We start from the raw sequence: 72,089 nt of genomic DNA on the forward strand, positions 1-72,089 counted from the left end.
CAAAAGGGTGTTCAGAGTCTTTTTTAAAAAAAAAATTATTGAAATGATATATACATAAGCATATAGAAAATAGTATAATAATGCTCCCTGTACCTATTACCTAGCTTTTACAAGGATCAACATATTGCCCTGCCTTCTTTTTAATTCTGTTCAATTTCTTAACTGGTAGGAAATGTGATGATCCCTATGCTTGGTATTTTTTAAATATTCTGAGAGCTGATGCTACCGTTTTGGGGAAGGGAAAAAAAGTACACTAGAAAAACCCAGGGTAAGTCGCCACCCTGATGACAGGCAAATGACGGTGACTCTCCTCACATAACATGTTGACCTTACAGACTTCATCGTTGTTGCTCTGGACCCAAGGCCCTCAAGGTACATCCACACACAAGCCCAGTGCCTGACCCACCGTCAGTACTGCTAGTGGCATTGTAGAGTTAACTCCTGCTAAGACAGATATTTCCAAAAAGTGCAGAGGGACTGGGTCTGAGCACAGAAAGAGGGTGACAACTGGGAACACCATAAAGTAGATTCATGTCCACCTCCAGCCAGACTGCATGTTTTGTGCAGAAAGCTGTGTGTCAGAGCAGCTCCTCCCCAGGATGAAGAAAGCGCTGATGAGGCTGAAATCCTGGGCCTGGTGCACTGGGTGAAAGGTCTGTTCTTTGAGAGTACAAAGGACATTCATGACTTCTTGCTTCCTGTGGACAGACCTGTGGATGTTAGCACGTTAGTACAAGGTGACCTCTGGTCCTTTTCATTAGCATCTAAGACTCATCTAAGAGTCATTGGTCTGAAGTACTAATACTCCCAGTGAAAACTCATAGCTCCTAATGTTTATTATTCATAAGTTAACCACCGAATGGAAAGCAGATCAGCCTATTAACGAATGACTCTACCCCGCACAAAATATAAATAGGGAGGAAAAACACCAGCATAGTTTAGGACTCAGCTCTGCTGACTGTTCAGAGTAGACATCGTCAGAATTCAGCATCATCTAGCTCTTATTTTATGAAGCCAGGGCAGAAGATGGCTCCTGGGGGCTCAGGCTGCCATAATGACCTGGCTCTTAGGTGCCCACTGAGGTTGCAAAGTTTGGAGCCCAGGAAGAGAGAGCACAGGGCCTCAAAGTAATGGCCGTGGTGTTTGGTTTTCTTGTTTTGTTGTTGCCTGCTCACCTCAGGAATTCACCAGGAAACCTCTGAGGAAATTTCCCACATGCAGTCAGACACCTGGTCCTCAGAAAGTTGCTAAGCATCCAATCCCACCTCTGATGACACACATCTATCTCCCTGACCTTGTGGAAGGGAGGGCTTTGCCACAGTGGAAGCAGGGCGTACTGTGAACTTAGCCCAGAATGCTGCCTGTCACACACTTGCATCCCTACTGGGTCCCTCGCCTGCCTGGCCCTGGAGGTTGATAATCCTGAAACAATGCACTGTGACTTAAAAAGTGAGGAGACTTATCTCCCACAGCCGGACCTGGAACTCTGACTTGTTACTTTTCAGTCACACTAGGTGTGTGACACACTGGGAACACCTCAGAGGAGAGGTCAAAAAGGTATCACTTTTTACTTAAAGGACTACATAAAACCTGTTAATCACGGTTAAGAGCAGGGAGGAAGAAAAGGGGGAGGAAAGGAAGGAGAGGATGAGTGAAGGCAAGAAGGGTGGGCACTTGGCCACTAGTCACAAATTAGGGAGAGGTCCAGCTCCCAATTGATACAGTTAAAACCGAAAACATTTCCTCTTTGGCTAGGACAGTTTACTTTTCTTGGGGTAAGATTTTCATTCAGTCTGAGGTGAGGAGGAACAACACGTTGGCTAAGAAAGAGTTTTCTTTTAAACTGTGGAAAAGTCTTGGGGAGAGAATCCCTTAGAAATGCCACATCTTGCCCTGGCAATCTTCATGTGTTAACGACACACTGAGTCAGTTCACCTTTGCATCTTTATGTTACTAAAAGGACAACAGGGCTTTCTCTCATGCCTTTCATTTAAAAGTTACTGTATTCGTTATAAATCATCTCATCACAATATCTATTATTTCCTCAAGTGAAGAAAAACACTGGACAAAATGTGGGGGGGACAGAAATGTGATCATTAACTTCCACCCCTCCCCCAACCCTGTCAGCAGCCCCAGGACCAAACACAGTTGCCTTTTCCACACCCTACTCAGCACAACGGACATCATCACCGCATCAAAGAGTTTGCTGGGGGTAATTCAGGTAATAGCAGCTTCCACCTGAAGTATCTGGCCTAGTGCCCACAGCTGCTGCTGCCCATGGCTTCTCAGAAAATAAATACCTCCCAGGGGTCACTTTTTGTTCTCGTCTGTGTAAAGGAAACTCATCAGGCCTGGAAACTGTCTGCCCACCTTGGGTAGGTCATTCCTCTTTTGAAGGATCTGAATAAGAAGTCGAGTGAAAAGGGCTCCTTCTCTCCCAAAGCCTGCCCAAGTGTCTCTTTCCAGGGCCACCTGGCTCCCTTTGGACGGCTCCCTCTTACCTTTGTACGGCTGCGTGTTGACTTCAGGTAATTACAGGCAGATCTCTTGAAAGGCAGGCAGCAAGTTCATTGGGCGGAGGCAAGTTGCAAAGCTCACTCCTTTACTCATCCTTCTTCGGTCTGAGTGGCCTTTCCAAACTGACTGCTGGGTAATTGGGTGATTCACACTCATTCCTAGGTGACAGGCAAATAACATCATCCCTGCTTTGTCAATGAAGAAATGGGCACAAAGTGGAAGCTGGCAGTCCAGAGCCACACAGCAAGTATGTCAGCCACAGACAGGGCCAAGCAGTATTTGTGTGGTGAGACTCATGTTCCGCTGGTCTCACCCTGGGCAGCTCCAGTTCCTCTGTACTATTGGGGTATCTCAAAACTGGGCAAAGGGAGAAAACATTAAACAATACACTTTTTAAACTGCAAGATTAATTGAGTGCTCACACTTTAGCTTTCCAAAGCCTGTAGCTTTGGCCAGCCTTTTGGCGCAATATATAAATGGAAACTTCACGAGGACAGGGAGAGTTGATATCCTCTTGGTTGTTGTATCCCCAGTGCCTAGCTCTGTGCCTGGCTCATCGTAGAGGCTCAATAAATTCCAGATGACTGGTGAGTAAACCTACGTGCGTTCTGTTAGCTTTTGGTGCTAACACCTGCGCCTTGCCTGGCTGGTGTCTGTCAGCCCTGCACTCCTTACCCAACTCAGTGATAAAGGCCATTTAAATAGGCTTTTCGTTGAGTTTTTCTGAAGAAATCCCAGAAGATCACATCTAGAATGACCTCTATGCTACAGATGAGGAAACACAAATATTTAGAGGTAAAATGATTTGTTCAAGCTCCCTCAGCTGGGACAAAAAACTTCAATTATCCTGATGTAATGTCTGCTATAGACTGAATTGTGCCCCTCTGCCCCCACTGGTGTTTAAGCCCAGTGTGACGTTATTTGGAGTGGGGCCTTTGGGTGGGTCCCTCGTGTTCTCTCTTTCTCTCTCTGACATAATGAGAAGATGGCCATCTGTAAACTAAGAAGAGGGTCTTCACCAGAGTCTGTCCATGCTGATACACTGACCTTGGATTTCCACCCTTCAGAACAGTGAAAAAACAAATTTCTGTTGTTTAAGCTACCCAGTCTATGGCATTTTGTCATGACAGCCCACGCTGACTAAGACAGTACCCTGTACTGGCTTTTCTAATACAACTCTGTCTCAGGGTTAGGTGACAGCCACGCTGGTCACCCTGTCCACAGAAAACTTACGTAGAAGATACGGAAACGACAGAGAAAGCTATATTCTCACTACTGTGCCCTCAGCTCTGGAAAACTGAGTTGATACATAGGTTCTTGTTAGGTATTTATTTGCAGGGCACACTTTGTTAGGATTTTAAGCCAGGCTTGGCAAAATGAGCCATCCTAAGGAGCAGCTGTCTTAATTAAAGGGCATTTTGTTTCAGAAACAATCTCAGTGGATCACATGAATGGGAATTATAACATCATTCCTCATTCACGTGCCAGGAAGTATGTGTTTCTCTATACCTTTTCCCCCTAGGCAACTTAAGTTAGTTGGAAAATTCTTATTTCCTGGACAAAAAAAAAATCTAAGGCAGGCAGATGGATGTTTCATAACCTATAAGGAAAAATATATACTGGAGAATCTTAAATGGGACAGAATTCTACCATTTACCTCTTTTCAAAATCTTATACATTTTTTAAACACAAATATGTAGTTTCATTTGTTTTTTGAGAGTTTGTCGACGAAGGGTCTGGGAAACATATGCTATGAAAAGGAGGAGCGCCTTGAGCCCTTCCGGTCAATTTCGGTCCTTATGTCTTAGAAACCATGTGATTCAAACAAACTTTTGAATGCTCCAGTCACCCACAATTCAGCACTGACTTTCTTCCAAGCTGTGGCGAAGGGTATCTGCTCAAATGTCCCAGTCTAAGGGGTCAGGGCTTTGCACAGCCCTGAGGGCAAGAGTCCTTTTGCCAAGTGTTGGTATTTGGAAGTTTCCACGTGTACAGCCTGGGCCTGAGAAGAAACCACTTGGCAAACACAGAAAAATCCTCCTGCACGCGGTGCCACGGGTTCCGTCTTACAGAGGACAACCCAGTGCTGCCATATTCTCCCACAGTTAGGTCCCTGTGCTTGCTGAGATCAGAGCAGGGAACTCTATGAAAGGCAACCAAGAATGACTTTCGGGATGTGGTATGTCCGACAGGGAAGAAATAGAGAGCTGACAGGCTGCCGGCTATGGCGGCTTTCTTCGGTGTCTTCAGATCTAGAAGACCAGGCCCAGGGCTGACCGGAACATTGCTCTAGCAGGGGCACTCGGGAAGAACCATCCCCCTGGATGTGGAGGCTCGCTAAAAGACTTGTCTTTGAAGTTGCACTTTTTTAGCACGTTAAGCTTAAGAAAACATGCATTGTCCATTTAAAGAACTGGGGAAGGTGACTAATGGGGATGAAAGGGGTCTCACTCCCACAAGCCACCCCCTTGGCGTGGCACTGATGCATGAAATATTACAGGCACTTTATATGTGAGAAACTGAGCAGCAGACTTCTCTAAGAATTCCGAGAAATGCACATTCTTACACACAAACCTACATCATGTATTTAAGTAATCAAGACTGAGAAATATTTTCCAATGGGAAAATACACATGGTGTCCCCTATATCTTCCAGAATATATAATGTCTGACATTTTCATGTCTTCCTGGTGCCAAGCCAGGGAATGGGCGGCAAGAAATGTTTATACCAACAGTCATTACTAAAGTTTCCCACAAGGCTGAATCTAATTAATTAGGCCTAGCCAAACTTGCCAGCCACACCCGGACTCAGCCGAATAACCCTTAGAGAATTTAGAAACACCCATTCTACAAACACTCATTTATTACTACCTGTATTCCCTGAATACCCTCTACAGCAGAAACAGCCTGACAGAACTTCCTCAAAACAGTACTTTATAAACTAAAATTCAAGGATGTCTGCTTTATTTTTCATTAAAGAATATTTCTCGATTCTCTTAATAACCATAGCAATGGCACTCGACACTATTCAAACTACTTTACAAATGTAAATTTCTATTCCACTTTGACGCATAGTTTGCCCAGAATCAAGGATAATGCAATTTATTTTTCTTTAGGCTTCAAATCAAAGCACTGGATAGTTTCTGCCAGCCCCATTTGTTTTCCTTGAAGTTGGTGTGACCCTTATTTTCTCTTAAAGCCTGTAAAATATTTCCAGAATGGGTTAGAAACTCCTCTGAGCCACTCCCCCCACCCCACTTTTCTTGGAGGGCTCTGGAAAATTATTCCAGAGCAAACTCATTCCTATGGGGACCAAGAGTACCTTTAGACCCAGAGTTTCATTCAACACACATGTACTGTGTGCTGATTCCATGCCAGCTACGGGGTGAACAACATAGGTTGTCATGCTTCCTGTTTGCCCAAGGCTTACCTTCTAGTGGGGGTGGCAGGATAGGGGGGACAATAAACAAAGAAGCAAAGTCATGTCTAATAGCGACAAGTGCTATAGTAAGACAACACAAAGGATATGGGTTAGAAAGTGACTGGGGAGGTGTGTGCTGTGTGGTCCGAAAAACTGTGTTGAGGGAATGACATTTGAGTTGAGACCTGAAGGATAATATTATGCTAGTTGTGTCATGTTCTGTTAGATATACTTCTCTATTTTTACAGCAATTCCACAAAGGCAGAAACTCAAATAGAGCAACGAGATTGATGAGGAGAACATTGTCTTCTCATACCTTTTTTTTTTTTTTGAGTGGGGGGAGGTATGCGAAGAATGCGGGTAAATTGGTTCAGTCTCTAAGGAGGTCAACATTGCAATATCTATCAAAATTAAAAATGCACTATCCTTAGACCCAACAACCTCACTTCTAGGAATTTATAGAAATAATGGCACATATGCATGAATGTATAAGGATGTTTGTCACAGCATAGCTTGTAATAGCAAAAGACTGCAAACACAAACGTCCATCACTAGAGGATTGGCTAAGTTAATTACGGAATATCCATACAAGAGAACACTTTGTAGTCATTAAAAAGAATGAGGCTGAGCTCCAAGATAAATTAAGTAGGGAAAAGTAAGGTGCAAGGACTATGTGTTCAAAATTATATCATTTTTGAAAAAAATATAGAGACATATTATATTTGGAAGGTTATATAAGAAACTGATAACAGTTTGGGCCTCAGTAAGGGTTGGGGGGAGAATTACAGAAACCATGCTCATAAATTCTTTTGTAACGTTTTCATTTTTTAGCTTATGCATCTCTTAGCTATTTAATAAATGTTTGGAAAAATAAAGCATTGCAGTATAAATAATTATATATAAAATTTTCATACAAAGTTCTTTGCATGTGTACTTATATATCACAGTTCCAGCTGGAATGAATTTTAAATGTTAGAAGTGGAAAAGCTCCTAAAATCAGTTGTGTGGTCACCTTCTTAGCTGGCTTAATATATGGGCATTTCTCAGCCAGGGCTTGGGTTTGGTCTGTGTAAGGTGAGTTTAGGAAACGTTTCATAAAAGGTATTTTTCTCTCAGGATGACATCCTTTTTGGAAGACAATATACAAATTTAACTTATTGAAAGATCTGAACAACTAACCTGACCAATGTTCAGATAGATAATTGAAAAAATGTGACTTTTCTTGAAAAATACTTTCCAGTGCATATATGCTGTTATGATTTTCCTCCTTCTAAGTTAGAACAAGCCTTGGTCTCTAAGAATAAACTTGTTCCAGCAAGAGTGTTTTTCTAAGTTCTCACAACTATTTCATGTTCTGGTCCATTTATGACTATGGACTGATAAGAGTCTTCAGCTACCAGTAAAACTTTAAGAAATACAATGGAAATCAAATGTCTGTATCCCAAGCCCAATCTCTGTGGTTTCCTACAATTCTGTGCCAGGGAAGGACAGCAAATAATACTTACAACCCCTACTCCTCCCGGGAATAAAATCTATCCAATGTTAAATAAATCATTTATGCATATAAAAGTTTTATTTAAAAGAAAATTTGCTATCGATCATCTGAAATAGCCATGGAAATGACATTCAGTATCTATTTTTAAAATGCATTAAATATGTATCTAGTAGAATCGCAAGGAATTAATTTGCTTGTAGGCAAAACTTCCATCAGCTGCAAGGTGGATGTGAGAACTCACGCAGGGGCTGAGCCTGGGGAAGTGGCCTGCGGTTTGAGTGCCAGTGGGGCTGCAGGGAAGAGAAATGGTTCATTAGAAAAATCCTTGGTAACACCCCAGAGAACAGCGGCATGTGAAGCTGAGTCAGAGAGCCCAACCTGACTAAGAAGGAGCAAAGCGGGCACAAACCGCTTACCATCAACCCGGCGATAGACGCTTTGAACGCTCCATTCAAGAAATGAATGTCATCAATTCTTGGCAGGGTCTACCCCCTCTGTGAAGCTGGGTACAGATGAAAGGTGTTTCCGAACACTCGTTAGCACACTGTGGGGCTTGCACTGCAGCACAAGCCCCAGGGGAGAAAGCCAGAGTCAATATTGCAGGAGCCTTTCCAGGAGGCAGGCCTGTTATCTGTGCCGACAGAACCTGATCGCAGGGGAGGAAGTTATTAAAAAGTGGGTCACTGGAGAGGGCTGAGCAAACTCCTGACCAGGGTCCCTGTCCTTGTGATCAGGTTTCAGGGAAGGCTTTTGTGGCCCTTGAAGACATTCTCTGGTATTCTCGGAGAAGGGAGGAAAAGGGTGGTGGTGTGGGCACTGGTTGGTGAAGGTAGAGAGAGAAATCCGAGAGAGAGAGAGAGAGAGAGAGAGAGAGAGAGAGAGAGAGAGAGAGAGAGAGAGAGAGAGAGAGAGAGAGAGAGAATAATTGAGACAGAACTCTAGAAATCGTGACTGGAAGTGTCTGTGTCCCAGGGAGGGGCTGCTCTAGGACAGGCAGAAAATATGTCTGGGAGTCCTGTGGAGATCAGTGTGACAACTGTGAATAATCTTGGATTTTCCACTTTCTGTTTTTGAGATCCCTCTTTGGAGTCACTCAGCGTAGAATCAGATGACTTTCTTTATAAAGCATATTTTATCTCTAAGGTCAAGGTTTTTAGTATTAATGATTCAAGCTGTAGATTTATTTCTTAATGTATCTTAGAATCATCAAGTTGGCAGGGGCAGTAGAGATCCGACTCATTCATTTTACAGATGAGGAAACTGAGGCCTAGAAGGGGTAAGTAACTTGGATTAAACTATCAGAAAAGCTGGAACTAGAATTTAAGGTTTTTTATTCTCTCTAAGCAGAATCCTTTGCTACTTGAAAAGTAACATTAATTTTCTACTTTTGCATTCTACTCACACCTCTATTTATTCACTCTGTTTCAAACTGTGTGGTCCATTTCCCTGTCCCATAGAGAAGTGAATATGTTGATTCAGCAGGAATTTTCAGAGAGCTGAGCTCAGAGAGGGAGAAGGAGAAGGAGGGGGAGGGAGGGGATGTAAGGGGAGGGGGAAAGTGCCAGAGCAAGAACGCAAACCTATATGTAAGGGCCTACGAAGCTTAACGTGACCGAAGGAATCTTAACTGACAAGTAATATCCAGATTTAAAAACACTTAAGACATTATAAACTGACACCAGTTCAAACGTGAAATACAGAAAATAGGATTAACCTTTGTCTTCTGGGGAAGCCATGCCTGCTTAAGGACAATCTATCGTCAGCTGGCTAATGTCTTGACATGGTCTGGGATTCTGCACTTAATCATTGCAGATAATATTCATGTGGTGCCAAGTGAAAAGAATTTGGCATTTTCCAGTTCAATAAGTCTAAACAAACCACATAATTTGGCATGAAGTACCATGTTTCTCCGAAAATAAAACCTAGCCAGGCCATCAGCTCTAATGCGTCTTTTGGAGCAAAAATTAATGTAAGACCTGGTCTTATTTTACTATAACATAAGACTGGTTCTAATATAATATAATATAATATAATATAATATAATATAATATAATATAATATAATATAATTAATATAATATAATATAATATAAGACTGAGTCTTATATTAATTTTTGCTCCAAAAGACGCATTAGAGCTGATGGTCCAACTAGGTCTTATTTTCGGGGAAACAGGGTAGATTATGTTTTACCAGAATTTTCCAGTCCTGCAGTCTCGATTGACCAAATCAACTAAATGATTATCACTCTGGCTTTCTGTGAAAAAACAAAATGAAGAAACCTGGTGCCTTCCCTTACCTCTCCTCACGTAACACATCTCCTGATGATGGTGAAATACCCCATTCTCCTGAGGCACAGTAATGCCCTCCCTCCCTCACTGGGGGTGGGTCTGTGATGCACAGTGACACTCTGGGGACATACGCTGCTTTATATTTTTATGTGTCTGTCTTATCTTAGCTAATCTTAAATTAACCTATTCCTTAAGAATGGGTCCCATATCTTGTCTCTTATTCTGCAACTCGGCATTCAGTCACACAACAAACATGTACTGAGTGTTCACGACACCTGGTTTCTTAAAAAGTTACCAAAGATACCCTCAAGGAGCTCACAATCTAGTGGTGGAGATAACCTTTAAATAAGTCATAGCAATGTAGTGTGGCAAGACAGATTTAGTCCGGATGGTAATTAGAAAATCTGCCCAAGAGCCAGAAGCCCTGTTCTGTTTCTTCTTCCATTAGTTTATCTCCTTGACCTTCATCCTTGGAGGCAGCCATCCCTACTTTCAGACACCCCCATCTGAAAGTTGGCTAGTGCTAGAGACGGTAAAGGTCCCACACCCCCTCTCCTTCGCTTCACCTACCATTTTTATACCAATCACTCCTTTCGCAGGTAGAGTTGCAGTAGCTTTAAGTCAATAAAGGGGTACGGAAAATGAAGTGGGGTGTAAGCAATAGTCAATTGAGCTGAAGGACAAAAATGTTGGAATATCATATACATTAATTTTTTTATCTAAACATTTTTAAGAAAAATCTTAACTTTCCCCAACTTTGAACTTTTATGCCACTGGCACCCTCATTAGTCCTGTCTGTTGGATGGGCATACACTATACAGTAGGCATGGCACCCTCAGGAAAAAGAGAGAGGTTCCTAGAGCAGAGGGAGGCGTCTGCACTCTTTTCCCTTTCAGGATATCGGAACATATTGCAGGTGATCTGTACTTGGTTGAGTGGATTTAAGAATTATATCATCCTAAATCTAGGGTCAGCAAATGGTGACCATGAGCAATTCCAGCCTGATGCCTATTTTTGTAAATAAAGTTTTATTTACACAGACTTGCTCATTGGTTTAGTATTGTCTGTGGATGCTTTCAGACAGCAATGGCAGAGGTAAGCAGTGAGGGACTCCCTGAGATGTGCTGCCTTGGCACGCAGATTATTTCCAGCTGAGAACAATTACAACCCAACCCACTCAGGAGCTTTGTTATTTTGTTTTACCTCCCTGCAAAATTCAGAGAGAAGAACCTGCTTCAGGAAGGGAACCTCAGCATAATCACCTTAGCACATATAAAATTAAGTGTGGCGGGATCCAACCAAAAATTCTGTTTGCTAGTGTCTCCTTAGTGTCTCGCTGTTTCTGGGTGGCCCTGAAAGAATTTGTTTACCAAACACTTGCTCTTTCTCATCTACCTGTGAATTGCCTACTTCCCCGGCTCCTTAGTCCAAATGACTTGCATACCTCATTTTTCCTCACTGTCTTTGGAATTTTCATGCTTATGTGAATTCCCCTTATTAAAATTTGATATTCTTCTGTTAGTCTGCTGTATGTCATTTGAATTACTCGACCAGACAGAAAAACTAAAGGGGTAAGGGGAAAAGTTTCCCCAGTCCCTACAGTCGTTGCAACAGAGACCATATGGTCTGAAAACTCTAAAATATTGACTATCAAGCCTTTCATAGAAAATATCTGCCTAACCCCACCATCAAAAGCTCAATTTTTGTAAAATTTTATAAGCGGGGAAGAGAGGATAGTAACCGTGAAAGTCTTTATGTCACACCTACATTCACAGGTTATCTCTTAAAACAAAGATTCATTTTGCATTTTTATTTTATGAAAACACTAATGTTTCAAAGTTGCTGACCTTTTTTTCTGATGACAAGCAGCTCACTCTAGTGACCTAGAAAATATTTTTGAAAAAAACACAAAACAAAAAATTCCCCGCACACTGAAATTGTCGTTTTAAGTGAAACTGTCTTTTCACTTTTGAACAATGTATGAGAAATGCTTATGTATTTCACAAGAAACTTGATATACAGAGAGAATTTTGAAAAAAAAAATATTTTGACGTGTTTCCACTTTATGTGATTCTGTTTCTAAAGAAAAATAAGTGTTTATCATATAAAAATATTCACATGTGTATTCTTAGAAACACTTGGAAGCAGGATTTTTCTGTTTAAAAGCCATCAAAATGAAGAGTTTTGATGGAATTTGAAGGTGTATACTATATATATATAGCACTTTTCTACTAGTTTGCAAGAATGATTCACGTCTGGAAATATGAATATTTACTAGCTGATCAACAGAAATTTTTGTCAAAGGAGGTTAAGAATGAAAAAATGAGCATCATGATTTAGTAAGCTCGTTCAATGATGGATTTTTTCCATTTGAATATAAGTGTCTTTGTGATATAATTTTTCCAGCTACTACAACTATTATTATTATTTTTTAGTGAGAATAAAAAATTTGTGTACATTTAATAAATATAAAAACACTACAATTCTTGTTTTTAAAATATTTTTTTATCTATACTTTATATTATTTGTTTCATCTTTTCCTTGTTCCATTTCTATTTTTATGTCTATTTTATTATATATATATAATTTACTAGTAAAGATATATATAATTCATGAATAAATATACATACATTGGGGTGTATACCCCAAAGTTTTTAATAATAGAAATGTATAATCACAATGTTTGAAGACCACTTATTTTGAGTGTGACTTTGAAAATTAGCAGACAATTTTAAATAGGGCTCTGCCACTCACTGGCTATATTCTCTTGATCAGAATAATTTATTATAGGCTTTACTTTCTCAACTGTAAAATTGAGATAAGGCCCGTAAGGCACTTAATATGGAGCCTAGCACATAATAAATGTTCAATAAATATTATACCTAAATATCTCCACATTGTCCAGCCCTCTAGGGTCACCCTTTTGTTCACTATCTGAATAAAATAATGCAATTCCTTTCCTCTTATCTCACTTATTGATGAGAAGGCCAGTTTATGCCCCTAAATTTCTGTAGAGGGTACTTAAGTTCTGCTGGTAGTAAACATTTTCCTGGTGGTTGCTTGATCTCTCCTGCTCAGTTGTCTGTTACCTGCAGGCTTCTGTCCTATTCCTTTTCTACATGACCCCAAGAGCGGACATAACCTCCTTACCAGCATTCCTTAAGACTTAGCTGTTACAAGACTTTACTTAAAACTTGTGGATAACACAGGGTAAATACTCATACAGTTCAGAACAGTAAAGGACTTAAATTTTAGGTGTCACACCACGCTCTTCCTGAGTTCATGGACTGCGGCCCACGGGGGGGAATGTCTTGATTCTGTAAAGTCTTGGGCCCAGCTTGTCTTCCTTTCAAAGAACTTTCTGCCTTCTTATTTCCTCCTTGAATTCAGGGTCCAGCCCCAGTTTATCAGACTGCTACAGGCTACTCTGTCATGCCAAGGCCTTAAGCATAACTGCAGTCTAGGCATTAAATTCTCCCAGGGGTGCCACAAGTGAATAACGCTCCCTGGCGTTGTACAATAAGGCAATCCTGACCCAGTCAATCAACAATAGAGATAGATGGGGTGGCCGGTTAGCTCAGTTGGTTAGAGCATGATGCTAATAAGACCAAGGCTGCCGGTTCGATCCCCACATGGGGCACTGTGAGCTGCACCCTCCTTAAAAAAAAAAAAAATAGAGATAGATTAAAAAAAACTTCACTTTCAAAATCAAGAAGCTATTGACATAGCTTCATAAAAAAGGAGAAACATTCACCATAGATCTCTATTTCTTGCTAAATAATCAATACCGTGTTTCCCCGAAAATAAGACCTAGCCGGACAATCAGCTCTAATGCATCTTTTGGAGAAAAAATTAATATAATATTGGGTCTTATTTTAGTATAATATAAGGCCGGGTCTATATAATACAATACAATACAATACAATATAATATAATATAATATAATATAATATAATATAATATAATATAATACGATGCAATATAATACCAGGTCTTATATTAATTTTGCTCCAAAAGACACATTAGAGCTGATTGTCCGGCTGGGTCTTACTTTCAGGGAAACACAGTAGACAGTGACTCCCAGAGCCCACAAAGTTTCAACGAAGAGGAAGCAGAGGTGACCTCAGGGTTCCAAGACCTTTTGGGAGAATGTGGGAGCCCTGGAAAAGGCACATTCATGAATCCAAAAAGGTACAATCCAAATTGTCAAAAACGCGAGTAAGGTCTAGGGAGGGTTATATAAGACCCGGTCTTACATTATAGTAAAATAACACTGGGTCTTATATTAATTTTTACTCCAAAAGATGCATTAGAGCTGATTGTCTGGCTAGGTCTTATTTTCGAGGAAACACAGTAGAATCTTTTGAATTTACTGCTTTTCTTTCCTGACTCTAAAGTTATCAGATTGAATTCTGAGGTAGGGCTTAAGGTCATAAATTTTGTACTTCCCTTCTCCTATAAGTGGAGCCGAGCAATACAAAATTTGTTTCCCCTCCTTTTTTCTAGACCTTTCTTTTCCTTTCCCTATAATGAAGTCCTAGGGGTCCTGATTTCTCCCCACCCATGGCCACCACTACAAATAGCAACGACACCCACCCCCGTGACCACCGTGACCATGTCCATCACTATCCCCTCTACCACCCTCACCACCAGAAGCATATCATCTTCTCCATTATCACTACCTCACCACTGCTACCATCACCAACGTCTGAGTCGCCACTGTCATGAGGGACCACCGTTATCACCCCAATGATCGTGATGGCCACCACCATAGCCATAACTACCCCGCTGTTGGCTTTTCTGAGGCCCCATGGCAATTCAGTGAAAAGCTGCCAAAGCTCTCTAGAGTTTTTCATTTTGGGAAGTCTATAGGCATGTCTGCCAGCTGTGTGCTTCCAACGTTTTTTGCTCCTCAGATACTCTTTCCTTCCATTTCTGGAGAGAGAGAGAGGATAAAACCCATGTCACAGCCCTGATCTCTTGCTTCTATACAGCCCAACTGCAGGCTCTACCATTGTCCTCTTCAGATTTGTGTCTGATACGGAGCCTTGTCAAATATGGTCATGGCTCTGTAATGTTATTTCTACCCTTTCCATTCCGTTGTCTCCTTTTGTCTCCAGAGAAAGCTCCTTCTCTGTTTTCTGGCCTTGGAGAGCCCTACCAGCATTCAGACAACACTAACTCTTGCAAAAGGTAGATGGGAATTATGACGCGACCCCTTGTGGGGCTTTCTTAGGCCCTCGGCTGTCCTATGACAGAAAATCCCAAAGGCACCCTAGGAAGAAACTGATCATCTGCCACTATTGGAGCCAGTTGGTTTCTCATCTATTTTGCCCTCTGATATGAGGTTTCTGTTGAACCAAAACATCAAGGATGAAGTGGCCTTTCTATTGGTGGGTGTATCTGAGCAATGGTAGAAGAAAGCTTCTCGTAGTGGCCTCATGATGCCATCTGCCCCCAGGGTGGAGAATATGAGCATTTAGCATGCCTTCGCAAATAACATCAGCCAGAAAGCATAGCCTTCCCATAGGCTTCCCATTTTCTTTTTGAATCGGATATGGTCTATTAGAGGACAGGGAGGGAAAGGAAATTAGATTTTAAAAAGTAATAATAATGCTTTCCCTGTAATTAGAAGCACAGCTACAGTAAGAACAAGAAGCAAAAATTTGATTTAGTACCTGGACATCTCAAGTAACAAATCAAATAAATGAACTTTGGTTCAATTATTTAGATTTAATAAAAGTGGTGTATAGCATAGGTGGCAGCAGGCTAGGAGTAAGGTTTTATTGGAACATGGCCAGGCTCATTCACTTACACGCTGTTTTTGGTGCTTTTGGGCTACAATGGCAGAGTTGAGTAGCTGTGAGATTCTGGATGACCTACCAAGTCTAAAATATTTACTATCGGGCTCTTTATAGAAAAAGTTTGTTAACCCTGGCTTTAAATAACAAATACTTTTCTTCCTGGAGTTGGCAGGAAAGCGAATTGGACTGGTCTTTCTTTGTATCATAGAAGTACAGGCTGATATTCCAGGTAAGGCATTAGAAAGGAAGGGGGTGAAGCCGGGCTCCTACAGAACCTGCTGAATCTGAGGGTATTTGGTCCTAACCGATAATAGACAAAGCAGTCTCCCAACCTTCAGTTCAGTTTACTGCATTAGAGATTGGAGTTAAGACCCCAACTAATAATGGTCTCTTTGCTTTGCTTTCTTTGGGCAAATACCTCCTCAGAGATCTAATGGGGATGTGAAGTGACTGATCCAAGGCAGAATTGGGCATACCCAGAGCTGGGTGCTCCTGGGTTTCTCAATCAGAATACTGCCTGGTAACACCTTAATTCCATCGGATGTTGGTTTGCATTAACGGAGAAAGCTAGCTGAGTTTGCTTGCTGGTAATGACATAATTTAACATTATCATCTCCAAGGCCTGCCACAAGCTCAAGGCCTGTGGTGTCCCAGCAGATTCTGATGGACAAGCATCCATTTCTGATGCTGCCCATTGCCAATCCCTCTCCTCTTCCAGATTCTGAGAGAGAACTAGCTTTTGGTTGCAGTTCCATAAAGCTGGGAGGTTGGCTTTAATACCAACGGATGGGGTAGGCAGAGTTAACTTTTAGTTTTCATTAAATTCTGCTTAGCTGTATTTTATCATCTTTGTAGTTTATATATTTTTAAAATTAGGAGATTTTGAGTCCAAAACTAAGGAAACTAGATAATTTAACTCTGCAGGGATTTATCCCTACTCTCAAATATCGATCTATTAGGCTGGTGCAAAAGTAATTGCGGTTTAAAAGGTTAAAAATAATTGCAAAAACCACAATTACTTTTGCTCCAACCTAATACAATTTGGCCTCAGTTGAGTCCTTGGACTCAAGGAATAAGTGAGCATTATCATTGTGCTAAATGAATTCTCCTTTAATCCTTACACAGCCCCTGAGGTTATTTATTATAAGGAAACTGAGTCTTAGAGATGCCATCCTGCTCCAGCTACCCCACATGGAGACAATGATGCTAAATTTCCAACATAATCTAACCGGAATGTTTGTTCCTGCCCCCTCCGGCTGCAAAGGCTTCTTAATGTCAGTCCACAGGAAGACCAACATTTCACATTAAAAAAATAGCTGCACTTAGAATTTGGAAGTCTCATAGACCACACAGTTGTAAATCCAGTTTTAAGTCAGTTTATAGGCCTTCTGAAACATTACTTTTGCTTCCATAACCCTTTGGTCTTTAAGTAAATGGTTACCGAGGGGGCTTTGTGAAAATAGATCGGAAAACTTTCCCAAGGAGTTGCCCTTTAAGGCAATCTCTTGATTTAACCTTGAGAAACAATATTTGTAACAAGTAATTGTTGTTTTTTTCTCCCCAACAGCCACTTTCCTTTTTCCTGACAAAACCCCAATCTTGTTCAGGTGACTGAACTACTGAACTGGGTGACTGCTTGCTTAATGGATCACTCTCCTGCCCTGGACAGTGAATGCTGGTTAGGCCAAACCATCCATCGGGCTTCTGTTCCCCTTGCCAGGGATTGGTTTGGCATGGGCACATAATGCAGCCAGGACAATAAGACAAAAATGGCAGTCCACTGGGGTGATTTTGTGAAGTTTTTTCTAACTCGTGAAAGGTAAAAAAAAAAAAAAAAAAAAAAAAGGCACTAGATTAAGATCATTCCTTCCTCCTTTTGGCTGCTCCAGATGAGATGTAATATTTGGGGTCAGAGGAGTCGCTTGTAATCATGAGGGGAGAACCAAGAGAATCATACAGAATCTTTGGAAATTTCGCACCTTTGAATTAATCAGTGTTGGAATAAATTTCTGTTATGAGAGACATTTAAGTATTTTTACCCAAACAATTTGATTACTGTGACCCTCTCCACAAGACTCTTTGGAAGAAGAAGGTACAATAGAGAAAAGCAAAGCTAAGTGGATGTTCCTTTCCTTCAACGGAAAGCACCAAATGAAGTCTTCTGCTAAGAAGTTCCTAATTACAGAAAGATAAGGTTAGGAGTAGGGTTATTCTTTTTTTTTTTTTTTTTAAACTTGTATTTATTTTAAGTGTGGTTGTCCAGGACCCAGCGGCTCCAAGTCAAGTAGTTGTTTCAATCTAGACGTGGAAGGCACAGCTCATGTTGGTCCATGCGGGGATCGAACCGGCAACCCTGTTGTTAAGAGCACCACTGCTCTAACCAGCTGACCTAACTGGCTATCCCAGGAATGTGGTTATTCTTAACAGGGTTTGAGACTTTAACAAGGTCTCTACAGAAAACAGGGGTTTCTAATATTCCTTAACAACAGGGCTGAGGGAAACCCTAGACCTTGCTAAGTTAAAGGAAGCTACTTGACATCCTGGAGCCCAGTGTCCTTTCAAAGAGGAATTCCCCGGGGTTCTAGGAGATCGTCAACAAATGGTTTTTAAATAGTTGTGTACTCTTTCTTAGGTAAGATCACCCAAAGGAGTGATTGATTACTTTGATTATGCAAAGTAAACCCACAAATAATCCCCAATGTTAAATTTTCCATCCCTACATCTTTTTCACCAACCAGTTTTCTAAAGCAATTTGATTTCTCCCAGTCTTTCATGAGGACTGGGCTATCTAAGTATAGTACTTGTCTTTTATTATTATTTAAATGCCTCTTGGAAGAAGGCTTATTTTAAATGAGGTTTGTCTTTCGCATGTATACCTCTCTTGGAAAGCCACTGGTATTCTACTATCTTGGAATTTCATACAATCTTTTAACATTTCCAACAAGCATTTGAATTTTTAGTATTTGTAGTACTCTTTTTAATTATTAATTTATATTAGAAAAGCTTCCTGATAATTCAATATAATTTCTATTATATTTACTACTTGTATGAGCTTCCTACTGCTGCTGTTACAAATTACCACAAATTTAGTGGCTTAAAACAAATTTATTATCTTACAGTTCTGGAGGTCAAAAATCAAGGTGTCAGCAGGGCTTTGTTCCTTCTGGAAGCTCTAGGGGAGAAATGTTTCCTTACCTTGTCTAGCTTCTAGAGGCCACCTGCATTCCTTGGCTCATAGCCTCATTCTCCATCTTCAAAGTAAGTCGGCAGCACAGCATCTTCCAATCTCTCTGAACTTCTGCCTCCTCCTTATAAAGGTCTTTGTGATGACACTGGGATAATCTCCCTACCTCAAGACCCGTAATTTAATCACATCTGCAAAGCCTCTTCTGCCATATAAGGTAACACATTCACTGGTTCCTGGGATGAGGACTTGGATATTTTCGGGGCCTACCAAATCTTTATTTGGATGGGATGTCTTTATTCAGCTCCCCACAGTATTACTTCTATTACTACCAGCAGAAACTTGATTGTATATCATGAGGCAGGCATTGTGTTGCTTTACATTCTTCATCTCAATCAGTCCACAAGCCACATACTAAGATTGTGGAACTTTCTCAGACAGGCTTATGACTAAGCCATGGCTTTCTGATGACAGTAATTCATCACAAAAATCCAGTAACGATACAAAATCTGCATTTCCACTCCTATCTAGCACTGACCTGTATATGCCTACAAGTTAATTATAAAACTGCAAACTTGTATTTTTAGAAAAACGTAGTCATAGGGGTAGAAATTTGTATTTAGAAGAAATTCAGCTACATTTGAGTGAAACTAAAGCTTGTCGTTACTGTGTTCAGTTAGCTTAGATCATGGAGACCAGTGATACATTTATGATTGCTGCTCCTAAGTGCACAGTTCATTACACTCAGGTAAAGAAATTATGACTTAAACCCTTAACTGTGATACTATGAAATGCAAACCTTTAAGTAGGACCCTGTCAGAAAAGTGTGGGTTAGTGCCCCAAATCCATCACTGCTGCTCAAAACCCAATTTATATAAACTGATGGTTGCACAGGAATTTCATGTTAGCATTGAAGAGTCTTGCATTATCATGTTGAGTAGCATCTGTTCAGTGTACTTTGGCCACTCAAATCTATTGGATGCCGTCCTTAACATACTGTGAAACTCTTTTAAGTGCGGCTGATGTATCTAAACATAAGGCCCATCAAACGACAATTGGCACCTGGGACTTACTAAGTGTGAGGAGGGTCAGAGGCTCTTGAACACTGGGTTGAGCCTCTTAGCTGCCTGATTTTTTATTAAGGCTATTTTAAGACTGGATATAATTAAGGAGATACATAGTTATAAAAACCTGAATATGTAGTCTCGCCCAGTGTGGGGACAGAGCCAGGAGAGCAGTTTCCAGGCTCTCGGCCTCACGTGGAAAGGTGCTGGCTCAGGTAGTAAATGGCCATCACCTGTGATTGGATGGCCATCAGCTGTGGCTAGTTGGCCGTCAGCTGTAACCAGTGAGCCATTGGCCACTAGTATAACTGCTGTGGCTACGCTAGCAGAAAAATGGGGGCTAGCAAGAAGATGGTGGCTGGCAAGCGCGTAGTGTGGCAGAGGGTGGATTGCGGATCGTGTGGCTCCTGCCTCCTGTGTCTCCAACCCAGCCGCCAACGAGACTATAGTGGTATGACTCCCCTACCTATGGCTCTGAGGGTGTTCCTTTTTGGTCTCACTATGTCCTGCGTTCTTATTTGGGGAGCGGGACTTGAGACTCCAGAAGAGACCCCGCCTGTCACCCGGCACCACACATGGCGCAGCGAGCATGGTGCTGGCCAAAGCTCCCCGAAAGGCGGTGAAGCAGTTTGTGCTTATGAACACTCAGTCTCACGAAGACCAAGAGGAGCAGCTGCTGGAGGGCTGGAACCCCATGGAGGGGTGGAAAGACGTGGACGGTTCCCCAACCAAGCGAAGGTCGTTGCGGCCCTGTGAGCTGGCAAATGCTTGCAGAGGCAGCCCTGATGCAGGACTTGTAGTCCCAAGAGGAAATGCTTGCTGAGCCCTCCGTGGGAGCTGAGGGTGAGGTCAAGGTCGCCCCTCACCCCCAGGACAGCCCTGGTGAATGACTATGGACTCTGGGGAATGGGCTCCATCCCTAATTTAGTGGACCGCTTGACTGTTTGCTTGGGAACGTACCACCATGTAGTGGAACTGGCGAATGTTTGCTCTTGTGTCTCAACCAGCTGCAATCGAGAATATGTGAGAACCCTGGCTGTGCCCAGAAAGTCTGGCTGTGCCTAGAAAGACTGGTGGTACCCTGAGAAACCCTGGCTGAGTCCAGGAAGTCTGGCTGTGCCCAGAGAGAGTGGCAGTGCCCTGAGCGCCCTGGCTGAGTCCAGGAAGTCTGGCTGTGCCCAGAGAGAGTGGCAGTGCCCTGAGCGCCCTGGCTGAGTCCAGGAAGTCTGGCTGTGCCCAGAGAGAGTGGCAGTGCCCAGAGAAACCCTGGCTGTGCCTGGGGAGACTAGTGGTACCCTAAGCCCAGGAAGTCTGGCTGTTCCCAGAAGGACTGGTGGTGCCCTGAGAAACCCTGGCTGTGCCCAGAGAGGCTGGTTGTGTCCAGGATATTGCATTCACCATCAGGCTCCTCACAGAGCGCCCCTCACGGAAGATGCTTAACGAGTAGATTGTGAGGCGAGACCCTGTAGGGGTGGAGTGTGGGGACAGAGCCAGGAGTGCAGTTTCTAGGTTCTCGGCCTCACGTGGAAAGGTGCTGGCTCAGGTAGTAAATGGCCATCACCTGTGATTGGGTGGCCATCAGCTGTGGCTAGTTGGCCGTCAGCTATAACCAGTGAGCCATTGGCCATTAATATAACTGCTGTGGCTATGCTAGCAGCAGATGGGGGCTACCAAGAAGATGGTGGCTGGCAAGCGTGTAGTGTGGCAGAGGGTGGACTGCGGATCGTGTGGCTCCTGCCTCCTGTGTCTCCAACCCAGCCACCAGCGAGACTAGAGTGGTATGACTCCCCTACCTATGGCTCCGTAGGTGTTCCTTTTTGGCCACCATGTCCTGCGTTCTTATATGGGGAGCGGGACTAGAGACCCCAGAAGAGACCGCGCCTGTCACCCCGCACGACACCCAGTGATTTCCAGCCTATTGGCTATAAACTTGAGCTATATATGGGAGTTATTGTAAGGAGCCCATTAATCCATTTAAGCACCAAATGTTGTCTGAAGAGTAAGTATATCCTACATAACACATGTAGATATGGTTGTGATGAGTAATACACATTTGCTTAAAGATCACTGAATTCATAGTTGTTTTCGGTCATTTTGCATTTTACTAATTATTAGCCACCTAAGTACAATTAAGTCCGTGAAATTCTGACATCCTCGGAGTGGTTGGGCAGCTCTGCTCTAGCTTGGAGAACGCAGCAACGTGTTCATGAAACGCTTGTAACACACACACATTTCCCTTCATGTAAGGTGAAAGCTTTAGAAGAGCTGCCATCTGATATTTCTATGTAGGAGTTAGTCTCCCATAAGATATGCTGGGGAGTGAGTTGAGCAATAAATTAAGACCAACTCATGCCTGTGAAAACTTTTAGTATCATTTTTCTTTCTATAACAGTTTAAGGGGAAGGTTAGCAAGCTAAACAAGGTAGAATGTACTTTCATTTCCTTTAACTTGCCTGCAAAGAGTACCTAAATCAATAAACTAGATGGGTCTGCTTTTAAAACCCAAAAGTCTTTCCTGAGGAAAATGTATCTGGCTTTTAATTTGTAAATAAATGCTATCGGTCTGCATAGCACTCTACAAAAAGTTTCGCATTGTGCGGTCCCAAAGTTGGATCATTATCAGTTGTAGTCTTTCAAACCAAAACAAATCACCTCTATTTCAAAGACAAAAAAACTAACCAACTGAAGTGTTAAGTGATTTGTTAAAGATAGAATAGCTTGTTACCAAAAAAAAAATAAATAAATCACATCATAGCAAGAACGTAAGTGATGTGGATTAGATATTAGAAAAGTGCCATACAGAATTTTCTAAATGCATTTTGACTATTTGATCCCAATCAAGGAAAACTAGAAACATTTTGTGTTTATCTTACCTGCTTAAATGGAGGAAGGTAAAACCCTTGGATTTAAATGGACTATATGGTACTGTTTGGATATTGAACATATTGTTTTTTAGTCATTTTCAGACTTGTAAAAATTTCCTCTATAAAAAGTTCAGTGTTTCAGGCCCTAATGATTTTAATCTCTAAATCATCATTTATGAAAATAAACAGATTTCAAGCAAAACGCACAGAGTTGGGTTTTAGAATTTATAATTACAAAGGATCCAATATTTATAATTTTTGCACATATAAAAACACTTCCTGTATATAGTATTATATGACATTGAAATATTTTGGGGAGTTTGCTGACTCTCCCTAGAATCTTAACCATAGTTAAATCATGAGTAAGTTCCAACTTTCTGAGGTATAAATTATAGCTGTGCCAATAGGGAGAAAGATTTACTTAAATGTCTTTCAGTATGTTTTAAATCCATGGAACCATCACAAAATTTAGACTAAATCCATAGTTCTCGCTGAGTTAAAACAACATACAATACTCCATAGGAATTTCAAAATTATTACACTGGGGGGGCAAGTACTGTCAGAGATGCTCACATGTACTAGTCAGAGGAAAGCTGGCTGAGAGCTGAGGTGCTTGAGAACTGACAGGATTTCTCTAATTCCTTTGTATTTTTTTCAGCACCTATGTAAGGGGATAAAAGGCTTATATTTTTCACTACAGTTGTATGCTGATATAAAACTTGTCCCTTTATATGAAATATTAACCTGCAAAATAAAGTATTCACTCTTCTCTGCTGACTTGACAGTCGACTGCTAGATAAGGTACTTTCTGCTGATTCTCAGAACATAAAAGTTTAAGCAGCAGGTTCTGGTTAGGTCTGTTCATTCAGTCATTCAATCACTCATTCATTCAACCAACTGGTATTTATAGATCATCCACTATGTGTTAAATACAGTTATCTTAAATGGAACCAAAACAACAACAAAAAAGTTTTAAAGAATTCCCAGAACTTTTATTTTTGCTTAGTTTTATTAAAAAAATAAATAGGTCATAAAGCTTTTTTTTTTTTTCTTTAGGGAGAAAAAAGGAACAAGTTTCATAAAATCAGATAAGCAACGGTAAGATGTCTTAACTTGAAAAAGATTGGGAATCACTGGTTTACAGGTTATAACTGAATGAAACAACAACTGTAACAGCCACAGTTGGCCGTTTCATGCCAATGGCAGCAAACAACAAGATCAACTAGGGCAAAATAAATAACTGTGGAAGCCCTGAAAAGTGTTTAAACAGACTGATTCACTGAGACACCAGCATAGATGTATCTTGCTTTAAACAACACAGAAGTTCCTGAAAAGTTTTGTGTAAATGAAATAACCACAAACATACTAGAAGAGCTTGGCATTTGAAGAAATTCTGTGGTGAATTCTTTTGTGAACAGCCACTTCCACTTTTGTAAATCCAAATGTTTGCTTTGCTTAAGGCGAAGTCTGTCTAGCTGCTAGTACCTCTCTGAACTGAGGCATCAGAATATTCACCGAACACTGCTCCAGCTGGGCCAGTGGCACAGTTTCCAAGTTTGTGTTTCTATTAAGTAGTGTAAAATACAGAGGCAGCCAGGGAACCCAGCTGCATCTGGCAAAGCAGGCATAGGGGTGGGATGACCACCTTAAACGACATTTCCAAGTCAACAAATACTTCTGACAGTCTACTTTGTGCAAAGCAGTAATAAACCTTATCAATTTGGTTATAGCTATACTTCCTTTCTCTAAAACCTGTCAGGGCCTAGGTCTGGAACCCTGAAATAAAGTAATACTTCTAATCCTCCAGACTGGCTTTAAGCAAGTTAGCCCAACTTGTTCAAACTGACTGGATGATAATGGGAGACACTGAGTTTTCCAAGGCTGACGTTTAACATGAGAATCGCATATAACTAGTTAGTGAAAAATTTTGCTGATGACAAAAATTGTTTAAATTGTTCCTTTTTTTTTTTTTTTCCCCCCCAAATTTCCTCTAAACAGAACTCTGAATTCTCAGGCAAACTGCAGGATGGTTAGTCACTGACACTCTCTGCTTGGGTGATACATTTCAGTCCTGCTGATAGAAATAAAAATTTCTTTCCACCCACTAGAATTTCACGAACTGATATACACCATAGCAGTGATATTTTGGACAGGAATAAATATGACAGTACTAGTTCCAGTCAGTTTTTTATCATTGTAAATATACAGAATCCTCATTTTGTTCACAGCTTCCATTTCATTTGGCCAAACTTCTACCAGGCTTAAGTCACATTTAATTAGTTAGGCTGTTCTTTTTCTGTTTTTTTTTTTTTAAAAAAGCTTCTAATAACATTGCTGCCTATATGTACAAGTGTGAATGAAGAGTATGTAATCTGTAGTCTTTCCCACACTGAGTACACTAACAACAATTAGTAAATAATTAAAGAATAAGTGGTCATTTTAAAACTTGTTTTCCTTTTAAAAAATGTCACTTTCTAGCACTTAAAAAAATGGGTCTTAAAAGTGCCCTATTAACCTCCAATGCTGTTCCCCACTCTGTCCCACCCATCCAAAACCTGCTACAAATGCTGGATTGAGTTCATATCAAATAATTTAGCAGTACCAAGATTTTTCAAATGGAAACAGTGTTACTGACTTCTTCATATTGAATAACAAAATAAGGGTAACTCTGGTCATCATTAAAAATGACAAAAATCTGAGGCTCAAAGAAATTATCCACACAAGAGTCATAAAGGTCACTGGTGACACTGCCAGGATTGACAGGAGGAGGCCTTCTCATGCCATGACTGCCCATGGTGTATCTGCCAGTGAGCACTTTGGCCAGAAACATGAAATGGACTCCTTTGGAGGACTTCTTAGAAAAGTTATGAGAGTAGCTTGCCTTCTTTGCAAAATAACTGCCTTGTCCAAACATTGTGGCATGCTTTCCACAGACTCGGGGGTCAAAGTTGTGCTTGCAGATTCCATCTACCACATCCTGGGATGTTCCATGAAATAAATGCCTCTCATTGATTATCCTGTCACGGCCACACATTTTCCTGTTCATATATTCCTTTTTCCTAATGCAAAGAGCGGATAGGGAATTCAGAAGAAAGAAGGTATAGATCAATTTACTGGGCATGATGTAGACATAAACTTTTCTTTATGGCTTCAATGGGGAGGAAACGTTAAAATAGCTATCGAGCAAAATGCCAAGAAAGAGCATGTTAGAAGTTTAAACTTATCTTTTCCACTGAAGATAAAAAAAGCCCTTTCCTTTTTATTATCCACCAATCAGTCACATGCTTTCTCTTACACTTCAAAACTAGTTTTCACATCTTACCTTCTCCTTTACCTCCCTTGTCTAATTCCACACACCTGAATTCTCTTAATGCTGGGATTCTTCAAACCTACACATATTCCTTTTGTAATACATCCGCTTGTTTGTTGACTGGAGAGGCAGCCTAGTAAAGTGATGAGGAGCAAGGTGTCCAGTGCTAGACTGCCTGGGTTCAAATTCCAGCACCATATCTTATTAGCTGTTATGCCCTGTGGCAAATTACCTAACTTTTTTGTGACTCAGTTTCCTCTCTGTAAAATGTGGATTGCAATAATCCTACTTATAATCCTGTTATGAGGATTATGTGAGTTAATGTATGAAAAAATACAAATATATTAAGTTCTATGCAAGTCTTCACTATTAGAGTCTGCACTTGTCACTAGCTACATTAAGAAAAGTGCTCTTGAACTTTTCGTACTCTTGACTTACCTTTTATATTTCTCCCAAAGAAACTGATTTTGGACTCTCAATATTTGCAAAATTCTGTATTTAAACTCAGGCACAGTCTTATGAAAAAGATTATAAATGATTCGATAACTTTTGTCCTCTGCAGAAACAGGCACTTGGATGAAGTCCTGAGATGGATGCATATAAACCCAAGTTTCAGGGTAAAAGTTTGCTGAGGTGACCCCATCTGGGCAGATGATTTGTGATGATGAAGTTGCTTCGAGAGGTGAAGGAGCCTGTGTGGGAACACCACCAAGTGTCCTAGAAGGGAGTGGAAGGAAAGTCAATGTGAAACATTCAAAAATAAGCACACCTCACATTATAGTACTCTATAGCAATATGTAATATTATAATTTGTATACCTTAAATGTTTGTTTAGAAAATAATATAGAAAGTGTTATCTATTAAAGAAAAAAATCTTAAGAGCAAATACTGCCTGTACACAGATATTATTAGCTTCCTCCAGGCCTTCTCCTTGTGGAGAAAATTATAGAATATCCTGCTGCAAGGCAAGCAAACAAGCAAGAGCAAATTTACAAATATGTTTACTTTTTGAGTCCTGGATTCCTCTTTTGCCTTTATAGCTAAAGAAACTTTGTTTCAAGGGAGCAATGATAATTTACATGCGTTCTTCAAACTTTGCTGTTTTAAGTAGAAAACATATCACTGAAGTCTATGTTGGGTAGGCGAGCACAGTAAGGGGAAGACTAAGGCAGGTGGGAATGAGAGGGCTTACCGGAAGAAAACACAAAATACTAAAAATAAAAAAAGCTTCAACTTTAATTTTTTATAAAAACAAAAATCATGGTGTAGGCATTGATAGTTGACATTTGGTATTTGCTTCATTTTTCAGTATCACATACAACAACAAAACCATCAATACTATTCAAATTTTATAGCTTTAGGTGTGACGGAGCTAATTACTTTGAGCTCTAGACACTAGAAAGCACATCCTTGAACCTTTAAATTCAGGTCTGCTACTTTGAAGGATGATCTCAGACTGCTGCTGGATTAAATGCTTAAATTGAAATCACATTTCTTGGCCATGATTAACACAGAGCAAAAGGGAAGAAGCAGAGAGAAAGGAAATCCTGACCCTGAGACACAGATTTAGGTCCAGGGTCCTGCAACACTCATCAGCATGTAGTGGTCACAAGGAAGCAATGAGTCTGCCATGTGGATTAGGAAACTGAAATTTTCAAAACAGCTTTGTGACACAGAGGTTACAACTGTGTGTGAATATGCATCTTACCTCCAAGAGCCTATGTTACCATCACCCTCCTCATTATAGTCACCTTATGACCAGGCATTTTACACACAGTATCACTAACTGGAATAACCACCCTGCAAGACGGCTTGGTTATCCCTTCTATTCAAATAAAACAACTGCTAGCATAGCTAGCCAGGACCAGAGCCAGGATTTGAATCCACGCCTATCTAGATAGTTTCTAAGTGCATACTCTTTCCATTTCCGTGGATTTCACAATTCATACATATATTTAACAAGGCTTGAAAAGTGATGGATCCCAAGTGATGCAACTCAGGTTTGCCCGATGCCCACTAATACCACCACCACCTCACATAGTCTTATGACTTTTAAGACATGGCTTGAGAAGAAGCTAAAAATTGTAGAGGTACAAATGCCGTCCTTAATGTCCCCCCGCGTCCCCTTCAAGTAGCTGTGCCTAAGATTTATCTTGCCTCAAAGTCCCTATGTGAGACAGACATGAAGTCCTGGGTGGAGCCAGGGCTTCCAGGAAACCCCAGGCACTGATTTAAAGGGGTGCTGGTTTCTCTCACCCTCATGACCGAAGGTTCCATAGTTGTCGTCCTCTGGAGCATTTTCACAGCCCTGACAGATTCCTCCAGAGTCTTCATTCACTGGTACCTTTTTCTGAAGAGGCGCTCCACTGTCTTAATCAGACTCTGAAAAGTGTCTAACTCCTTAAAAGCCACCTCTATTCTGGAGGACGGCAGGAAACACAGAAGATAAGCTCCTTATTTTTAGCTGTCCCCTCTATTCCTGCTCTGCAAAAAGGGTAAATCACAGCCCATCAGGTTTTCCCATATTATCAGTGGTCAAAGGTACCGACAGAGATTTCTGGGTTGAGGGAGGAAGGTAAGAGTCTCCCAAATACTCTGCCCAAAACAGGTTTTAGGCTGTTGTCACCGTACTGAAAACCTGGCACTAACAATAGAAGACTGCGCTACTTTCTGACATGAGTCCTGCCTAAAAACCAGTTTAATAAAATGAAAGCTTCATATTTATTCTTTACTTTTCCAGGGGAACTGGGTCTATTATTTACTCACACATTCTTGAAGATGAGCCTGTATAAATAAATCCTACCCATCCTAAGATATTAAATTGGATTTCATACATAAGGTTAACATCCATTCCTACCCACAGATGCTTGCTTTTAACAAGACAACATCCTGAGGCTAAAACATAAAAATGCATATAGATGTGGCTGACGGACTTGTACACTCTAGTTGCCATGGGTTAAAAGTATATGCCCCAAACACAGTTACAAATGTGGCTTTATTTTCTGAGAATCCTAAGTTTTTATTCAGCTCATGGGTATTCCAACAACATACTGTGCTTCCTAGTGCTGTACCAGCCTTCTTTAGGGAGGCAAAGTCGAAGTCTAAGGAGCTTGTACAAGGACCTCTGAAGAATACATTTTCAGAATCCAAGGTCACCTTTTACCACTCACTTTCCCTACTCCCTTGTCATTTGGAAAGACTTTTTCTAACCCAACTTCAGTAATGAAGTAAAAACGAATTCATTTTATCCTTTCGGGGAAGAGTCAAAGAAATTGTATCCTGCCTTCTCATGACCATGAGGTGATTGCATGGGATAGATGTCCTCTCAGGCGAAATGAACTCCTACAGCTCTAAATCTGTGACTTCTTAGCTTTGATAAAACCTCAGCTCAGCTCAAGTATTCTAAGAATATTAAACAATAAGCTCCTGTTATCAGCCCTATTAAAGAGCAGCAAGCACAGAGAAATTGTTTTCTGTACACATAACTATGAGGTGATAGATGTTAACTAAACTTACACATTTCACAACATATGTAAGTCAAATCATTATGCTGTACACCTTAAACTTAGTGTTTATGTCAATTACATCTCAATAAAACTGAAAGGAAAAAAGCAGCAGGGAAACCCTCCTTTATAAAGAGCTGAATTTGCAGGAAATTGACGAATTAAGTCAGCCTCCCTACCCCACCATCTCACCACCTCCCTACTCCGGCATTCCCAATTCTTAGGCATCTCTGATTCCCTGATCACTTTGGCTTTTTTGACACCTATGTTTTTCTTTGACCTTTTGTATTTACTAACACTTAAAAACAAAACTTTCTTTCTGGCTAAGATCATGGTCTCTCTGAAATCTATTTCTCAAACCTGCTTTGTAGAACTAATCTCACTCCTCTTTCTCCCTCTAGGCAGGTCCACGTGACCTTCAGCCCCAGACTCTAGGGCAGACAGGAACTGAAGCTTTGCATTTACCCATCCCACCCCAGTGAACCTGCTGCTTCTCTGTTCTTTTTTCACTGAAGTGTCTGCATGATCTCTTTGATTTGCTAAGCTCTTACTTTATATACCTCGTTATCACTTTTCCAAACAAGACAAAATAGGACATTTTAAAAAGAAAAAGGAAGAGAGAATAGTGACTTTTTTTGTTCTCTTGTAAGCCTAAGTTATAAATAGTAAGACCATGTTTGTGGCATTAATTCTATTACAGCTAATATTATTATTATTATTTTTTAAGATTTTATTGGGGAAGAGGAACAGGACTTTATTGGGGAACAGTGTATATTTCCAGGACTTTTTATTGGGGAAACAGTAGTGTGTTTTTACCAGGACTTATAAGTTCCATCCAAGTCAAGTTGTTGTCTTTTCAATCTTAGTTGTGGAGGGCGCAGCTCAGCTCCAGGTCCGTTGCTAGTTGCAGGGGGCGCAGCCCACCATCCCTTGCGGGAGTTGAACTGGCAACCTAGTGGTTTAGAGCACGCGCTCCAACCAACTGAGCCATCTGGCCTCCCTGGAGCTCAGCAGCAGCTCACTGACTTCATTCTAGTTGCGGGGGGAGGGGGAGCGGGGGGGGGGGGCGGGCACAGCTCGCTGGCTCATGTGGGAATCGAACCGGCAGCCCCGTTGCCCAGAGCTCACAGCTCTAACTAACTGGGCCACCTGTCCGCCCCTGATAGTTTTATAGTTCACACCTTTACAAAACAAGAGGAAGTTTAAAAAGAAAGGAGGAGAAGGGGGCATTCTACTATAATTACTTGGCTTAGGATGGAAACAAACCAATTTTCACAATTCTGTCCAACACTGTCCACAGTGCAGCACGAGAATGAGCCTTCTTACGCTCACACAGCGGCCACCTCTCACCTGACTGGCCCAGCACGCCAAGCTGCAGTCTCACTAACGAGTCCCACTAGGAGGGACAGTATGTTCCTAACTACTGGATGCTGACACTATCTCCAGCTGTGCTAATGAAATCACATAAATGGCATTGTTATTAGTCCCCACCCCCCAAAAAAACCCCTACAAGGTAAAAATTTTCACACTTGGACTAGGAAAAAAAGCACACATTTACTCCAAGCCAATACACATTTCTAATACTGGCCTTATTACACAGTGCTTTTAGATACTGAGAATTTGTTTGTTTGTATTTTGTTTTTAATGTTCCCTTTGCAATCTCAGAATTAGAATCATTAAGACTGTGTTATAATGATCTGGAAAATCACAGTTTTGGCTTGAAATTAGAAAAAAGAACAGCTAGTAAAAATTTGAAAAGATTATCTTCACCTCAAACATCAGCAGAAGAAACCAACCAATATTACTCTAGTCCTCCCAAGTTCATAAAACCAAGTAAACTAGTATCATTTAAAAATATCAGGCTCTAAATATAGTATGTCTGACTAGAGTATATAATGATTTCCCTAGAGATACTGACTTTCAAAAATGGCCGTGCCGATGGCCAGGTGCCCACCTTTTGGCAACTATGAAGATGTGCCAGTGGGCTATCTAGAGAGGAAAAGAAGAAAACTGGGAAAATGGAAAAAGAGCTCACCTACAATTCAGAAGGATGAGTTGAGTCTCAACCTAAAAGTACGACAGGTGATTCAGTGAGTATTACAGGAAGATGGGCCACACTTAGCAAATGAGAATGAAAATTATTTGAGAAGATGAATTCTTCCCATGCACTCAAGGAAGAAGAATGGAGAATACCTCCTTGAAGGACTCTCCCTACTTGACCTGGCAGTTTTACCTGGGTTGGAAAATAGTCCATAACGAAAGGGTATCATCAGAAAACTCAATCTTCCATGAAGGACGCAAATACAAACTTTGCCTCATTCCAGATATAATTACTTTTAGTTGTATAAAAATGTTAATTCTTTTGTGCTTTTCAGTTCAAAAAAATCTAATAGGATACTCACACTTTGGTGTGGGGTTAATTGGACCTTATCTAAATTCTACTTTTTGAAGAATTAAACCCAAAAAATAACTTAGAATTTCACATTGTAGAGGCAATAACAAAGTTAGTCTCTTAATTTAAAATCTTTTTTTTCTCTTTGGCATTCAGTTGTACATGTATGTAAAATGAGAGTAAAATGAGACTTTTCACTGGACACTTACTGTAAATATGGAAGCAGTATAAAACATGAGCGAAAGAGTGGTCTCCTTTTTATTTCTCTTCTGAAGAATGAATTGTGGAGGATGTAGTGGTTGTTCCACATCATAAATCGGACCTCTTTCAGACCCCGAGAGTTGGCTTCTTCAATCAATCGAATAACAGACTATGGAGTAGTAAACAAGGTAAAGGGTAAAATGCAAGTTAATAAACAATTGCAATGAAATATGAAAAATGTTACTGTAACCAAAGCCACAAATAGTTAAACTTGCTATTAACATCAGAAGAGTTTCAATAAAGTCCAGTGAGTCAAATTAATTCATTTTATTCATAGGAATTTTTTTCTTTTTTCTTTTTTGGCAAAGATGCAGAGTAGAAAGATGCTCCCTGTTTAGAAGAGCATGGATTTCCACCTGAAGAAACACGTTCAGCCCAGAAAAGTACTCTATTCTATTTTGAGGCCCTACCAATGTCCTAGAGATTTTTTATATTTCTTAAGGTAATTTTCAGAAGAGGATTTAAGATCGTAGTATTTACACAGTTCAAATAAATCAATTAAGTTCCAAACCTAAGAAACCTCTCAGAGGAAAAACACGGGGACAGCCCAAGTATTCTAAAAACATATTTTAAATAGCTTCTTATTCTCTTTGGAAGGTATCAGACGCTGGTGATTACTTAAAAACAGTCAAAAATTTTAATTCAAATATTGTGTTTTATAGCAATTAATATACTAGGTCATTTTGTTGGTGCCTTAAAAGAAAACCTAAGGCAGATAGGTTAATTCCCCTTTTGTAATGCTGGAAATTAACCTGATCAAATTGAAGAAGTCAAATGTTTGGAATGTGAAATTAACCTCTAAAGTCCATTTCAGGATGTTTAAACTTGACTCAGAATTCTCATTTAGAGGCAAAACAAACCATCATCATTTTAAAACCTTGCTTTGTGATTGATGAGCTATTCTTACCATCTTAGACTAAGGGATGCATGTGTACATTTGATAGAATTTTAAATGATTAATTTGTCTAACCACGGCTCAATAAACATTTTCAAGTACTTCTTCCAGGGGCCTAAGAGTGATTGTTTCCCACTAGACTTCTGAAATGCTAAAGTGCAACACATGACCTAATCACCTGAGCGCAGGAGGCAGATATACTTGTAGTCAAAAGTTACACGAATGGCTCATCTCATTAAAATTATCCCAAAGCTGGCACTGAGTCCGAGTCCTTACCACTGTAAATACTCTCCACAGTGTAAGATGCTGGGGAAAGCATCTTCTCTCTCTGATAATAGTGGTATTCTCCTCACGGATTCCAGGAGATTAGTGGGAAGAAGTACATTTTCAGAAAAACCAAGAGAGAAAAGTGCTATTTAGATCAACAAGAGTCAATTTTATATCCATTAGTTCTTTGATTTGTTCTGATCATTGTTGGAAAGGAAGAATGAAAGATCAGTCAATGAGAAAAAAATTTAAATGCTCTTTTGGGAAAAAGAACTTGTAAATACCTCAGGATATTCTCTCCATCCAAAGTGGTCCCTACAGAAGAATTTCCAAACTGTGTGGTAAACAGAGTTGACATTGCTAGAGGGTGGTGTGGACAGTCTTCGTAGTTGGTCAAATTCAGTTGTTTCATACACATTCATGGCGTTCAAATCTGCCCAAAATTCTTGTCCTCTAAAAAGACCCAAGAAAAAATGATTTGTTGATATTATATTTGCAAAATAGAAGCATCTGAACTTCTCATTGGACATTAAAAATATCCAGTATAGCATTTGTGGAATTTTCAAAACTGGTCTTATTTTATTTTGGAGTAAAAGGACATTACTGATTGTTTCCCCATTTCCGACATGCTTTTCTTAATAAGACCAAAATTTCCAGGCGGTGGAGTCATGGTAAGATTGATTCTATCCTACAGCATCACTGGCCTAAATCAGTCAACATAATCCCATCTTCTCCATCAAAGCAGGATGCCAAACCCTAGTCTCAGCCAATCAGGGAGTCAGATTTAGGATAACACTAACAGAGAAACAGAAGAAACTTCTCTTGAAGCTTGTCCTTTTTTTCAGAGGCATCAGTTTACCTAAGTGAATACAGAAATATACAATCCTGCCTGATGAAAGACAGGCAAAAGAAGGGAAAAATTAAATGACACTAGATGAGGTCGGTACTGCTAATCTACCCAACATCAAATACTATCTTTTATCCTGTAGGTGAAAAAAGGAGTTGGCAAAACATGGAGAAAAATAGTTTGGCTTATTATGCGATTTAGCTATGAGAATATTTTCGTCATTTTTGTTATCCGGCTTGTTGCTGTTGAATCAGCACTTTACAAAACATCTCAATATTTCTGGGTGAAAAATCCCACTATATGAATCATAATCATTCAAGCAATTAATTTATAAAGGGAGGTCCAATTAAAACATTTGTGTTTCTTTTTTAATGGAACTTCATCTAGTGTCTGAAACATCTGAACCATTATTTTAAGTCACTGGCAAAATGTTCATTGCTCTTCTTTTCATTTTTGTTTTAAAGTTTGCTAAGAAAACAAAAAAATAAATCATAAAATAACATCATAGATATACTTCCACCACAGATTTCTAAATGGATGTCTGTAACACATGGGACACTCCAGATCCAGTGGCACTCAGGATGACTGGTTCATGTGAAATCCAGATGTTTGGAAAGATATTCCCAATAATTATTTCCCTGTTGTAAATTAGGATTTTGAAAAGGGTATTAATTTTGACCTATTAGTTAGTCCAACACTTTCCAAACTCTGCTCTTAGAAAGTTTGTTTGAAGGACTGTTAATAGCAATGCTGTGCAAAAAGCATTCTGTGGTCAAATGTTTAAGAAAACTTGGTTACACAAAGTTAAACAATTTACTTACTGCAGCCACTCCTCAGCCCCTTTAATGTGCTAAGAAGTGCCATGAGAAGGACTATTAAGTATCCTTCCAAACCTATAACAATGTTCTCCCTTTTCCCCATGAATTCCTATTTACATCTCTCAACAAACACCAGGGAAAGCAGTGTTTTCTACCACCATCCCAATATTCATATTTGTGAGTCAGCTTCTATTTGGAAAAAACTCAAGTCATGAACCCAGTTGATGCCACGAAGCACATAACTTGTAAAAAGCAATATGGTCCTTTAAAAATTCCTAAAGAGCTTCCCAAACCCCTAATTTCTTGCACAGAAAGAGTACTGACTAGTAGGATGTGGTCTTAAAAGGAATATAATTTTAATTGTAAAATGGGAATAAGACAATAAAATGTAGTTTAAAGTCACATTTGGACACTGTTTAAAATGATCTTTGGGAAATAGGAATATTCAATCAAAAAGGAAAAAATATTTTTAGGAAATCCTTAAAAACAAACAAAAAAAAAACCACTGAAATTTGAAACTCCTGTACCTAAACTAAACTTCACATCAACTTGCTTTAAACAATGTTCACTTAACTTTAGGAGAATTTGATGTTATCACTGAGCCAAGAGATAACTAACTTCTTTCTCCCTCTTAAGATCATTTCCAGTTTCTAAGCAGATTTTCCTGCTTTAAGTTTATTTCCCAGTAACTGTTCCCAATTATGAGTTAACAAATCCTCAGTATTTTCTTTAAGGAGTTCTTAGAACAGCAGTCATTCTGTCAAAACGCACTATAATACACACAGCCAATGCTTTTGCTATTAAAGTACCAGATTTTATTCTGGACACCGCTCTAGCAATTTTTGTTTAAGTCTGTATTATTAAGACTTTAGAGATAATAATTTGCATGAGAAAGACAGCTAAAACTGCAGCTTTTGTTACATCACTCCTTTGGGTATTATGAAATTTCTATGACAAATCCTAATTTACTACAATCAAATGTTCTTTGGATTGATGTATCAAAATACTGTTTTAGCTCTACTGGATTTTCAATATGCTTTTCTAGATTTGACAGAGACAAAACAACAAATTTGAAAAACATTAAATTATCTTTTTATAAGATTAATTTTACCACCTGCTCTCCCTTAAACGGGGAATGCTTAAAAAATTCAAAGCCAAGAGTTTTTCCCCTCCTCGGTCTACATCAATATAAATGCATGAAATACAGACGCCAAATGTTCAAACACCCGCCACCCTTCTTTAGCAGACCATTGTTTTCTATTATCAGAAAGCAGTTATGAGTCATGTATGTGTGGTAACGGTGATGGTGGGCTGTATTAGGCAATACACAAAGAATTAAACAGATGCAGTTCCTGGCTTCCAGGGGCTTCAAGAGAGAAATGAAAAACCAAACGTAAAACCAAAGAAACAGTACATCTGCCTATCTAAACTTATCAGCTGCAAATACACTCCCGGAATGAGAGGGCAAAGAATAGGTATGCAGCATTACGGGAGAGGAGGTGGTTACTACCGAATAGGAATGGATAAAGGTCAGGAAAAGTAAGAGGCTTTACTGTGTCAATCCAAGATAACTTTCTGTAAGAGAAAAAATGCTAGGAGCAGTTTAAATAATAGGAAATAATACCAGTAAGTAAAGGGTTATGTGGAAGAATAGGAAAAAAGACTTCTTTAAGAACTGTGCTTCTTGGAAGAAGAGTGGGCACAGGAAGGGACAGAAGCAGTGCAGAGAGTTTGAAAAGGAAACCTAAACGGGTACACAAGAGGCAATGTGAGAGACGTCAGACCAGGAGCTGAGGAGGTAGGTCCCGGTCCCAGACAGAGCCTTAAATAAGGGTAGGAATTTAGAGTATTGAGCAGATGGTGATAAAGGGTCGAAGAAGTAAACAAATATATGTGTGAAAATTCAGCAACAGACAGTGCTAGAGATTGGGAGGGGAGCTTTGGAAAAGCAGGGTGCAATAATCCTGGTGGAAGAGACCCCTATGTGGCCTAAGGGCATTCCTAATGAGGGATGGCCAGAAAAGAGCCAAGTATGGGAGATAGCCACTGTTCTGTAAGATTTAGATATTGCTAAATATATCACATGGCTAAATTAATCAGTATTGATTTACCCAAGATATAATCCTATCATGATGAATCAGAAAAAAAAGTCTTGTGAACAGATTGCTAATTTTTGCTATAAAGGGGAAGAATGAACTTGCAGTGATAAAATATTAACAATTCTGTTTCCATATACTTTGCCAACAAACACACCACCACCACACATACCAATATAAGAATCCAGATACAAAACTAATTTAAAATTCTCAAAAGGACACCCATTCTCATAATTTAGATGCTTTGTAACAATGGTTCTCCTCCTACTCAACAAATATCTTGACATACCAATTAAATCAACATTTTCCAACATACATTGGCAATACCAACACCTACACTAAGACAGAAAGTATGCCCCCCCACACTATCTTCTGTGGATATTTCAGAGAGTAAAAAGAAAGTAAAAAGGGCCTACAATGTAAATGATAAACAGAGCTGTAATGGAAACCAAAACTACTAAAGAAACAGTTGCTGAATGAAATACAAATTAGTAAGAACATGATCTCTGTCAGATAACTACTACTTGGGATTATGCATTTGGGAACTCAGTAAAGAGTGTAACCATTTGGGGTAACTTCTCTATTTATAAATTGTTTGAAACCAAGAAAGAAATGTGGCAATTAAAAAAAAAACAAAGTAAGCTGACGTAGACACCCTGATTAGGCGCTGGGCTAGGCATGAAGATAAGATGAAAAGGGCAAAATGCCAAGGAGTCCGTGGGGAGAGAGACAGATATGACAAACAAACCTTGTGGCTTAGTGTAAAATGTGACACAAAGGTGGTCTGGGGAAAGTGAATTTCAGAGAGGGCCTACCTCTGCTGAAAAAGGGGTCAGGAATTATGGTCAAGGGAGGTGTCCCACAGTGGATGAAACGAGAGCCAAGTCTGACCAGTCAGCAGGCAGACAATGGGAGGCAGGACACCACGTGCAGCGTGACTGACACAGAAGCTAACCAAGCAAGGCACGGAAGAACCGAGAGCGTGCAGCACGGGCAGTTCATGTGGGAGGTCAGGGTGCATGTGTGTGAGAGGGATGGTAAGAGATAAGACTGAACTGGAGAGGTTGGCTGGGGCCAGATAATGAAGAGCTTTGTATGCTGGGTGAAGAGGTTAGGACTTGATTCTGTGGGCAGTAGGAATCACTGGTGGATTTTCAATAAGGTTCAGACTTGCCTTTTATAAAGGTCACTCCAATAGTAGTGGGATGGAGGACTGATTTGTTTATTGTTGGTAGGGGAGGGTGGGCAAAGGGTGGAGACAGGCACTTATTTGCTAACTACCAGCATGTTTATTATTAATATTTACATGAGACACGTGATCACAGAATTGAGGAGGCAAGGGATGTTTTAAGAGGAATTTAAGAGTTAGAACCTAATTGCATGGAGTATGATTACATGTGGAGCTGAAGGGAGTAGAAAGAGTCCAGCATGTGTCCCATGTTTCTGGTCTGGGTAATTGGATAATGGTGCCATTAAGTGGGACAGGAATTGCAGGAGGTGGACCACATTTAAGTGGGAAGATGACGCAGATAAAATATAGAATTCCAACTTCAGCAAATGTCAATTAAGTATAAAGTTTTTCTGGACATACTCCGTACAGTTTTAACCAGATGGGTTAGACTCTGGAACTTTGGCTTCCTGCCTGTAACTGGTTTCTACAAGGACAAATCTGTCACTTCAAACAAATTAACACCTGCCCTAATCAGCCGGACTAACTAGACACAATTAATAGGTCCTCTTATTTTATTACTGTGGTAAAAAGTGAAAAATGTCTCTTAAAACTGAAGGTCATCACGATAGAAAGATAAAGATCAAATGCAGTATGAAGAGTGTGAAGGCTCTTCTACTACAGACTTAAGACAGGCATGACAGATGGGCTATGTTTGCTGCTGCTAAAGAAATTTTACAGGCGCACAAAATATAGCTGGCTTTTGATACCTGGCTTTGATGTTTCCAGGAACTCATTTAGCAATGCTGGAATATCTGGCAGCTTACATATCCCTTCAAATATGTTACAAGGTGATGGGAATCAAAGCCATGGCATATACAATACCAACATGTTTTGTAAAAGCAGTGTAATTATTCAACTTCAGAGGACTATGTACTCTTAACTTTCTGCTTTAGAAGCATAGTAACTGTCATTTATTCTGTTACAAATTAAGATTTTTGGGTAACAACTGGGTCTTTCTCTCTGTATCCAGAAACAGCTAGAGACACAGAGACATACCTTCATCAAAACTGGGAGTTTACACTATTATACACATGGCCCTTAGTAGTTATGGGTAGCTAAGAATCAAATGTTGACTCTCAATTAAATCTGCTCACATCTAAGGAGACCCTGACCTAATCCAGACAAGTTTGCTGAGGCTTACATCACTTTGTAAAACAATTAACATTAATTTTGGATCATGGATTTATCTTATGGTTCTCAATACCTCAAAAGATGTTGGGGTAGGTAAAAATATCCCCCACTTTAAAATATAGTTCTTTAAAAAGGGATCATTAAAAGGCAAAACTGTGACTGCGTGTGCTGTTACTTTGATTCCTCTTGGGACATCTTGGAAACAGGTGAAAAAGAAGGCAGCAAGTTAGTGAGTAGAATGCTGTCTAGAATCACATTTATCTGTGTGCTAAATCACATTTACAAATTGTCACACATCTAATCAGTGGTCTTAAAGTCATTCTAGAAGTGAACAGTGAAATAAAAATGAGAGTATAAGAGATAGGAGGAAAATGGAAGGCAGGAAGATTTCCTAAACGAAAAGATACCCTGCTTTTAAGCTTCTGTAATTCTACTGCCTCCAAAAGAATGTGGGCCACTAAACAAACACATAACACAGTTTATTCTCAAGAAGCTATACTAAGACACAGCCATTTGAGTACATCTAAATGTTTCCTAAACCCCTAAGAAATAATATCACACGTTGAAGTCCCCTCCACCCTATGCAACCACTAAAACAAATGACTATATCCACTTGGGGAAAAGAACCTATTAAAACACTGTTGTGCTGGGCTTTTTTTGTTTTATTACAAAACTACCAGCTCAATGCAAAGAATACGGAAGAACTTTACAATAAGATGTGGATAAGCCTAAAACCTTTTGTAAATAAAAATTATGAGATCATTAAGATGGCACTGCTATCTATTTATGGAGGCATGCGATTAAATTTTGCATCCTGAAGACATCAGAAATGTCATACAGCCTTAACTTTTATCCAAGTTCAGTCAGATGTCCTGAGACTCCTAGAAGGTAACTTAAGGGAGACATACTTCTCAATCATGGCCTGAAGAGGAAGTGAAACTTAATTTCTACAAGAACAGCTGAGATAGAAAGCACATAATAGATTTAAAAAATGTGGATCGTGCTTTACACAATCCTTAAATTTTGCAGTTATTGCTTTTAATGACGATGCATAAATATCCCCTTTGTTAAGTGAAATATTTTTAAACAAAGATTTCTATCTTACCTCAGAGTGAACAATAAAAAATGCCTGCCATATACTCAGGGCACAAATAATGATTAATTCAATTTTGTGGATATAAAATTTGACAGCATTTAAAGAGAGCTGAAGTATACTTGTTTATAAAACTTTTCTACATTAATATTATAAAACCAGTTATATGTAAATGCTATAATTGCCTTAAAGTAGTTGTTTTCAAATAAGATCAAACAATTCAGAATTCATTTACACATCAATGAAATACTAACTATAATTATCATCATAAACTATACCCCCAATAACTCCCAGTAAGATACAATCTGCTAGCTTCATTTATTTCTGGGTTGATTTTTAAAATTACAAACAACTCCTAAAAAAGGTTTTTATTCAGAACTCAATTGAGCCTTATCTCTCCCAACAATCAGTACGATAAACTAATTGATACAATGAACAAATTAAAAATATAATCAATGATGGCTTATTATAAGAACCCAGAGATGAATAAAAAACGCTTTCAGCACTAGAGATTTGAATGTATGCAAACTAATTATATAACAAATGCATCACACCCTGAGTTTTTAAAGCAAATTTCTGAAAAAAAAAAAAAGGACCTTCTATAGAAAACATACTAAGAGGTTTTTGTTTTTGTTTTTTTGTTTTTGGTCTAGGTTTTGTAAACTACAACCACAAAGCCTTTTTTAGCAGGATTTTAAGTCAGTCAACTTTTCCTAGGAGAGACGGATTCTACAAAGTCAAATTTCTCTGATCCAATTTTATTAATTTCTTAAGACAGTCTACATTTTTCAGTAGCAAATTAATTGTAGAAGACTTTACACAATGCTTTTGAGGTGTAGCAACATTTGGACAATCCAAATATCAGAAAGCAAGCAAGCAAAGTTCCCCGTTTCACATACTCTATTCCCATTCAAGGATGTCTTTTTATTAATTTGGAAAGCAAACCTAGCATTTCTCCTGTGCTTATTTTTATTCTCTCAATGTCTGGAAATGAAAGAGAGAAGCCAGGTGACAGTCAGTCAGAAACCAAAGACCAACCACAGCAGGAAATTTAATTTAGAGTATTTTGTGCCATTTGCCCTCCCAGCACCCTGATCAGCTGCAGGAGCTGTGAAGATCACAGGGTGCAGGCAAGATTCTGAAAGCCCAGGGACGACTGCAGGCAAAGCACACCCTTAAGCCCCTGCCCCTGCCATTCTTCACTTACTATTCAGTGCGGGTGAAAATTTAGAGCAAAGAAGGTCACCCAAACTCGATGGCTATGTCAACGAGAAGGGACAATTTAAGACCTCTTAATCCAAAAAGAAAAAAACTAATGTAATAAAAAGAAATTCCAGTAAATGTGGCCTAAACATTTTCCAATCATCATGAAAGTGCTATGTTTCAACATTAAGACTATTCACAAATCCTTCCTTATGCTCAGAAACAATTGCACTAAAACAAAGAATGTCTATTTGCATAACAAATACAAATTCCCTGAACAAATCTTTCTTAGACAACTTAGTCATGGGGATTCTAATACACTCCTTACACAACATTTTGTGGCACACATACTCGCAAATCACTGGTTTCTGTAGAATGTGAAAGGGAACAGTCATCACTCCAGCACCGTCACTCTCATAGGAGTTACCCTTTCATTGTGATGACCACTGCAAAGGTTCTTTACTGGTCAAGTGGGTGTCACCAGTAAGTAAACAGCACATAGCAGAGAAGGATCAAGGAGACAGACAAATTTTGTTGTATGGGACACTACAAACAGAATGCTTAGTTAACTCCCTTCCATGCTTGTCTTAGCAACAGTAACTGTTAGGTCAGCAAGGAAGGAAGTTTGAGAAGTAGCAATTTATTAATATCAACTTCTAAATTTGCGTTCAGATCACAGAATTGGTTATATTTAGCACAAAACTGCAATACTGTCTTTTGCACAGATTAAATATAAATCTTTACAAAAGATTTCAAAATGTATTTTCATCAGAACCTACCTCTTGTAATTTCAAATTCCCCTATTAACAAAGAATTATCTATATTGGGAAATTTGACGCTTTCAGTTAATGAGTCAGGGATTGGGCTGGATTAGTTTTAACACTTACAGGGATTTTTAAATAGAGGTGAGTCTGTGTAATATAATTCCTGGTCCCTGGAAAGCACTACCATAAATGATCTATAAATACAAAAAAAATGTTCTGTTTTTGTTAAAAAAATTTCCTTCATATCTAAAATGTGACTTGTTTTGCTCCTAGAAGTGGTGAACTATATTTGTATTTTATTCCTTTGTACAGTGTTTATGGTGTTGCAAAGAACTGTTCAACCCAAGATCTTAAGCCACTACCTAATAATATCAAACCCAGAATGAAACAGAAAATGGCTCAATCCTCAGCACTCTGGTGTCTTTCAAAGATATAAAATCAATCATGGTCACTTCACTTTAGTTTAAGATTCCCAGATTTATTTAGAAGAGAAACTTTACTACTTTTAACAAAGGGAGTTTCTCTTGCAAAACTTACCAGTGTCCAATTTGAAACCAGCCTCACAGAAAGTTGTGCCAGAATAATCAAGAGTCATCTTGTAATGCAAAATGTATGTGTTTTTTTTTGAAAAATGATATACACATGTACTTAAGTTTTCCTTCCACAAAAGGCAACTGCAACTCACAAACAGGATACGAGTAATTATTAAAGGTTGTTGACCTAGGTTAAGAGGACCTCAGGTCCTAATTTAAATGTGATCAAAATTACTATCAGACAAAGGATGCAGAATCTGGTGGTCTCAAATCGGGGGATAAGAAATAAGAAAGGCCATAGGAAAACAGTCACAATTTCAAATGAATGGATTTCAGTAGCATTCCTTGAGTAGTCAAGGTTTGTATGGGCTATATACATACTGCTTCACCCTTTAGAAATAGCCCCCAAACCCAATATAAAACTAAGAATCATTAAGATCAGAGATGCACTGATAGAATTTATGAATTTACCTTTGCTTTATGGTAGAATGCAAATCTAGAATCCTGAGATTCTAGTGTAACAACAGGAAACAGATTTACAGGACACAGTAAATTAGTCAAAAGTTGCATTTTTTGCATGTCCACACATGCAGAATAAAGTTTTAAATGTTGGAGTTGTTACCTTACTTTTCTCCCAGTTTATTTACAATAAAAAGTAAAAAGCTTTAGAGTCAACTCAATAAGAAAATGCATAATATATGATGTACTTGTAGGGATTGCCAGATAACCTTATAAACTATTTCTTCCAATTGTCTTTGCTTTTTGCAAGGTTCATTTTCATTACCATAAATACATCAGGAACAGATTGACCCCAACCTGAAGCCAGGTGACAGCTGCTTGAAAGTCTAATCTGTTTATTGATTAAAAAAAAAAAACCAGAAAAGAAATAAATGAATGATTGCTATTGATTCCCAGGATAGCTCTATACAGACCCACTAATTCCTCTGGGTTAGTATAGACAGAAGCCAATTAGTTTTATTTCATATGTAAATAGAAGCATAAAGAGGTACAAAAAATAATTCATTGGATTGCTTTATCCTAAAGCACAAGGCACACATTTTGAAAGTCACTTCAAGTACAGTTCTTGCTTATGGAGCTCTCTCTTTCTCTTAGGGAGGAATTTTTAAAATAAATTCAAACTCATTCAGCTGTGTATATTCAAGAAATACCAAAAAGTCACAAGGCATAGTAAGTTTCAGCTGTTCTCATCTTTCCAGTATTATCAATAACACATAATGAGGTAGTTCATACATCATCACAGCTGTGCAGGCCAGAGTTAACTTGGCTAATTTAACTATTCCAGTAGAGTTCAGTCAGGAGCTTGCTCTATTTTGGATAATCCACTCTGCTAGTCATGTACCATGTTTCCCCGAAAATAAGACCTAGTTGGACAATCAGCTCTAATGCGTCTTTTGGAGCAAAAGTTAATATTAAGACCCGGTCTTATTTTACTATATAGTAACTATACTATATTTTACTATGTAGTAAAATAAGACCGGGTCTTATCTAACATAATAGAAGACCAGGTCTTATATTAATTTTTGCTCCAAAAGACACTTTAGAGCTGATTGTCCAACTAGGTCTTCTTTTCGGGGAAACACGGTAGAAAAGAACAGAGTATGATCTTTATTATCATTAATATGCAATTCTCCCATCTTCTTTCAGAGTTCCTTTTAAATCATCTAATGATATTGTCCCTTGGACAAATTAAAAAAAAACAACACACAACAAAATTTCTAAGAGCAATTAGCAATCGAAATCACGCAAAACTAAGACTATGACAACACTAGGCTTAAGCTGTATCAAGTAAAACTCCCTCTTTTATCAACATCCTTTAATTCCAAAGAGAAGAACACTGTCCTCTGAGAAAAATTAACCATGAAGTCGAGGTCTGCAAGTTTCTACTCCACCCTCCCACTCTTTCAGAAAATTCAGAATTAGAAATAATCACTGGTCATATTTTCACCTACAGATTACCTCCAAAATAAGGTTTGCAGAATGCCTCTTCTTTATGGTTGATAATAACTATGAGACTTCTTTAAAATGTATGTAATGTAGAAACTAATGGTGATCTTATTTTGCTAATGGGAAACTTGCACATCCTCCATGATTTAATTATCCATAACAGTAATCCACAGTTAGTGAAGCTCTTTTAAAACTGCTTAGACCTGCCATTTAGTGTCATTTCTATTAAGGATGAGTGCCTAAAACTGGCAGAGACTGTGTTTTCTTAATCAAAACATAACATTCAATGTTGTTTTCTAACTTCCTATTTGGAATTTGGAAATTCTCCAAAGCCCGTCCCGTGTGTAAAAGCCTCAGCATCTAAATATGGGGAGTTCATACATACAACTAGTTCCAGTTAATGTTGGCAATAAACATCTGCAGATGTACAAAAGCAGAGTGTGATGGCAAAGTGAGATTATATCATAACTTGGGGTGAAGGCAAAATTGAAAAATAATTAAAATAATTTCATTATAATGAACCAAGTAAGCATTTATTATTATTGAAATCCTCTTTTTAAAATGCATTTTTTAGTATCTAAGTATCTTGACTAAAGAGTTGGAAGGGACCTGTGAAGTCAGGTCAACTTACCTTCCCATTTGATTCTTGAGAATAAAATAAACACTGCACATCTAATTTGGATTAATTTACATGTTAAAACTAATACATTTGCAAAACAAAGAATTTTACCTGCACAGTAGACTCAGAACTATGAACCTTCCCCAAGTTCCACACAATGAAGCATTATGGATATTATATGTAAGAATGATTTACCAAGACATATAAAATACTGAACACAGTGGGATCAACAACTGCCATTCATTATTCCTGAATCCAAAGACTGCTGGGTCGGACTTGGGCATATACACAGCTGAACACATACTTCCTGGTTATGTGCAATCTGCAGAGATAGACCAGCTTTACAGGCCTGACCACAGAGATTAATAGCTTTAGCCAAATAATGTGGTAACCATGTGAACCTGGGCTGCTCCAGCTTGTTTGTGAATCTCTCAGCAAGGCTCAACATGCCGTTATCTGCATCTTGTTGCCAGGAAACACAACATCGCTTTGGAATACAAGGAAAACCAGGTTGCAATGACCACAGGTCAACTTCCCCAAAGCCTAATTTTTGACACTCGGCTATCTACAATCTTATACATTTCTTACTGTAGTCCATGGAGAACTTCACTTTACTAGTACTTAACTGTTAATACTTTTTGCTATTTTTATCAGGGCAGGACCACTTACTATCATGAACAATGTAGCAGCACCAACAGTAATTACAAATAATAATTCACTTATACTTCTGTCAAGTGTCAAATAAACCTTACTTCATTAAAACTGTCCTGGAAATCAAACACTCACAGCAACAACTTTGTAACTGGTCCAACAATGCATACTTATGAGCCTATATCTATGTCTATTCTTCCATAAAGTAATTTTACCAAATATGCTGCTGACCTAAGAGTTCTTGGATTTTCTGGGATCAAAATATCTGTCTTGCCTGGCTCATGATAACAGAATGTAATGTGTTGGACAATAATCCTAGTTTCTTCCTGACCAAGTCAAACAGAAACTTAATGTACCAAGATGCTGAAGTGCTCAGCAGACTGGAAATGTGCTTCGTAAGAGTGAAGTGAGAGTCTACAGTTCTGCACCGCTTTGCAATCTGGAGATGGAAGGATCAGCGTGGCGTTGAGAGTATATAAAATTAATTCCCCTTCGCATACCAATTAGAATTGCTAGCTCACAGGCAACAGAAATTTTGGACAATACCTTATTAAAAAGATTTTAAGAGAAATGGAAAACGTTTCTGTTTTCCAATGCTGACTCAAAATAAATAAATAAATAAGAGTACTTAGCTTTAACACAGGATCTAGGAATTTTGCTACCCAAGCATGATAGAATCTTGAATGCATTATATTATCAAGATAACACATTTACAATCAGGGAAACTACACTCTTGATATCATCTTACTTTTATCCCAAGAAGTATTCTATATAATAAATAATACCTTTAAACTTGGACCTCATATTGTTTCTTATCTTGTTCCATACATTCTTTAGATGTCCCTTTGCATTTTAGAAGATGCAAAGTTCTAGTCTCATAATTAAGTTGCTAAAAAGACACAGATCTGTATACTATATAACTGAATACTGAAAGAAAACCACTTAACTAATACTAAATGGGAGCTAGAGAAGTTAAAAAAAAAAAAAGACCAGGTCTCCACAATGCCAACAACGCTTTAGCACTGTTGGAACACTTAAGATTAACATTAAGGCTAACAGAATAGACAACTTGGAAATGGTTTACTGCCCCCATTTGCTTACTCCGAACACGTGAGCAGCGCAACCCAGATCCCCTCATGATCTCCCAACTCAGGTAGCATGGACAGAAGTGCTCTTCTCCCCCCATATAATTTTAATACTTACTCTTGGTCATAAACAAATAACTATTAACATCACACATTTTAACTCCTTCTATACTACAGGAGAAACAACTTAGAAATATAAAGATTAATATTATACAGCCACTTTGACACTAGCCACTTTACATGTGGCATCTATTACATTTATCTTCTAAGTTCAATTAGGGAATCAGATGTGTCAATTTCAGTTCCCTGTCAGTGAATATTGCTTGGACACCCATACTAAAAGAACCAAATTATTTATATACGTGTCTTCTATACAAAAACATGGGGATAACTGTTTTTTATGTACATGAGAAATAAACATACCGATTAACATAAACCTCCCTTTCACTCATTGTTTAAAAAATACCCTGAATTGTGGAACAATTTATTTTATCTATAAAATACACAGAATAATAAGCTTAATAGTAAAAACCTTTAAGGAAACAAACAAAAAAAAAGAGAAAGGGATGTTTAACAGTTTTGGGAATGCTTCTTAAGTTTGGGAGAAACTTCTAAATCATTCACAGAAAGTTTATACCATTCAAAACAAAAAGGGGGCCATAAAACTCTCCAAATAATACTATTTTCCTTTATAAAGCAGCAGCTAATCAATATGCAAAATTTTAAAATAAGATAAATTAGGTATTCTTTATTTATGTTGTAAGATTCACCATGGATTTACTTTCAAAAGTAAGCTCTCCTGTGATTAAAATTGTATTTGATTCACAACATTAAATGTATATGCAACTTCTCAGTCACATACATATTGCACAGTGACATGTGAATTGTTCAAATCACAAAAACTTCATTGTCTGGTTAGGTAAACACCCTGCATTTAACCACCATGAAAAATTAGGATAGCACACAGCCAAAAGAATAACAGTGGAAAAAAGGATAAAACCTGCTAGGTTACTATTAAAAGAAACCACCTTACGAAGCTTTTAACTTCTTTATATTCCCTGTAGGATTTAACAACAGCTTTAAAAAAGTTATAAGTACATACCCATACTTCATTCTCATTCTATCATTTTCTGGGTTACAGTAAAATCTTTCCAAGTGTTCCTGGGAATCATTGGATACACTCTGCCACTTCTGAGTAGTTGTCCTCTTGATCTGCCAATGATATGGCAAGACCGTGTGGTGCTTCAAACAATCCCTGCCATAAATACACGTGCCTTGCAAAAAGTCCATGCAAATTTCAATTTCGTTCTCTTGGTGAGTGTGGTACTGTAGCTGGTTCACCAGCTCAAATACAAGGTCAAGGGAAGCCTCCTCACTTTTGTCCTTAAAGAGCTCAGTATTCAACTTGTCACTTGTGTCCAAAATATACTGGATTGTAAAACTATTGTCTTGGAAAACCCCTGGAACGTAATCCATGACTTTGTCTATGCAGTCAGGACTAGCAGGAACGTCAGTTGAAACTGGGTGCAAAAGGGCAGTCTGGAAGTGCCCTGCTGTAGAATCTGTCACTGTCCCACTGATGGTTTCTGGTGGAAAGCTGTGATCCTGGATTGGAACCACTTGTTCTGCAGCATCAGTGGAAGGATGAGCTTCTGGTATTTGGCCCCCAACATTTGTTCCATCGGGAATCAGGACAGACATATTGTTTTCTGCTGGTGGACACGATGGATTGATTTCCAGGGGTTTTTTCACCATAGGTTCATGTAAGCTGCTCTCCTCTGCATTCTGGTTTCTAGATCTAAAAACCCCATCAAGTGAGCCAGATTCTAGCAAAGTGTTTAATATTGGCCTCAAAGACCTCAGGGTCCCAGTTCCCAATCTCTTCTGATCCTTTTTCTTAAAACAAGTCTTCAATGGAGTGATCTTCTCAGAGAGTCTCATTTGGCATGAAAAGTCATCAGGAGGAGAGGGAGGCTGCACTACACAGTCTGGCTCAGGTTCAGTGGTTTCCATTTCCATGATGTGGATTGGCTCCAACTGCTCTTCAGAGTCTAAAAATCCTACCAGGAAAGGAATGAAGATGATCACTGACAAGCTGACAACAATTGCATCCCATCCATTCATCAAAACGTTTTGTTTTAGTCTGTGACTAAGTCCCTGAAATCACTCCTCTTAGACTGTGTTTCATCTTTATGGGTCAATTTTAAATTTTATTGAGAAATCAAGGCTCCAAAGCAACCAAAACTATTCAAAAGCCCATGGCAGATGAAGGTAAAAGAGAGTCTCTTCTAATAGGCTCTTAAAATTAATTTATGGACATAATATACAACGAATTGTATTTCTACCAGGATATGAAATTTAACTGTAAGTCTAAGGTAGGGTGGGGTAGAAATAAGTGTATCTAACTAATGACATTGGGGAAACCACATCTTCACTACTTTGTGGTTTTCTTCGCCAGTTGCTTAACTGTATCACCTATTTCATGAGGTGACAAAAACTTTCTTTGTTTAAAAAACAACAACAAAAAAACCAAAAGCAAGCAAAACTCAAAAGAAGGACAAACTTCAAAGTTAAATAATGAGTGAATCTGGAGTGTGAGGACATACTCAGGGAAGAAGGGCTCTCGATTAAAATGTTGTATGCGAGAAAGCCAGGAGCCTGTTGAAGCATTTCTATTCAGTTAAGTCTTCACTTAACTTAAGTCATCTGCGACTGAAGGGAAGTGACTATTATGAAACCAATTTTACCACAGACTAATTGATATAAACAAGAGTTAAGTTCCTACAACATAATGTTATTTGACAAGCTGCTGTATTCAGAAAATTCCAATATATTCCCCGAGGATGTTAGGGGTCTACTTTTGCAATCCCCCAAACGTTACCACTGTTGGAGGAGGAATACCAAGGCTTGTTTAGCAACAGAAGCTACATCAGCAACAACCACTGCACACTGTTTTGGAAACCAAACACAACTTTGTAAAACAGAAAGAGCCTCCCTGTCTTCAGAAAAGTTACATGTATTTTTTTTTAAAGGCAAATGAAGGCATACTGTAGGAAAATAACACAAGAATATAAAACACAAAACACATTTCAGATTCCTTATGAACTACTGAAAGAAAATAAAAAAGTGCTTTCTTCAACAAATCAGACCCCTTGGAAAAAACTGGAACTTAAAAGTTAAAAGCAAAGGAAACTTTGTAAAATGACAAACGGTGTCTCCTCCACAATCTAGCACTTATTAACTAATTCTGAAAATATTTACTGAGCACGGAGCCAGGTGGAACAAGGTTGGTGATGAGCAATTAATCCTTTCTCTCTTGTCCAATATATTGAAAGAAGTATTTAATGCAAGGGCCCATGACTTCATCAAGTATGCATCCCAGGTGCGCATTATAGTGCCCAGCACAATGCAAACAGTGGGTACCCCCTAGTATTTTGGGGTTGAATTATTGAAGAAAAAGAACCTATTAAGTGCCTAGTTCTATTAGTCTTTATGGGTCAACAGTAACAAATGGTAAAATTGAGTCCTCATAAAAATGAGTATTAAAGATCTAATTGAAGAGATTCTGCAATTTGTGTGTAAAATGTGCATAATGATCAAACACACACACACACACAAACAGCGTATGACAAGGTATTAGTGTACACGGTAAGTACAAAAGGAAAAGGTAGAAAGAGTTCAGTGTAAGCTGCCATTGTTAGGGAAAGCTTCACGAAGGAGGGACTTGACAGAAGACATAAATCAATTGGAAAGCAGCCAAGCCAGGCGTTATTATTCATCATTCAGTGCTCCTGCCTCAAGGCACAATTGGCACAGATTGTGGTATTCCCTCTCAACCACACCAGACCGGCCTGTGCCTTCCCCCACATTAATGCGCGGGCGCGCGCGCGCACACACACACTAACCACTCCGATCACACTCGATCAATGCAAAACAGACCCCAAACCAGTTTTATTGATACATACACGCATACTACAACTTTTCCTATTATTACCCTGTCACACTCGGAAATAAAATTGAGGAAGAGGAAGAGAAGTGGAGGAGTGGCCGGAGTGGGGAAGTCACCAGGACCTCGTTCCTCAATTAGTTTGCATAACAAAAAATAAAGATTCAAAGGACACTTCCTCCGGTCCCCAGGTCCCCAGTACCCCGCGGAAAGCGACCTACCGCTCCACCCACCTCGCGATGCACGGGCTTCTCCCGCACGCCCGGCTCAGAGCCCGGTCCCTGGAAACCGCCCGCTCCAAACTCAGGAATCTCTTGAGGGCCCGCCGCTGCCCGACACCTCGGCGCCGAGCCCGGGTCCGAGCGACGCCTCCTGCGGGCCGCGGCGGTTTGCGCAGCTCCGCACCACGAGCCGCGTCAACTCCGCGCAGCGCGGCGGAGGCGCCGCCCGGCTCGGCCAATTCCCGGAGTTCCGAGCACCCTGCCCCCCGCCTTCTCAGCAGGCGCTGCGGCGCCCCCCTCCCCAAACTCTCGGTCCAGCCTCCTCCCAACGAGCACCCCCAGTCCAGGCTTCCCCCCCGCCCCCAGCAGCCCCTTACGGCGCCTTTCACAGACAATTACTTCTTCACCTCCTCAACCAACCTTCCTGAGAGGATCGTCCCGCGAGTCTCGAAGGATCGCACAATCCACCCGCGAAGCGCCCGGGAAACTCGGCGGACGCTTCTTGGGGAGGAAGGCGAAGACTTCTGCGCCTTCAAAGTTAATCTAAAAACAGTCTGCAAACTTCTGGGCTGCAGCCGGAACGCGGGGTGGCCGGAAGGCTCCCCTAGCTGCCGTGCCCTCCCCCTCGATCTGCGAAGTGCTCCCGCGGGGGAGGCCGCATAGACGCGCCCCCGCGCCAGCCCTGACCAAGGGGGAATGGGGAGACGCCGGGGACCCTAACCCTTCAGTGTCTTACTGCGACTTATACACCTGCCAGCGGCCCTAAGTGACTAAGAAGTGTAAACTAATTTCATCCCGATATTGACAGGATTCGAGTTCATTTGGTACAAAAAGGCAGTCTAATTATCAATCACCCTAGATCCCTGAGAGCCGGCTGCGAGGCCGGCGCCCCCTTCCTCGCCCGCCATCCCCGCTAGGGTCCCTCGTCGGCTCCTCAGAGCTCACCCGGAGCCCTTTACCTGAACCGGCAGCCTGAGAGAACCGACCACAGGAACCGAGTCGCGGCGCTGCCGGCTCGCGGGCAGCGTCCGCGCCGGGGGGTCAGCGCAGAGGGCGGGCTCAGGGGTCTAGGGGTCGCAGGCCGGAGACGCCGCGAACCGCGAACGGGCCATTACGCCGCCGCGAGCGCAGAGAGCCGCGACAGACTCCCGATCCAGCTCCCTCTCCTGTCACCTCCAGCTCTGCTTTAAAGTGGCTTCCGGTCGCCTGCTCACAGCAGCCCGGTCGCGAAGGCGGAGCCTAGGAGGCCGGGTGTGGGGTGGGGTGAGGGGGCCGGGCGCTCAGTGGGTGCCGGGAAGGAGACCCGCCCCGTGCGCGCGCGCGCTAGCGCTCGCTCACGGGGAGGCGCGCGAGGTGTGAGTGCAGCGGCCGCGTGCTCCCGCGAGGGGGCGTGTCCTCTCGGAGGCCGGCTGGGTCTCGGAGGGTCCGCGTCTACGCGCGTCGGGGAGCGCGCGGCGGTGAGGGAGGAAGGTTCCCTCCCTGTGGGGCGGGCTCCACCTGCCTGCGGACAGATGGAGGGTCACTTTGTTCCGAGGAAACCCTGGCAGCTGAAGGAGGATGTGAAACAGAACGACCCGTTTCTGGGCGGTTGGCTTTGTTTATTTGCCTCCTCACAAGCCGTCTCCTGCCCCTGACGCCACCGAGCCCCAAGAGGAGGCAAACGGCTGCTACCACCGCTGCGGCCAGACGGGGTCGCCCGCGCCGTACAGAACGGGCCGGCCAGGAGGCACACCCGGGTTGGCCACCTGCCCGACGGGGTCACAGGCATTCCTGTTTCAGGGAAACGTACACTGCATTGCAGAAGGGAAACCTAGCTTTGGGGTTTTGACGATAAAAAGACCACAAACACCGTAGTGACTTATTCACTCAATACTGGGCGCGCGCCTCTTGGTGCCAGGAATGTGCTAGGCTTAGACTACATGCCTGATCAGCCCAGACCAAGCCTGTACTCCTCGAGTGTGCAGAGCAATGTACTCACCTCTAAAATATACACCCCATGAGAATTTACCGTATTTTCTGAATTATAAAATGCCTTGAATGGTAAGTCCATATATTGAATAGGTTTGCAGTGGTGGAGGAAGAAACACTACATTAAATTCATGTAATTACTATATATTGGAGAAACAAAGGCCCTGATCAAAATCAAAGAAAGTTAATTATGGCTTCATCCCCAGCAGCTGGCAGAGAACAAAATACAGGTTACAAAGAGATGCTCTCTGTCAGTGGCTTGAATATAAACTGACTTAATTCCATAATGTGGAGCCTTTCTCGGTTGAAAAAGCCAACTATTACCTTACCAGACATGCCAACCTATAATAATAGGAGCTGAGAGGTGGTAGTAATAGATATATGGTTCCACGCTTTTCTTCAACTCTTCTAAACCAAAGGAGGTGACAACTAAACTCTTCTAAATCTATTCATCAAAGAATAGATTTAGGGTAGTATCTATCCAACAGGCTTATTTCAAATATGGACAATGGTATGGATAGGATTCAGAGGCTAATAAAGAAAAGACAAGAATTTCCAGGCTTAAAAAGTGTACTGAGACAAGATCTTGGTCTATGCCTACTCATACATGGAATTGCCTAGAAACAAGTATCTGAGTATAAATCGATTTTACTGTTTGCTTTCTATTTATCTCACCTGTTCTGTTTTATTCTTTTCATGTCTTCTTTTGGATTATGAATTTGTAATCTATTTTTTTCCAACAACTAGATTATTTGCTATACATTCTTAGTGTTTCAGTTATTTATTGCTGTGTATCAACTATCTGAAAACTTAGTGACTTAAAACAACTCTTCTTCGCTGATGATTCCAGATTCTCTGGCTCAAGAATTCAATCAGGCCATTGTGCAGGTGGCTCATCTCTACTCCATGATGTCTTGGGCCTCAATTGGGGTGGCCCAGATGGCTGGGACCTGGTTCAACTAGGGCCATATGTACTGGGCCTCTGTCCTGGCTGTTGGCAGGATTCCCTGATTCTTCTCTACATGGCTTCTCCATGTGGCTAATTTGGGTTTCCTCACAGGATGGTAATCCCTAGGTTCCAAGAAGGAGCCTTCCAAGAGGACAAGCCTCAATGTACAAGCCTTTGCTTATATCACCCTTACTAATGTGTCGTTAGCCAAAGCAAGTCACACATCAACTCAGAGTCTGTGGCACAAAGCCATGAATATTGGGAGGTGAGGTTCATTGGGGGCCATTTAGATTAAGGGCAGATCACCTTAATCCAGTCAGCAATTAATTAAAAGTTACTTCCAGGGTGTAGCGCTTTGGAATTACAACTTGAAATCTTTCCTCCTCGGGTCCTGAACTCAAAATTTTCACCCTCCACTCTCTACCCACTCTGCTTGAGAGCTCTAGCTAGTTTTCAACTTTTCCACTACTGTTGCAGAATGTCAGTTCCCTCGGAGGGCAAAATGGCACCAGATTCTGGACTTACCAGTCGTGAATCTAGTCTCAGACTGCCAAAGTTTTAATGCTCCAGAAAAGGTATCCTCCACAGCGCCCACTTCAGATATGACACCGTGGAAGACAATTCAATAGGAAGATCCTCCTACAGAACAGAACCAGGAACTGACAGATTAATTTACCAAGGGCATGGATTCCTTGCTATAATTATCCAACAGGATTTGAGATGTTCTATGGACCAGTGACCACTATAAGTTTCCCCTTTTCCGAATAAGAATTTTACCAACATCCTATGCCTTGTCTATCCACCATTACTTATTAGGAGTATCAAGGCAGATAACTTCTCTTTAAAAATTATCAGAGCCTGAAGATTCACATTTTTGATGGGGAGTACCCCACATCATCAGGACTTCTGGATCCTGGACCTGAGCTCATTGCAGTAACTGGATGAGACTTGGGGAGCGTTTCTCTTGGGGAGGGGATGAGTATATTCCTTACTTGAGAAGCAGGGGCAGACACCCTTATCTATTAGAAATATCTGGATACTTTTGTGGGGGAGGAGACGAGGGCTGGCAATATGCCTAGCCAGAAAAACTCATTTCCCTAGATCACATACAATGATGGGTGATCATGGGATATAGTTATAGACATATGGTGAAGGTTTCTAGGAAAACATTTATTTTCCTAATATGGAGACACCCTTCCATGTCTTACTTTTTCTTCTTCCTACTAGAATACTAACATAAAGATGGAGATGGAGCTTCATGACGATAATGGTGAGAGCATGATGTGGGAAATACGAAGATGGAATTCACAAGCTAGGGATGCTGGAGCAGAAACATGGAAGGAGTCTGGGTCATTCTTGACATCTTAGAGCTGCTGCAGCAGTCCTAGACTGGTTACCCCTGGACATACTGTTGTCTAAAAAATAAGCCCTAATTTGGTTTTCTGTTTTGTGCAGCTAAACATGTTCTTGGCTAATATGTAAACTATCATAACTTATCTTCTAATTAGTGTTTCTGCTTGCAGGCTCTACCAGTTGGATGGCAGTATGACCTAGTATGTCAGAGATATAAGAGCTGTCACAAAGCAGTATATCAAGTCCTATAGAATTTCCTGCCAATTCCACAGATATACCAGATTATAAGATTAAGAAATGTTTATTAAAGAAAAAAAATAGGAAGTAGAGAGGAGACATAAGAATACCCAGAACTGAACCTTCTAAAGTCCCGTTTTAACATTTTGCTATAATTACATTCTGTCTTATTCAAAGATTTTTTTCTATTATAACATGACTATGTATTCATATTTTACTTCACATTTTATCATAAGCAGCTTTCCATGTTAACACAGTCTTTTAAACACATAGCTGTTGAATATTCCCAGTAAATACAAGTTTTACTAAACTGGTTCTTTGTCATTGAAATTGTCAATTCACTTAAAAAAAATCATTTGTTCATTGAATTTCTAATACATTCAAGTCACCGGATTAAACATTTAAGTATGCATACATGAACGTGGCTCCTCTCTGAATGCTCTTCAGAACTACAAAAGGCCCAAATGTGTGTGTGTGTGTGTGTGTGTGTGTGTGTGTGTATGCAACGTATATGGAATTGCATGTGTATACTTTCCATATGTGGCCCTAAGCCATTTAATTCTTTTTAAATATGCTTATAGGATTGAAATATTCTAATGTCCTTTGCATATATTCCTTTTATTGCTATTTCTGTTTTCCTTGTCTGCCGGATTTGCTTTAGCATGACTGATCAGTTTAGCAGAATGAACAACTTATTAATGCAAAGGCCAAGACTACTTACTTGAAATTTTAAGTGACCCAAGAGCTCCGATTTTCATCTTCATTAACAAAGTACATGTTATAAAGTACAAGTATCAATATCTGTTGCTTTCTGTTTTCGTAATTGTTAGTAATAGTTATTTCCCCAACATCCTTCTGGTGGAAAGATAATCATTTCTGGTTACCACACCAAGAAGGAAACAGTGACTAACGTGACTCAGAGAGCACAATGAAAGACCTGAGATTTGAAAACAGGCTTTGGCTCTTAATAATGCTGTACTAAGATTAAATGGAGAACACAGCCAACTTGCATAAATGGCAGACTGACAATTCCTTATCTATGAGTGCTAAGTCCAAGCTATAGTTTTTGGACTATAAGGACAATTCTTTAACTCAAAAGAAGTTCAGATGTGCATGTATCTAACATACCCAAAGTGAAAGAAAACTCCAACTGTTATTATCTAGGCAACTAAATGACTGCTGTTTTTAAACGTATAAAATCTACTATTGAAAATTCTGTCTTGATGCTGTTACTAATGAGCCAGCTGTTGGAACTTATCTAAAGGAAGATTTCCTATTTTCCTAAGAGGGATTTCTGCACTTTTGAGATTCTAGAGCAAGAAACGATTTTGGCTGAATGTATTCACCTCAAGTGGGTTTTAAATATGGTGTCAATGGGAGAAGATTGGAAAATGCTACTAGAGAATATGTCAGAGCAACAAAAGGTAGAGATTTAATCAGCATGAATTAAGGGTGAATTAATTCAATGCTCAGAGGTGGGTTGGTGTAGAGCATGACATGAACATCCTTTGAGAAATGTAAACTTAAGATTCATATTTTCATAAAAGGATAGAATATTCACTTTGCAGACCATTTCTATGTTTTAGAAACATTTCTCAGTTATAATCTCCTTTCTTGAAACTCACTTTTCTCTGCCTCTGATGAGGCAAGGTGCCTCTGTCTGGCAAAGATGAAGGTACAAGGCCTAGTGGAAAATGAAACAGAATATGAATAGGATAAGTTCTCAAATGCTTGTGCCAAATCACAAACTAAAGATGATTCTTGACTTACGATGATGTTATGTCCTGCTAAACTTGTCCTAAGCTGAAAAATTATAAGTCAAAAATGCACTTAATATACCTAATTTACCAACATCATAGCTTATACTAGCCTACCTCAAATGTGCCCAGAACACTTACATGACAGCTACAGTCAGACAAAATCATCTCCCTGCTGCCCAGCACCATGAGAGAGTATCGTACCACATAATCAGTAGCCTGGGAAAAGATCAAAATTCAAAATACAGTCTGTGTATAGCTTTCGCATCATAAAGTTGAAAAATCGTAAGTCAAACCATTGTAATTTGGGAACCTCTGTGTTCTGTTTATCTAAGATTTGCATTTGTAAACTGCCTGATCATCTGCTAGACTGTTCTTATCTTCACAGGACAGCTTAAGTATGCTCTTTAATCCTCTTCAGTTTTGGACCTGTTAAGTGCTGTCTGATCTAATTGGTTTTGGGTCTATATGAAATGAGTTTCTCAGAAAAGTCACCAGATGTTTGCCAGACCATTCATTCATTCTGCACACATTTGTTGAGTATGTATGTGCCAGGCACTAGTTATGCAATGACTACGATAGTTCCTACTCTCTGTTTTTTTTTATAGTGAAGTCTGTGAACTTACCACCCAAATCACTTGGGAAAGTCTGTTGCAGATTCCCCAGCACTACCCTAGACGTCCTGAATCAAAATCTGGGGGGGCAGTGGATTCTGTACTTTGAAGAAGCTCCGAGGTACTGCTGCTTTAGGAGCTCATAGTCTTTTAAAACACTTGAGGGTGGGGTGAGAGGGCAAGGAGACTTGGAGGCTGTGGCCATAGGAAAACAAACAAATATAGTGTAATAAGTACTATAAATAGTAGCATAACTACAAGGTACTAAGAATATAGAGAGAGGAAGAATTAAGCCTAACTCTATATTGTCAGAGGAATTACCAGCAGCAAGTTTCTTGAAGTATCTAGAATTATTCCTTAGAATGTTAAGAAACTCTGTTGTTTCTACTTGGCATACACCTAAATGTAATAGGGGGGGAAAAGTTTACTTTTTTAAAAAGTGAATTCCCAAGTAAAGATAATCTTGAAAATCATGTGCAGAGATCATTTGAGTTAATAACATCTCTACTTGTGTGAATTTATCCTAAGGCTATAATTAGGGTTCTATGCACAAGATTGGCTACAAAGGTGTTCCTTGCAGCAAATGAATTGTGTCCAACTGCTCATTTTCAACAAGTCCCATACTTAGTCCTCTGTTAGACACCTTCCCTGTCCCCACTTCTTATGCTGTCTTTAGACATTCTGGGCCCTAAATACTTCCCCTTTTTGCTGTTTAGGCTCTGCAAAACCAGTACTCTATCTTTATAGCAAAGACTTTTCCCAGTGACAAAAATATAATTTAGGAATTTATCATTAACCCTGGCTGGCCACACTGGGCAGGATCATGTACATAGCATACTCAATATCGTGATTTTTGGCTGATGGGATATCCTAGCCATTCATTGAGGGGAAATATTCTGACATCCATCTGCCTTACCTCTGTGACTCCTCCACTAGGCAGATAGCTCCTAGACCATAGATTTTCAAGCTCACCTGTACATGAGAATCACTTGAGCCACTTTAGAAACATATACATATACGTGTATATGTTTATATGTTTCCAGTCACACCAGACCGATCAAATCAGAATCTCTCAGGTGGGACTTGTGCATTGAATAGGGACTGCATCTTATTTATCTTTTCCTCCCTGGTTCCCAGGAGAGCAATTGACACTGTCGGGTAGTTAATCACCCCATTCATTCAGCACATATTTATTGAGTATTTGTGTTGTTGGCACTTCTTAGTGATAGGGATACAGCAGAGAATAAAACAAAAGGTCAACTTTTATCAACATTCAAATGGGAGAGAGACAGGTGGTATTAGATGGTGATGACATGGTAAGGGTATACAACCACATGTTTTATCAAACAAGGATATTTTGAGAGCAATTACTTATATCAAGACAATACAGTTGAAACCAGGACGGTCCTGGATAAATCTTACTCTAGGTAAGGCGTTAAAGAGCATTGTGGGAAGGGAATGAGGTGCTTTTTAAAAATGGTGTGCTGTTCAGGAAAGGCATTTCCTAAATGGAAACATTTAAGTAGAAGCCGGAGGACGATAAAGGAGCTAGCCATGAGGGTGTCAGGGGAGGACTTTCCAGGTAGATGAAATAGCATGTGAAAAGGCTCTGACGTAGGTGCAGCTTGGTTGGCATGGTAGAGGAAAATCACAGAAGTCAGTTTGATTGGAGTGGAATGAACAAAAGGGAGTTCTGCTGAAGAGGTCAGAGGGGTGACCAGAGGCCAGATTTCGTATCATTTAGGCCCATGGTCAAGACTTTGGATTCTACCTTGAGACAGAAATCTACATGATTTACTTACATTTGAAAAGGATAACTCTGGCTCCTGGGTGTAGAGGAGCCTTTTAAAGCGGTAAGCCTGAAAGCAGGGAAGATCAGTTAATAGTCTAGGCAAGAGATTATGGTGGTTTGGATTAGTGTGGTAACCGCGGCAATGGTGAGATGTGCTTAGATTCTGGACACATGCTGAGGGTAGAACTGAGAGGATTTGCTGGTGAACTGGATACAGGGTATGAGGGAAATTGAAGAGCCAGGGATGACCCCTCCATTTTTGGCTCGAGCAATTAGAGGAATGATGTTGTCATTTATTGAGATGGTGAAGATTATGGGAAAGAAGATTTTGGGAGCAAAGGGAAATAAGAGTGTAGTTTTGGAATGTTAAGATTGAGATATATTAAATATCCCAGTAGAGATGATTAGTAGGCAGTTGGATAATAAAGGCTAGAGTTTAGGGGAGAAGCTGGGACTGCTTGCTACCATATTTAAGAATATCCCCATTTCTAAATCTACATAGCAAACATATTGGTTCCTCCATTTGACATGAAAGTTAATTAGAACAGCTTAAATATGTATCTTTTGAAAAGAGTCGTGGGCTATATTCTGCATTTGCAGAGGAGGAAGATTTATTTTCACAAAGCCTGAAAGTGAGATGTTGCCCAGTGGTGTGTGTACTCATTTCATATTTCTCCAGCAGAGGCAAACTATAATCCCTATAAATTTATGCTAACTATGGTTTCCATTATCCAACTTTGTCAATGATGACACTATTCAAGAAAGCTGACTGAAAAAGAAATTGCTTTGAAGCTAAAGAAGTGAAACAGTTAACATCTGCATGTCGTATAAACCTAGAGAAAGAAAAATTGCCAACTCCAAGTCAAGCATATTAAGATAGAAAATACAAAATTGGTACAAGCTCAAACAAGTTTCTAGTAATGTAAGCCTAAATTCAGTATCAATTCAAGTTCCCATTATTTATTCACTTTTTGCCTACAAACTTTCGAACTGGCAACCTTGGTACTCCCAGCACCATGCTCCAACCAGCTGAGCTAACCGGCCACCCCATGCCTACAAACTTTACAGAGGCAGCTGTCTTTATTTTCAAATGTGAAATAGATGGGAATTTACCAGGGGAATCTATATTAAGCAAAAGATCATATTTGCAACATTATTCCTGTGTCATTTTGACTTTATCACCTACCTGAGACTCTTTATTTGTCACTGTTAGAGGAGTTAGCCAAATTGGAAATTAAGGATCTCAATTGCTTTTTCTCAATGATCAGTGTTCTTATTTTGAAACCAAGGTAACCTCTTGGTTTCGAAGTTTTGCAAAGTCACCAAAGACCAACATTTCTTTGGTTAAAAATAACGTTCTAGCAACATGAAATCAACGTGACCATAAGAGAAATGGAAACTGAAACTGTTTTTCTTTTTTTCTTTTCTTTTCTTTTTTTTTTTTTTAAATCAGACTTCAAAATTAAAGGCCAGGAAATTTTAGCTGCATCGACAAAAACCATACATGCAGAATTGTTGATGGAAATAAATGGGCTAATTGCATAGATAAGTGACTTTTGATTGACAATTATTTTTCTTCTTTCCTCTATTTTATTGAGCATCTGCTACTAGTTGCTAGGCATGCAATGATGAGCAAAACAGACATGATCCCTGACTTTATATAGCATATCGAAGAAGAGAACTATTACTCAAATAATCACTCAAAGATTGCAATTACAAACTTTAATAAGTACTTTGAAGAAGAGCAGGGGTGCCATGACTGAGACCTGCCTAGGCCGGGGAAGCCAGGGAGGCTTCCTTGTTGAAGAAACATTTGGCTGAGCTCTGGGGTAAGTAAGCATTAACTAAGTCAGAGGGGGAGATGGGTGAGAGCAGTTGACAGTCAGGGATGGAAACCACAGTGCAAAGCCAAAATTGTGACGATGTGGCATGCAAAAGAGAGCCAGTGTGTCTGGAAAGGAGAAAGTGTGAAGGAAAGTGGCTGGAGATGATCAGGGATATAAGACCTTTGGGCCTACTTAAGGATTCTGAAGAAAAATAAGCAGTCATTGAAGTGTTTTAATTAGGAAAATGACATAATCATATTTTTATTTTTAAAAGTCAACTCTGGGGTAAGGAGAACTTTCACTTCCAATAATGGATTAGGTAAGTTAGGCTAACACTTTTACCGAGAAAACCCACAGAAGTTGGACAAAATCTTTAAAAATCCCTCTGAGAGCTAACATGGCAATGAAGAGTTAAGGTAATAAGATCTGAGAGAAGGAAACTTAGAGAGGTAAGCAGAACTTTTAGAGTCGCGTTTCCCAAATAGTTGGCTGAGAAACTGAACAGAGCTTTTGACAGACTAACAGGGATAGGGGTATTAAATTGGAGTTCCGGGAAGGTCCAGGGGAGTGACTCCAGGTTTTGGGTTGGGACCCAAAGGACTGCACTGAAAGTAAGGATAAACCAGAACTAGGCCAGCTCTCCCAGCTTCAAATCCTCTCAAACCCTCTAATTGGATTAAGGTGATCTAAGATTGCCAGTGGCCTTAACCTCTTGCCAGAAGCAAATGTAAATCCTCCTTGGAGAAAGATAATATTATTCTAGGCCTCAAACTATTTTTTACAATTATCCAAATGCAATATCTGGTACTCAATTAAAAATAACCAGGTAAGCATTCACAAACTGATGGGATGTGTCAAATGATACAGAAGCCAGATTAAAGGTCCTCCTACTGGCCAATATAGGACAATTTGAAAGATTAAAATAATGATGGCAATTCATTATAACATATTGAATGAAAAAGAATCCATGAGTCAATAAAAATACTAAAAAAAAAGGAAGGGTTCAGGAGAGGAGGGAAAGCTCTTCTTCACAGAAGAGTGCCAGCTAATAAATGTATACGGACTGACAGAATTGGAAAATCATTTTCGTAACCATCAAAATAATAATTGATAAGGAAAGGGTTACCAGTGGATGTTAGCACCACTGGGTAACAGGTTAGACAATAAAATATTCACATAGTCCCCACCTATCTCCTTATATGTTACTTATTAATAACAAAAGCAAAGAGGTAATCAATCTGACAAGAGAGAAACCTGATACACACCACCTTAACCAAGTGAGCAAACTTAAAATTACCACTAACAGGCGTTATATACTTCTGATATGATGACTAGAGGAGGACAAACCATTATTGGTGCAGTATTGTTAAAAAATATATATATTTTTTGATTCAACAAGCATCTGCTGAACTCCAGTTACAGGTAAGGCATGTGTTAGGAGCTATGGAGAATACCTTAAGATATCATAACTATGTCTTCTCTGAATTCAAGTGTATAAACTAGTTGGAGAGATAAGCCATCCATGAAAATTACAAGAGTAATTTTGTTTGCAAAGACTAAAACAACAATATTTCCGTCATTCTTAAGAATGTGTGGGAGGGCCCAGGGAGGTAGTTGTGGAGATGTTTGGTTTGTTTTTTGGAGCAGGATTGGTTGGTTACTTGTTGGTTGGTTGGTTAAGGAGAGAGAGGAAAGAATAAAGAGAGAGAAGGACATTACGGAAATTTCACTATAACTTACCATAGCTACTTGAGCCCTGGTTGGGGAGTGGGAAGAGGGTAGGTGGAGAAAACAAGTTAGATTTGATCCAAATCTAAGTATGAGAGAACAATCAGACAAGTCCAAATAGCGGGACATTCCACAGACTGTTTAAAAAATATCAATGTCATGAGGGAAAAAGAAAAAAAACAGCAGAACTATTCTAGATTAAAGGAAACTAAAGGCTATGCCTGATCTTCATGTAGATACTGGATATTAAACAATGCTTTAAAGGATATTATTCAATTGGGGAAATTTGAATACATACTGAATATATAACAATACATACTGATATATTATAGTATCAATGTTTGATGTCTTGAGAGTGTTAAGAGACATGTTATGATCATGTAGGAGAATGTCCCTGTTCTTAAGAGATAGAGATTCATGGTAAAATATTTTAAGAGGTAAAGCATCATGATACCCGTAGGGTACTTTCAAATGGCTCAGGGGAAAAAACCCAACATATATATGTATATATACGTGTGTTTGTGTATAGGTGTACATACATATATATATGTGTATGTACACATATATGTATGTATATACACATATATTTATACACACACATATATATGCAGTTCTCACTTTGCATGGTAGTGTAGGACTCAAAAATGATTATGTAAAGTGAAACTGCAAAATTATTGTAATAATCAGTGGAAAAAACTACCACTGTTCCATGACCTTTAAACATTTTTGTCAAAACATTATGAATTCCCTTATGGTTAGTTATAAATGCAGGAAAATGAAAAACTAGTAGAACAACTTTTCATTTAGTACACTGTAATTTAAAAACACTAGAAACCCTGAGGATTATTTTGTTTCTTTGTAAAAAACTTATAGTAGTTCGAACAATTCTTCTGATTGTATAACTAACCATATGGATTGAGCATCTTCTCTATGTCTTTGCAACTTGTCATACTCCTTTTTAAGTTTGAATCAGTTAGTATCATTTTATCATTTGCACTTATGTCATGAAATAGCTTCAAAAGTTCCTTTAATATGAAGTTTTTGCCAATGTCACTTCCTCCAAGACATCTTCTTCCTTTTCATCACAACCACTTTCCTCCTTAATCTTGATAAGTTCGTCCTCACTAAGTTCCTCTGGCTGCATAGCTAGAGAGTCTCTATGATGGCAGTGTCAGTTCTCCACTTACCTCTTCTATGACTCCATTTTTATTCCAATTTCACTTTCACTGTCATCACTTTTAATTTTTTCCTGCACTTTCATCTTTTATAGCCAATTTCCTCTTTCAATATTCAAATTTATAAAATGTCATGTGAGTTTATCACTTGGAGACAAGGAAACAACACAACTGCATGCCTTTGCTGTCTGTGCATGAAGTGAATAACAGATGTGCAGTGACCAATCACTGACAGATTTGGAAAGAGCTGTCGTGATTGGTCACTGTTTCTGATCATGATGGGCATCTGTTAATTATGTGGTGCTTTGAAGACTGAAGTTCTGGCAGTGAAGTTTGCACTTTCTGCAATAAGAGTTAGTACACCATGGTACTGAAATTTGAGTCATGTTATTGTGTAACTGTGTGTGTGTGTGTGTGTGTGTGTGTGTGTAGATATGTGTGTGAGAATCTAGATAAAGGGTATATAATAGGTGCCCATTGTATTATTCTTATTATTTACAGCTTTTCTGTAAATTTCAAATTTATCATAATGAAAGTTGGGTGGGGAGCAGGTCATGAGGAGAAAAAATAATGCAATAAAAAAACCCAGAGAAACAATAGAAATAAAAACAGACCAACAGGGAATCCAGAGAACACAAGGCTATGGAACCAGACTGCCTGGGCTGGAATCCCACTTTACTCATTAGCTATATGATCTTTGGCAAGTTACATACTTGCTCTGAATCTGTTTTCTCTTAAAAATGAAGATAAAAATACTACGTACTTCACAGGGTAATATGATGACTAAATAAATTGTATATATGAAATACTAACAACAATAGTTGTACATAGTAATTACTTTATAAGTGTAAGCTATTACATGTTTGTTAAGATAGAGGAGACTTTAATATGTTTAGATGCTGATAAGATCCAAAAGAGAGAGGCTGAAGTTACAAGAAGGGATAATTAATGGTGTATGGTTCCTAAGAAGGGGGAGGGGATGGGAGCTAGGGAAAAAACAGAGGAATTGGTCTTGGACTAGAGGAGGAGCATCTCTATTTTAACAGGAGGGAGAGAAAATAGGATGGGTGTGGGTGTAGGTTGGGTGTAGGTTGGGTAAATTTGCTAGGGAGAATGTGTTACAGTATAATGACTTCTGTATTCTCCAAGAAATAAAAGGGGAGGTCTTTTCTGAGAGTGAGCAGCAAGGTTAGGGATTAGAGTGGGGAAGACTTGAAATGGCCCTTGCAGAGAGCAAGAGAGCCAGTTGGCCAAAGAAATATAACTGGATTGCTGGCAGCACTGAGTACCCAGAGTGAGGGACCTTAAAATCATAGTCAAATCAGCTGTCCCTTTTGTGTTTCTCAGTTGTGGTGCCCAGCTGTCTGGGTTCAAGCATGGAGAATGTGGGCTGTTGAGTTAATTCAAGATTGAGGTGTTTTTTTTTTCCAGATTGATGTGAGGAAAAGAAAGAGACAAAGGAATTTTTGATATTGGCAAGAGGATTACTGAAATTATGGACCATGAAATCTAATCTAGGAGGGAGGGAGACAGGCAAAGGCTAGTGATGAGAGAAAGTAAGGGGGACCATGAACGGGGGAAGGGTCCCCTTGAGGTCAAGTAATGGTCCTAGTGAGATTGTTTAACAAGCAAACTAGCCACTTCCTAAATTAGGGAGCAGTGTTCTGTGTAAACAGGATGTTCAGTTGGGGCTCTGTTTTCGTTTGGCTGAGGCCCTAAAGACCAGGATATAAACAATAGGTGCAATAATGAGAGGCTATGTCACCTAATACAGGACTTGCAAAGAGAGGGTCAAACTGGTGGTGTGACCCTTAATCGACCACCCACCTGGAGTGTGGACAAGCACTGGAGTTGAAAAATTAACAGAGAAGTTATCTTGGGAGAATTGCTGGAGTGCCTTGCATTTTTCCCTCTCTTCTGGGTGAAGGAAGTGATGCTCCCCTCTCCCTAAACCAAGTGAGAGAGATGCATTAAGGAAACTACTTGAAGAGCTTCAAATATTCCTCCTTGAGTTTGAAGAATGTAAGGACTGGTAAGAGAAACTGCCCAAATTAAGTGGGCTGGTGGTGGTGGGCGGGGGAGGGGCATAAGGCTACAGTGGGAGCAAACTACGCATCCTCCAACAGTAGGGCAAGGGTGAGGATGACTCCTGGGCCAGACGTGGGCCTGTGGGAGCAGCCAGTCTGGAGCTATCTCAGATTCCATGCCTGGCTGGAGGGAGTGGCCACAGATGGCCAGGGGCTAAGGAAGAAATTGTAGGAAGCCAGTAGGAGACAGAAACATTGAAATGTTCCAAGGCAAGAGTGACTCCTCAAAATTCACAAATCACCAATCAAAGGAAAGAATGAGGAATAGGATTCTGCCATCCCAGAGGCTGCCATGGTGGAGTGTGTCTGTGCCAAACAAGTAAAACCTTGACAACCTCTTCTCTCTCTCTTCTTGATCCAGTCCTGGAAAGTGCAGAGGTAACCAAACCAAGGATGGGATGAGAAGGACACAGAGCAAAGAGAGGACAGAGAGAAGCTGCCATCCTGCACTCCCTCCACAGGCTTTCCAGTCAGCAACAGTAAAAAGATGGGGGAGGAGAAAAGCTTTAGCTTTGAATGTGGTTCAAATTCTATTGAACATTTAAATTACCAAACTGAGACTATTCCTGTGACTGAGAGTTGCCAGGAGAATTTTTTTTTTTTTTACCTAAAAATAGCCAGAAAAGTTAGTGGTCTACCCTAGGGACCAGAAAAATAAAATAAAAACTAATTTAGAGAAAAAGTTGAAATGGGCAATTGGGAGAAAAGAAGAACTTGCCTTATAATTCTGCCATGTAGAGTGCAGCTAATTCACTGTAATACTGGTTACTCCAAATGAGTGAAATAATGACAAGATCCAGAGTCATTCCCAGGTTGTGGGAGCGGCTCTGACAGAGTGGAGTGAAAGGTCACTGAGAGTGAAGAGGTCAAGATATGAGAGATCTACTGTTGGCTGACTCATCACATGGGTGATGAAGTCTTCCACGATGCTGGCAAAGGTTGGAGTAGAAAAGCTGCAAGCCCTGTGCCTAAGGCCAATGGTTCTCCAACTTTGGAGTGTACTAGAATCACCCAGAGAGCCAGTAGAAGACACAGAGACAGGCTTGTTGAAGTAGGATAGGCCGAAACTTCTATATTTTTACCAAGTTCCCAGATGATCTGGAATATACAACAAAGTTTGAGAACCCAATATTTAGTGGAGAGAAGTAACTGATTGGTCAGTACATAACAATACTGTTTCCCCGAAAATAAGACCTAGCCGGACAATCAGCTCTAATGAGTCTTTTGGAACAAAAATTAATATAAGACCCAGTCTCATTTTACTATAAGACCTGGTATAATATAATATAATACAATATAAAATATACCAGGTCTTATATTAATTTTTGCTCCAAAAGATGCATTAGAACTGATTGTCTGGCGAGGTCTTATTTTTGTGGAAACAGGGTGTCTACCAGAAGAAAGGAAGAGAGGGTAGTTTAAATAGCAGGGACCTGTTGGAAGCAATTTTTTGCTATCAGTGAGTAGGGAAGCTGTGGTCTGGAAACAATAATGGGAACAACTAGCCTCCCAGCCCATGATCCATAACTACCACTTTGCTTCCTTCTTTCCTTTTTTTTTGAAAATGAATGTTGGGGATTAATTATGTCTCTTCAAAAAAAGATATGCTGAAGTCCTAACCCCTAGTACTCTAGAATGTGAACTTATTTGGAAACAGAGTCACTGAAAACTGGGAATAGACGTGATTAGTTAAGATGAGGTCATATTGAAGTAGGGTGGGCCTCTACTCCAGTATAATTAGTGTCCTTAAAAAAGATCGCCTTGGGCCAGCCCAGTGGCTCAGGTGGTTAGAGCTCCGTGCTCCTAACTCCAAAGGCTGCCGGTTCGATTCCCACATGGGCCAATGGGTTCTCAACCACAAGGTTGCCAGTTCAACTCCTCGAGTCCCGCAAGGGATGGTGGGCTCCGCCCCCTGCAACTAAGATTGAACAAGGCACCTTGAGCTGACCTGCCTCCCGGATGGCTCAGTTGGTTGGAGCGTGTCCTCTCAACCACAAGGTTACTGGTTCAATTCCTCGACTGCCGCAAGGGATGGTGGGCTGTGCCCCCAGCAACTAGAAAACGGCAACTGGACCTGGAGCTGAGCTGCGCCCTCCACAACTAAGACTGAAAGGACAACAACTTGAAGCTGAACGGCACCCTCCACAACTAAAAAAAAATTGAAAGGACAACAGCTTGACTTGGAAGAAAGGCCTGGAAGTACACACTGTTCCCCAATAAAGTACTGCTCCCCTTTCCCAATAAAATCTTTAAAAAAAAAAAAAAAAGATGGCCTTTTGAAGACGCAGGGAATATAACATGATGATGAAGACAGAGATTAGAGTTATGCAGCTGTAAACCAAGAAACAGCAAAGCTTACTGGCCAACCATCAGAAGCTAGAAAGAGGCAAGAGAGTCCCCTACAGGTTTCAGAAGCAGTATGGCATTGACAACATCTTAATTTTGGGCTCCTAGCCTCCAGAATTAGGAGATGATATATTTCTGTTGTTTTTAAGACCCCCAGTTTGTGGTTCTTTGTTATGGAAGCCCTAGGAAGCTAATACAATGAATTAACTGACACAATTCCTTTCATGGTGTACTATAAGTCATCTTTCTGACATTCTGCCCATGTTGTGTCCCTGTCCCCTTTGCACTGAACTTACAGTCTCTCTCAGAACACAGAGAAACCACGTGTAAGTCAATGGGTGCCATTAAAATAACAAGAAAAAGTTCACTGCTTTTTTGACATGCTTCAGCTGAAACCCTTTCTGTGTTCTTGATGGAGTAATCGGCCCCCACACCAGCTTTTGCACTTGTTATTGACACATAATGAGTCAGTTCATACAAGACTGGTAGCTTATTTGAGTAGGTGTAAGTTAAAGTTACTTTGAAAAAAAGGAAAAGAAGCCTGTAAAATATACCTGCATGGTACTCTCGCAAGAAAACATTCCCATGAGGAATCTCAAAACCTTCTTCATCAAAGTGCTGAGAAAACTTCTTGGCAGTCATACATAACAGGTTCCACCTCCAAAAGTCCTCCCACCTCTTCTGCTTTTCTTTTTTCTACCTCTTCTGATTTTCATAGCTGTTCCCTTCTTCCCAATTATTTAAAGAAAGTCAGGGGCTATAGAATGGCCCAACAGCCCACACTAGCTGATCCCAGGAAAGGTTAAGTTCCTGATTTATTTAGCAAAGGCTACAGGAACCAAGCACAAATAAGGTGCGACTCAGAGCAGGAAGAAAGAAGCACAGCATATCTCATTCAGCTTTCTCCAACCTCCCATAGTGCCCTAAGAGTATGCACAGCTGCTGCCTCTGACATGTCACAGTAAGACACACCTTGTGGTGTAGAAATGCTACTTCTAGAAAGTTCTTTTATTGGAAAAAAATGAAAGGGCCAGGTAAAGGACTAAGGTGTCTTGTAGATTCTAGAGAGGATGGAGTCAGTAGCTGAATGGAGTAGTACAGGACTTACATCTGGAAGGGTTATGTGTTACATTTCCTCTTTTACATCAGGCTCTTGAGCACAGACTGTAGGAAGAGACAGGGTATGTTAAAAGGGCACCTGGGCACGAGACTCTTGTCCTAGCTTTGGTTGCACATACATGGTTCCAAAGCTCTCTCTCAAGTCATAAGCCAGCCTTCTGTAAGATCATTTCACTTGGTTGGTCTGTAGCTGCATGGAGCTCACCATACCTAAAAGCTTAGTTCATCTCAGCCTTTCTCCCTCCCCCAAATCTGTCTTCTCTTGAATTTTCTTTTTATACGCTCTCTAAACTTCCCTCAAAGAGTTCTCTATTGGTACTGTCTCAAATTGCTCACCTCTCCCAGGCTATCCAATCTGTCTTCAGTATCTTTCATATTCTGGAAACTGTCTGGTTAAGGCCTCTAGTGGACCTGGTGGTGTCCAGTCTAATAGTCAATTTACTCTCCTCACGTTTACTTCTCAGCTGACTATTTTCCTCTCTTGACCTCTGGTACATTACACATCCTGGTTTCCTTTCTACTTCCTTTCCCTGTTCCTTTTGTATCTTACATTCTCTTCTTCAATCTCTAAAATACAGAGTTCCTCTAACATATCTTTAAATACCTTCAATATATGCTGATCCACCATATATCTAGTAGGTTCCAGACCTACAAACATAATTACTGACTTGATATCTCTCTCTGTATGTCTCTAAGGCATCTTAAACATAACATAGCCCCAAGCAAACTTTGATTTTCTTTCAAAGCCTCCCATCTCAGTAAATGGTATTGCATTTCAAGCAATTGCTCCCTTTCCTTCATCTCCCACATGTAACCCATCTGTAAATCTTATGGTTTCTACCTTCACAGTAAATCTCAAATGTACTTCTCTTTATTCCTGTTCTACCACTTTGGTCTAAGCCAACACCTGGCCTCCAAATTGATTTCTCTAATCTGCCTCTTGTCACCCTCACCCCAAACCCAGAACAATCAGAGAGCAAACGTTTTAAGGACTTCTTACTGTGGCCTAAAAGGCCATGCATAATTTGGCTTTTGCTAAACTCTCCAAGCTCATCTCATTCTGTTCTCTCTTTGCCCACAGAGCTTAAACCTGCTGTCCTTTCAATTCCTGGGACCAGCCCAGCTCTTTCCTGCCTCAGGGCTTTTGCATAAACTGTTCCCTTTCCCTTGAACACTGTCTACTCCTTTTATGTGTATTCCCTTCACCTAATTACACTTGACATTAGGTACAGTGACTGACTCATACTAGGTTCTCATTTGCTGAATGAGGGCAATAAATGGATCAGACCAGAAAATTCTACGAACAACCCATTGGTCAGTGAGTAGGATTAGGGGGAACCACTGACTGTGCAGAAAATGCAATGGTGCTCCATTTTCTTAAGGATTTTACAATCTCATTGGGCAGGTAAGAAAATAACCAAAATATTAAAAGAACAATATTTAGCTAGAATGAGACAACTTAAATGCTTTCAGAAAAAGGTAGTATATAAATCACAAATTAATAATACTCAGGCAGCAGCAGTATAGAAAGACAGATAATTGCCAAATGATTAGTACAGACTTATGGTTCCAACATTTTCATCACCAAGGATTTGTTTCATTATGCTTTTCCCACAAGGACCTCATATTTAAAAAAAAGAAAAAAAATCTAGTAAACAAACTACATTTATC

The 72,089-nt window shown here is 39.9% G+C and overlaps 1 protein-coding gene across 3 annotated transcripts; it reads right to left on the bottom strand.

Annotated features, from left to right (window-relative positions):
- Nucleotides 1-23,606: 23,606 nt before the first annotated feature.
- TIPARP (TCDD inducible poly(ADP-ribose) polymerase) lies at nt 23,607-52,673 on the bottom strand. 3 transcript variants are annotated; one of them, XM_033132191.1, is made up of 6 exons: nt 52,427-52,673; nt 48,403-49,360; nt 33,549-33,717; nt 32,051-32,211; nt 26,385-26,663; nt 23,607-25,695 (listed from the first exon to the last, which is right to left on the bottom strand). In XM_033132191.1, the coding sequence occupies exons 2-6, from the start codon at nt 49,317-49,319 to the stop codon at nt 25,248-25,250; spliced, it is 1,974 nt and encodes a 657-aa protein (XP_032988082.1). In that variant the 5' UTR covers nt 49,320-49,360; nt 52,427-52,673; the 3' UTR covers nt 23,607-25,247. The 3 variants fall into 3 exon arrangements, with proteins under 3 accessions (XP_032988082.1, XP_032988091.1, XP_032988101.1); XM_033132200.1 differs by having other exon boundaries at nt 51,888-52,673; XM_033132210.1 differs by lacking the exon at nt 52,427-52,673 and adding an exon at nt 51,480-51,700.
- Nucleotides 52,674-72,089: the final 19,416 nt, after the last annotated feature.

Source organism: Rhinolophus ferrumequinum, chromosome 2 (assembly GCF_004115265.2).
Source record: "Rhinolophus ferrumequinum isolate MPI-CBG mRhiFer1 chromosome 2, mRhiFer1_v1.p, whole genome shotgun sequence".
Taxonomy (NCBI): Eukaryota; Metazoa; Chordata; class Mammalia; order Chiroptera; family Rhinolophidae; genus Rhinolophus; species Rhinolophus ferrumequinum.

Bases quoted from the DNA above. Each gene is read 5' to 3' on its own strand.
- TIPARP (XM_033132191.1), bottom strand. From the start codon at position 49,319: ATGGAAATGGAAACCACTGAACCTGAGCCAGACTGTGTAGTGCAGCCT. The intron at 33,718-48,402 runs GTATGTACTTAT...GGGTCTTTTTAG, and splicing joins AGAATGAGAATGAAGTATGG to AGGACAAGAATTTTGGGCAG. The intron at 26,664-32,050 runs GTAAGTGTCCAG...ACTCCCTTCTAG, and splicing joins ATACTGCTTCCATATTTACA to GACACTTGGTGGTGTTCCCA.